Raw genomic sequence first — 72,089 nt, 5'->3', positions numbered from 1 at the left:
TGGTTTCGAGACATGGTGGACCATGTGGAAGACTCATGCCTTCAGGAGAGCTCTAGGACCATTGCTGAAGCAACTTGATGCTGAATATGACATGCCTGCAGAACAGGTACCACTACTCACAATTTATTTTGAAGTGGCTTTTATTTTGAAGTGGCTTGCTGATACGTCTCCAACGTATCGATAATTTCTTATGTTCCATGCCACATTATTGATGTTATCTACATGTTTTATGCACACTTTATGTCATATTCGTGCATTTTCTGGAACTAACCTATTAACAAGATGCCGAAGTGCCAGTTGCTGTTTTCTGCTGTTTTTGGTTTCAGAAATCCTAGTAACGAAATATTCTCGGAATTGGACGAAATCAACGCCCAGGGTCCTATTTTGCCACGAAGCTTCCAGAAGACCGAAGAGGAGACGAAGTGGGGCCACGAGGTGGCCACACCCTAGGGCGGCGTGGCCCCCCCCTTGGTCGCGCGGCCCTATGGTGTGGGCCCCTCGTGCCCCTTCCTGACCTGCCCTTCCGCCTACTTAAAGCCTCCGTCGCGAAACCCCCAGTACCGAGAGCCACGATACGGAAAACCTTACTGAGAAGCCGCCGCCGCCAATCCCATCTCGGGGGATTCAGGAGATCGCCTCCGGCACCCTGCCGGAGAGGGGATTCATCTCCCGGAGGACTCTACACCGCCATGGTCGCCTCCGGAGTGATGTGTGAGTAGTCTACCCCTGGACTATGGGTCCATAGCAGTAGCTAGATGGTTGTCTTCTCCCCATTGTGCTTCATTGTCGGATCTTGTGAGCTGCCTAACATGATCAAGATCATCTATCTGTAATTCTATATGTTGCGTTTGTTGGGATCCGATGAATAGAGAATACTTGTTATGTTGATTATCAAAGTTATGTCTATGTGTTGTTTATGATCTTGCATGCTCTCCGTTATTAGTAGATGCTCTGGCCAAGTTGATGCTAGTAACTCCAAGAGGGAGTATTTATGCTCGATAGTGGGTTCATGTCTCCGTGAATGCGAGGAGTGACAAGAACCACTAAGGTTACGGATGTGCTGTTGCCACTAGGGATAAAACATTGGTGCTATGTTCAAGGATGTAGTCACTGATTACATTACGCGCAATACTTAATGCAATTGTCTGTTGTTAGCAACTTAATACTGGAGGGGGTTCGGATGATAACCTGAAGGTGGACTTTTTAGGCATAGATGCATGCTGGATAGCGGTCTATGTACTTTGTCGTAATGCCCAATTAAATCTCACAATACTCATCATAATATGTATGTGCATGGTCATGCCCTCTCTATTTGTCAATTGCCCAACTGTAATTTGTTCACCCAACATGCTGTTTATCTTATGGGAGAGACACCTCTAGTGAACTGTGGACCCCGGTCCAATTCTCTTTACTGAAATACAATCTACTGCAATACTGTTCTACTGTTTTCTGCAAACAATCATCATCCACACTATACATCTAATCCTTTGTTACAACAAGCCGGTGAGATTGACAACCTCACTGTTTCGTTGGGGCAAAGTACTTTGGTTGTGTTGTGCAGGTTCCACGTTGGCGCCGGAATCTCTGGTGTTGCGCCGCACTACATCCCGCCGCCATCAACCTTCAACGTGCTTCTTGACTCCTACTGGTTCGATTAAACCTTGGTTTCTTACAGAGGGAAACTTGCCGCTGTGCGCATCACACCTTCCTCTTGGGGTTCCCAACGGACGTGTCAACTACACGCATCAAGCAAATTTCTGGTGCCGTTGCCGGGGAGATCAAGACACGCTGCAAGGGGAGTCTCCACATCCCAATCTCTTTACTTTGTTTTTGTCTTGCTTAGTTTTATTTACTACTTTGTTTGCTGCACTAAATCAAAATACAAAAAAATTAGTTGCTAGTTTTACTTTATTTGCTATCTTGTTTGCTATATCAAAAACACAAAAAAAATTAGTTACTTGCATTTACTTTATCTAGTTTGCTTTATTTACTACTGCTAAAATGGCCACCCCTGAAAATACTAAGTTATGTGACTTCACAACCACAAATAATAATGATTTCTTATGCACACCTATTGCTCCACCTGCTACTACAGCAGAATTCTTTGAAATTAAACCTGCTTTACTGAATCTTGTTATGCGAGAGCAATTTTCTGGTGTTAGTTCTGATGATGCTGCTGCCCATCTCAATAATTTTGTTGAACTATGTGAAATGCAAAAGTATAAGGATGTAGATGGTGACATTATAAAATTAAAATTGTTCCATTTCTCATTAAGAGGAAGAGCTAAAGATTGGTTGCTATCTCTGCCTAAGAATAGTATTGATTCATGGACTAAATGCAAGGATGCTTTTATTGGTAGATATTATCCCCCTGCTAAAATTATATCTTTGAGGAGTAGCATAATGAATTTTAAACAATTAGATACTGAACATGTTGCTCAAGCTTGGGAAAGAATGAAATCTCTGGTTAAAAATTGCCCAACACATGGACTGACTACTTGGATGATCATCCAAACCTTCTATGCAGGACTAAATTTTTCTTCGCGGAATTTATTGGATGCAGCTGCTGGAGGTACCTTTATGTCCATCACTCTTGGTGAAGCAACAAAGCTTCTTGATAATATGATGATCAACTACTCTGAATGGCATACGGAAAGAGCTCCACAAGGTAAGAAGGTAAATTCTGTCGAAGAAACCTCTTCCTTAAGTGATAAGATTGATGCTATTATGTCTATGCTTGTGAATGATAGGACTAATATTGATCCTAATAATGTTCCGTTAGCTTCATTGGTTGCACAAGAAGAACATGTTGATGTAAACTTCATTAAAAATAATAATTTCAACAACAATGCTTACCGGAACAATTCTAGTAACAACTATAGGCCATATCCTTATAATAATGGCAACGGCTATGGTAATTCTTATGGGAATTCTTACAATAATAATAGGAACACACCCCCTGGACTTGAAGCCATGCTTAAAGAATTTATTAGTACACAAACTGCTTTTAACAAATCTGTTGAAGAAAAGCTTGGGAAAATTGATATACTTGCTTCTAAAGTCGATAGTCTTGTCATTGATGTTGATCTTTTGAAATCGAAAGTTATGCCTAATGATAATCATCATAATAAAATTGTTACTACAGCAAATGCCATCCAAGTTAGAATTAATGAGAATATAAGATTAATGGCTGAACTGCGTGCTAGGTGGGATAGAGAAGAAAATGAAAAACTAGCTAAAGAGAAGAATGTAGCTAAAGTTTGGACTATTACCACCACTAGTAATGCTAATGCTACACATGTTGCTGCACCTCCTACTATTAATAATAAAATAATTGGTGTTAGCAATGTTTCCACTTCTAATTCAAAGCGCGAGAAACTGCCTGAAACTGCTAAAACTGCTGAAACTGCCTGTGATAAAGCTGCTGAAATTTTTTCCAACATTGGGGATGATGATCCCATTGCTTTAGATTATAATGGTTTAAATTTTGATGATTGCCACATCTCTGAAGTTATAAAGTTCTTGCAAAAACTTGCTAAAAGTCCTAATGCTAGTGCTATAAATTTGGCTTTCACGCAACATATTACAAATGCTCTCATAAAAGCTAGAGAAGAGAAACTAGAGCGCGAAGCCTCTATTCCTAGAAAACTAGAGGATGGTTGGGAGCCCATCATTAAGATGAAGGTTAAAGATTTTGATTGTAATGCCTTATGTGATCTTGGTGCAAGTATTTCCGTTATGCCTAAGAAAATTTATAATATGCTTGACTTGCCACCGCTGAAAAATTGTTATTTGGATGTTAATCTTGCTGATCATTCTACAAAGAAACCTTTGGGGAAAGTTGATAATATTCGCATTACCGTTAACAATAACCTTGTCCCCGTTGATTTTGTTGTCTTGGATATTGAATGCAATGCATCTTGTCCCATCATATTGGGAAGACCTTTTCTTCGAACTGTTGGTGCTACTATTGATATGAAGGAAGGTAATATAAAATATCAATTTCCTCTCAAGAAAGGTATGGAACACTTCCCTAGAAAGAGAATGAAGTTACCTTTTGATTCTATTATTAGAACAAATTATGATGTTGACACTTCGTCTCTTGATAATACTTGATACACACTTTCTGCGCCTAGCTGAAAGGCGTTAAAGAAAAGCGCTTATGGGAGACAACCCATGTTTTTACCTACAGTACTTTGTTTTTATTTTGTGTCTTGGAAGTTGTTTACTACTGTAGCAACCTCTCCTTATCTTAGTTTAGTGTTTTGTTGTGCCAAGTAAAGTCGTTGATAGAAAAGTTCATACTAGATTTGGATTACTGCGCAGTTTCAGATTTCTTTGCTGTCACGAATCTGGGCTAAATTCTCTGTAGGTAACTCAGAAAATTATGCCAATTTACGTGAGTGATCCTCAGATATGTACGCAACTTTCATTCAATTTGGGCATTTTCATTTGAGCAAGTCTGGTGCCATTTTAAAATTCGTCAATACGAACTGTTCTGTTTTGACAGATTCTGCCTTTTATTTCGCATTGCCTCTTTTGCTATGTTGGATGAATTTCTTTGATCCATTAATGTCCAGTAGCTTTATGCAATGTCCAGAAGTGTTAAGAATGATTGTGTCACCTCTGAACATGTTAATTTTTGTTGTGCACTAACCCTCTAATGAGTTGTTTCGAGTTTGGTGTGGAGGAAGTTTTCAAGGATCAAGAGAGGAGTATGATGCAACATGATCAAGGAGAGTGAAAGCTCTAAGCTTGGGGATGCCCCGGTGGTTCACCCCTGCATATTCTAAGAAGACTCAAGCGTCTAAGCTTGGGGATGCCCAAGGCATCCCCTTCTTCATCGACAACATTATCAGGTTCCTCCCCTGAAACTATATTTTTATTCCGTCACATCTTATGTGCTTTGCTTGGAGCGTCGGTTTGTTTTTGTTTTTGTTTTGTTTGAATAAAATGGATCCTAGCATTCACTTTATGGGAGAGAGACACGCTCCGCTGTAGCATATGGACAAGTATGTCCTTAGTTTCTACTCATAGTATTCATGGCGAAGTTTCTTCTTCGTTAAATTGTTATATGGTTGGAATTGGAAAATGATACATGTAGTAATTGCTAAATTGTCTTGGGTAATGTGATACTTGGCAATTGTTGTGCTCATGTTTAAGCTCTTGCATCATATGCTTTGCACCCATTAATGAAGAAACACCTAGAGCTTGCTAATTTGGTTTGCATATTTGGTTTCTCTAAAGTCTAGATAATTTCTACTACTGAGTTTTGAACAACAAGGAAGACGGTGTAGATTCTTATAATGTTTACAATATGTCTTTTATGTGAGTTTTGCTGCACCGCTTCATCCTTGTGTTTGTTTCAAATAACCTTGCTAGCCTAAACCTTGTATCGAGAGGGAATACTTCTCATGCATCCAAAATACTTAAGCCAACCACTATGCCATTTGTGTCCACCATACCTACCTACTACATGGTATTTTCTGCCATTCCAAAGTAAATTGCTTGAGTGCTACCTTTAAAATTCCATCATTCACCTTTGCAATATATAGCTCATGGGATAAATAGCTTAAAAACTATTGTGGTATTGAATATGTACTTATGCACTTTATCTCTTATTAAGTTGCTTGTTGTGCGATAACCATGTTTCTGGGGACGCCATCAACTATTCTTTGTTGAATATCATGTGAGTTGCTATGCATGTTCGTCTTGTCTGAAGTAAGAGAGATCTACCACCTTATGGTTAAGCATGCATATTGTTAGAGAAGAACATTGGGCCGCTAACTAAAGCCATGATCCATGGTGGAAGTTTCAGTTTTGGACATATATCCTCAATCTCATATGAGAAAATTACTAATTGTTGTTACATGCTTATGCATAAAAGAGGAGTCCATTATCTGTTGTCTATGTTATCCCGGTATGGATGTCTAAGTTGAGAATAATCAATAGCGAGAAATCCAATGCGAGTTTTCTCCTTAGACCTTTGTACAGGCGGCATAGAGGTACCCCTTTGTGACACTTGGTTAAAACATGTGCATTGTGATGATCCGGTAGTCCAAGCTAATTAGGACAAGGTGCGGGCACTATTAGCATACTATGCATGAGGCTTGCAACTTGTAAGATATAATTTACATGATACATATGCTTTATTACTACCGTTGACAAAATTGTTTCATGTTTTCAAAATCAAAGCTCTAGCACAAATATAGCAATCGATGCTTTTCCTCTATGGAGGACCATTCTTTTACTTTCATTGTTGAGTCAGTTCACCCATTTCTCTCCACCTCAAGAAGCAAACACTTGTGTGAACTGTGCATTGATTCCTACATATTTGCATATTGCACTTGTTATATTACTCTATGTTTACAATATCCATGAGATATACATGTTACAAGTTGAAAGCAACCGCTGGAACTTAATCTTCCTTTGTGTTGCTTCAACACCTTTACTTTGAATAATTTCTTTATGAGTTAACTCTTATGCAAGACTTATTGATGCTTGTCTTGAAGTACTATTTATGAAAAGTCTTTGCTATATGATTCACTTGTTTACTCATGTCATATACATTGTTTTGATCGCTGCATTCACTACATATGCTTTACAAATAGTATGATCAAGGTTATGATGGCATGTCACTCCAGAAATTATCTTTGTTATCGTTTTACCTGCTCGGGACGAGCAGAACTAAGCTTGGGGATGCTGATACGTCTCCAACGTATCGATAATTTCTTATGTTCCATGCCACATTATTGATGTTATCTACATGTTTTATGCACACTTTATGTCATATTCGTGCATTTTCTGGAACTAACCTATTAACAAGATGCCGAAGTGCCAGTTGCGGTTTTCTGCTGTTTTTGGTTTCAGAAATCCTAGTAACGAAATATTCTCGGAATTGGACGAAATCAACGCCCAGGGTCCTATTTTGCCACGAAGCTTCCAGAAGACCGAAGAGGAGACGAAGTGGGGCCACGAGGTGGCCACACCCTAGGGCGGCGCGGCCCCCCCTTGGCCGCGCGGCCCTATGGTGTGGGCCCCTCGTGCCCCTTCCTGACCTGCCCTTCCGCCTACTTAAAGCCTCCGTCGCGAAACCCCGATGCGAGAGCCACGATACGGAAAACCTTACTGAGAAGCCGCTGCCGCCAATCCCATCTCGGGGGATTCAGGAGATCGCCTCCGGCACCCTGCCGGAGAGGGGATTCATCTCCCGGAGGACTCTACACCGCCATGGTCACCTCCGGAGTGATGTGTGAGTAGTCTACCCCTGGACTATGGGTCCATAGCAGTAGCTAGATGGTTGTCTTCTCCCCATTGTGCTTCATTGTCGGATCTTGTGAGCTGCCTAACATGATCAAGATCATCTATCTGTAATTCTATATGTTGCGTTTGTTGGGATCCGATGAATAGAGAATACTTGTTATGTTGATTATCAAAGTTATGTCTATGTGTTGTTTATGATCTTGCATGCTCTCCGTTATTAGTAGATGCTCTGGCCAAGTTGATGCTAGTAACTCCAAGAGGGAGTATTTATGCTCGATAGTGGGTTCATGTCTCCGTGAATCTGGAGGAGTGACAAGAACCACTAAGGTTACGGATGTGCTGTTGCCACTAGGGATAAAACATTGGTGCTATGTTCAAGGATGTAGTCACTGATTACATTACGCGCAATACTTAATGCAATTGTCTGTTGTTAGCAACTTAATACTGGAGGGGGTTCGGATGATAACCTGAAGGTGGACTTTTTAGGCATAGATGCATGCTGGATAGCGGTCTATGTACTTTGTCGTAATGCCCAATTAAATCTTACAATACTCATCATAATATGTATGTGCATGGTCATGCCCTCTCTATTTGTCAATTGCCCAACTGTAATTTGTTCACCCAACATGCTGTTTATCTTATGGGAGAGACACCTCTAGTGAACAGTGGACCCCGGTCCAATTCTCTTTACTGAAATACAATCTACTGCAATACTGTTCTACTGTTTTCTGCAAACAATCATCATCCACACTATACATCTAATCCTTTGTTACAGCAAGCCGGTGAGATTGACAACCTCACTGTTTCGTTGGGGCAAAGTACTTTGGTTGTGTTGTGCAGGTTCCACGTTGGCGCCGGAATCTCTGGTGTTGCGCCGCACTACATCCCGCCGCCATCAACCTTCAACGTGCTTCTTGACTCCTACTGGTTCGATTAAACCTTGGTTTCTTACTGAGGGAAACTTGCCGCTGTGCGCATCACACCTTCCTCTTGGGGTTCCCAACGGACGTGTCAACTACACGCATCACTTGCAATGATTTCCTTTTATAACATTACTTTGCCTCCTTGCAGCAACAAGACGGTCCGGATCCTATAGATGATGACGGCTCCCTCTTCCAATTCCTCCCACCGGCTCCGGTGGTCCTTTTCTGCAAAAACTCACCATCCTTAAAAAAGGTCGTGATGCAGAGCCAGCCGATTTCACCAAAATCGGCTTCCAAGGGCAAAGCAACTTCTAGGCCGGCTGCCCCCCGAGCCTCAGCTAAGGCGAGAACAGCGGTGAGGAAGGTAGCTACCAGGAAGACCTTGAAGCGCCAAGCCCCAACCCCAATCCAAGAAAATTTGCACGTAAGCTGATCCATGCCTTGGCTGGTTTCATCCATTCTCTTAGGCTTCTGCAACACGTGTATATTTTTTTTCGCAGACCTCTACTGAAGAAAACTCTAGCAAGGGGACACAGTCCAGCCGAGGGGACTCGAACTCGGGCAACTCTGGAAAAACCACCACGCAGAGCCAGCCAGACCTGGCACCGTCGGCTTCCAAGAAAAGGTCAGCCCCTGAACCTGCTACTTCCCCAGCTCCAATCAAAGCAGGGGAGGGCGGATTACGTACGAAGAGCCGATGCATCAAGAGAGCTCGCAAGGAACCTCAAACCTCTTCATCAAAACAAGAGGTTTCAGATGTAATAACCCTCCATATCTCATATTTCACACTAAACTGTTGTTGCCCTCATCGGCTAATCACTTCCTTTGCAGACTAATGACACCTCTAGTGGGGAAGTTGAGGAAGCGCTGATGCCATCCGCCACCCTGGACCTGGCAACTTCTAAAAGCGTAGCCGACGAAGCTGCCACTTTGGCCGAGCCCGTCGCAGAAACACAAGAGCCGATTGCCTCTTCATCGGCTGTTCCTCTGGTCTTAGGAGAGGTACGCTCCTTATCTTGGCTCTATCTTTCTTTTGCTGCTTACTGACATTGCTCTTATTGTCTGTCAGGGTTGTGACCTCTCAAGTCTGCTAACGTTCGACCCTGAATCCATCGAACCAGCCACTAAAGCAAGCGAGGAACCAGGCCCCAGTGCTACACATAGTCAACTCCAGCAACTCAGAGCCTTACTCTCCTCCTCAATCGAGACATTGGTTGAGAACCCTGAGGAAGTGAAGAGCCTTCTTGAAGAAATCCAGCCTCATCTCCCGGTGACGTTGCAGGTGAAGCTCTGGCCGGTTGTGACTCTGTCTGCTTATAAGTCAAGGGTGGAGTTGGCTCGTCAGAGAATCAGCCTACGCCACGCCCAGCTTCCATTGAAAGCCGATATTGCGAACAAATGTCGGCGGCTTAATGAGAAAAAGGCAGCTTTGGACACCAAAACTGACACCTCTGCTAGCACTACTGAACTTGAGGCCTTGCGAAAAGAGTTGGAGGTCCTTGAAGAGAGGGTCCGAGTTACCAAACAGCTCATTCAAGATAAGGAAGCTCTCATTGCTCACTCCCGCGAAGAAGCAGAAGGCCTCCAAGCTGAACTGAAAACTGAACTGGCTGGAATTCGCGCCCTGAACAAGCAGCTGGTGACAGGTCAAGACGAGGATGATGAGGCCGAAATCGCCGAGGTGGATCGTGTCCGTGTTACCGCTCTCCATGCTCTTGATGCATTCCTTCAGTAGAGCTTTTCCATGCGACTTGATAACTGCTCATTCGAGCTTGTACCTCTGCTTGTAACAGTTTGTACCTCTTGAGTCGATGGCTGCACATCGGCTTTTTATTCTAGAGTCGATGGCTGTACATCGGCTGTGCTTAAAAAATTTATATTTTTTCCGGCCGATCTACTTATGCATCGGCCCCAGTATTCCAATGTCCATCATCTTCGAGGAATATATCTTGAGCTGCTGGCCATTGACAGCCACTTCATACTTCGTAACCTCGTATCTTATCCGTTTAAGTGCCCCCCGAGCCGATTTTTCAAAGGGATTGAAGATATCGGCTCTTCAGGCATCCTCTCTTAGATCAATGCTGAACACAGGCAAAATGCATGTCGAGGATAATTTTGGCCGATTGCTAGAATCGGCCTCCTTTTTCATTGCAATGCTCAATGAGGGTTTACAACTTCTTGGTGCTTCACTATGGCTACGTGACGCGCTTGAGATAAGATTACTAATTTTTATTTTTTGGGGCCGATCGCATGGATCGACCTTGCCACGTACACCTACTGATTTAGATCTTGCTACTCTGTCAGGCTGGTGGATAAGACCAGCCTCACCCCGTTTTTTGAAGCTTCGATGCGTTCACAACCGTCCAAACTGATTCCAGAGAGCGGCTCTTGGTCGTTTGCATCCCAAATATTCATGGCAGCTAGAGAGATCTCGATTGAGTCATCTGCCTGAACAACCTCCACTTCATCTCCATCCCACTGTATGATGCATTGGTGCATTGTGGATGGGATGCAACAGTTAGCGTGAATCCAATCCCTTCCTAACAGGACAGCGTAATTGCTTTTGCTGTCGACGATGAAGAACGAGGTAGGTATGGTTTTTCGGCCTACAGTCAGATCTACATTCAGAACACCTTTTGCTTCTGATGCTTGGCCGTTGAAATCGCTTAACGTGACGTTGGTCTTGATCAGATTGTCATTGGAGTGTCCCAAACGTCGTAGCATGGAATACGGCATTATGTTGACTGCCGCTCCCGTGTCAACCAACATCTTGCTGACAGGATGCCCATCGATATAACCTTTTAGGTATAGAGCTTTCAAATGCCTGTAGCTCCTCTCTCGTGGCTTCTCAAAGATCACTGGCCGTGGACCGCAGTCGAATTGAGCCACTGATACTTCCTCGTCCTTTGGAGCACAAAATTCCGACGGGAGTATAAACACCATGTTTGTATCAGCCGATGCCTCTGCATCGGCTTTTGTCCGTTTTGGGCGCCACACTTTCTTTGGCGGGCGCATCTCTGTCTCCAGCGTTTGCTGAATTTTCACGGCCAGATCGGGCCGGGCCTTCCTCAACGTGTACAGGTACTGTGCTTCGGCTTCCTCCAGGTTTCGTAGCCGCTGCACCCTACGCTTCTGCGAATGGCTGAGTCCATCAGGGCACCACCTTGGCCGGTGGTACCTATCCTCTTCTTCATCTGACTCCTCGAAGTCTTCATCTTGAGACGACTCAGCTCGTTTGTCCTGAGGTGGGAGAGGCCCGAGACGCTTGAACACTGAAACTTCATTTGTTCCCTTCCTCTGCGGTCTACATTCTGGGCAGTTCTCGATTGTAGGCAATCGGCTCATTCCTGAGTCCCAGCAGTGTTTAAAGAAAGGACAGTTCCAATGCCTATCCATGTCTTCTTGCTCTCTTGACTTCCCTCTAGCGTGACGTTCGTACCCTTCATCGTCTCTATCATATCGACGATACCTCATGTCATCTGCATCAGACCGACGATATCTTTCGTTATCCACGTCGTAGCGCCGACGTCGGTCATACTGCTACTCATGTTTGTTAAGGAGATGCGCGGAGAGTGGTCGTTGATACCGCACGCTTCTCACTTCTTCTTCTGTCAGGTACCGTCTGTTATCATGTTGGGGCCGGTCGCGTGGATCGGCCTCCTCTTTCTCCTTGCCACGGGAGTGACTGCTTTCTGCTTTATCTTTGCCATGGCGGGTCCCAAGCCCTGCCATGTTGACACCAAAAGAGAAACCTGGCTCGCATCTTAGGGAGTGACTGAGATCCACCATGTTGACGCCAGGAAACGGATGTGTGTCTACTTTCATGGCAAATTGTCCGAAGATCAATCGGCCTGACTCTATCGCCATTTGAATCTGTGCGCGCAACACTTTGCAGTCGTTGGTGGCGTGGGTGAACGTGTGATGCCATTTGCAGTATGGCCTACTGTTCATCTCTTGTGACGTAGGAATTTTGTGGCCTTCGGGTAACTTCAGCTGTTTCTCCTTCAGCAGCAAATCAAAAATCTGCTCAGTTTTGCTTAAATCAAAGTCAAACCATTTTGGAGGCCCTGGTTGTTTCACCCATTTGCAGGACACGGGAACTGCCGTCCGAGTCCATTCAGCCACGGCGACTTCCTGATCTTCCGCAAGGTCTTCATCCTCCTCAGCGTCGACCAGGCCTAGCGTGCGCTTGAACTTGTCTTGGTACAATTCTGGGTGGCGCTGTTCATACGAAGTTAGTCTCTGGACCATGTGCGCCAACGAATTGTACTCCACTTGGAACGTCAGATCCTTGAGTGGCGCTGCGAGGCCTGCCACGGCCAGCTCGACTGCTTCTTTCTCAGATAAATGAACCGAATAACATCGGTTCTTGACAATTCTGAAACGTTGAATGTATTCAGACACCGTCTCTCCTCGCCTTTGCCGAACCTGCGTCAGATCGACAATGCCCGCTTCGGTAGCTTCTGAATGATATTGTATGTGAAACTGCTCTTCCAGCTGCTTCCATGTCCGAACTGAATCTGGGGGTAGCGAGGTGTACCACCCAAAGGCTGGACCCGTGAGAGATTGGGCAAAGAACCTCAGACGTAGCGGTTCTGATGCTGAAACCATGCCCAGCTGTGCCAAGTATCGGCTCACGTGCTCGATGGAGCTAGATCCTTCTGATCCACTGAATTTTGTGAAGTCAGGGAGCCGATACTTAGGTGGCAGCGGGATCAGGTCATACTCATTGGGATACGGCTTGGAATAGCCGATTGTTTTCTTCTTCGGCAGGATACCGAACTGGTCTCTCAAGATTGCACTGATCTAATCCACAGTAGGAGCTGTAGGGGTTGAGCTGTCCGGACTCGTTGTAGTGGCATATTTAGTTAGCCACGCATGTTTCTCAGCATCTGCTCCAGAACTCCCCGCTGCTCCAGCAATCCCTCCTGCCGTAACAATCGCTCCTGCTCCGGAAATTCCTCCTGCCGAAGTTTGGATCGCGTGCGTCCAGTTGTTGTAGTCCGGCACGTATGTGCACACGAATCCATGTGGGATCTCCTTGGGCGGCTCATACAAGAATTGGTAGTCGCCAGGATCACCTCCAACCTTGTAGACAACGTATGCCGGTGAACCTTGTTGCTGTGGAGCTGCCATCGCGAATGGCAGTGGTGGCCTGGTGTGGAATGGTATCTCTCCCTGATGAGTCCCTAAAGCAGGTCCTGACGGAGAATACTGATGTTTCATGATTTCTTGCACCACACGAAGCGCAACTCGCTCAAGCGTATTCACCAGGCTCTCAGAATGCCGATGTAGAGAATGAGCCACAGCATAGTTAATTTCTTGGCGCAGGGCTCTGGTACGTTCCTCCGAAGGGAGAGACAGATCTAATCCCTCGAACGCGCCTTCGGGTGTGAATCCTTTGAACCTGATGCCGTGCGAACGGGTCTTCTCAAAAGAGCCGATGAGATCGGCTTCAAAGATGGCCTTCAGCTCATCGTATTTCTTCTTATGCTCTGCAGGTAGATCCTCGTACTTGATCAGTTCGTCCGACATCTTGGCTGCCGATGTTGACGTGGTTGTTGTAGAAACTGTCCCACCAGGCGTGCCAGAATGTGTTGCCTGCCAAAACCCACCGGCGAGCAGTGGTTAAGCAACACGAAGAGCCGGGAGACTCCCAAGACTGCTAAGTGGGCCCTGGTGCCTCGCGTCGTCCCGCAAAGTCCCAGCACACGTCCTGGCGGTTGCAAGGGCGTGCCACCTGACCTATACCTGATCAGGAAGGTGATGGATTGCTTCAACTAGTCTCCTGCATGTTAGACACGTAAACATTAAATACGAGCCCGATCGGCTCTCAGGTTGCCCTGTGGATCGGCTCAAGGAGCCGATCGCCCCATGGTTCATGTTGGATTTACGATGACATGGGGATCCTGCTTGATCAAAACAAAGCTAAACCAATCTACGACAGTTTAGGGTTTTCACCACATAATCGGAACATCCTACGCGTAGTTGGGCCTAGCAGATACGAAAGATGATGGAAACTATTCCTAAAAGAGGCCTAAAAACCAACGTTAAGTCAATTCCCGGAACATCCCTTATAGGAACGGTGAAACAACACCTCACGCACTACCCTAATCATGCAGATATTAAACTAATCCTTGAAACAAGGAGCAACTATAACAGATCGGATCTACTAAGTAACGAACAAGCAAGGTGCTGCCCTTACACCTGAATAGGTGTAAGGACAGCTAGATATCGAGGGACGGCATTGCTAAGCAAATATGCATAAGAAAAGCATCAATGCAAGCCCCAAAACATCTACGATAAATAGTGCTACTCGCCATCAACAACGCTTCAGCACGAGTAACACAAGGTAACGAATAAACGTATACTGCCTAGATCGCAAGATGCGATCTAGGTAGCATGATGCTTACCCGGAAGAAACCCTCGAAATAAGGGGTGGCGATGCGCCTGGTTTGTGTTTGTTGTGAACGTGATTGTCCTCCTTTCTCAATAACCCTAGGTACATATTTATAGTCCAAGGGACTTTCTAATTCGGAAGTACACCTGACCGTGTACGAGCCAAACTCTATCTTTTAATTCTAAATACGATCTAATAATATACAGATACACGGGCAATTTAGCCCAAACTCTCGTGCAAGGCCGCTTCAGAGATTCTTCACGTGTAATCCTCCAAGCCCATCTCAATTACGGCTCACCTCCTGATTTGGCCAAAATCTGGTGATAACACCATCATAAACTTGCACCACCACTGAGGCGATGGAAGTGTTAGCTACTGACAAGTAAATATAGAATGGTCTGTCTTGCTGGGGCGGAACCAACACAGGTGGCTGCGTTAGATACTCTTTAATCTCATCAAACGCTTGTTGTTGCTCTGCCCCCAGCGAAACTCCTCATCAGACTTAATTTTTACCAATCCCATGAACGGCTCGATTCGCCCTGACAGATTGGAGATGAACCTTCTGACGAAGTTGATTTTGCCGATGAGACACTGGAGTTCCTTCTTCGTGGTAGGTGGCTTCATTGTTCGCACCGCCTCCTGACTTTTCAGGCCGATCTCAATTCCGCGTTCATGAACCAAGAAACCCAAGAATTGACCGCCCGTTACACCAAAAGCACACTTCTTTGGATTCATTCTTAGCCCGAATTTTCTAGTTCGGTCCAGGACGCGTCACAAATCCTCCAAGTGTCCTTCTACTGAAACAGACTTGACTACCACGTCATCAATATAAATCTCCACCAACTTGCCGATTAGATCATGAAAGATGTAATTCATGGCTCTTTGGTATGTTGCGCCGGCATTTTTCAGTCCAAATGTCATGACTACATATTCAAACAAACCCACCGAACCTGGTACTCTGAATGCAGTCTTGTGTATATCTTCTGGAGAAATAAAAATTTGGTTGTAACCGGCATTGCCATCCATGAAACTTAAAACCTTATGACCAACAGCTGCATTGATCAATGTCTCTGCTACCGGCATTGGATACTCATCCTTTGGAGTGGCTCTATTGAGATCCCGAAAATCTATGGCGACGCGCCATCGGCCGTCCTTTTTCTCTACAGGCACGATACTAGAAATCCATTCAGCATACCTGCATGGCCTGATGAACCCGGCGTTCAACATTTTCTCGATCTCTTTCTTGACTTCTTCTAAAATTTCGGCCTTCATCTGTCGTGCTCGCTGCTGGAACGGCCGAAATCCTTTCTTAAGAGGGAGCCGATGCTCAATGATGCTCCTGTCTAACCCGGGCATCTCTGTGTAATCCCAGGCAAAGCAATCTGGGTATTCTTTCAACAAAGCTATCATCAGGCCCCTCAGATGCGGATCTAACTTTTTGCTGATAAATGTTGGTCATGGCTTATCCCCAGGACCAATGTCAATCTCTTCTAGCTCATCAGCCGATGTAAACCCATATCCTAGTTTTCCGTCGCCTGCCAGATCGATGCTGAACACAGGCAAAACGTATGGTGAGGATAATTTGGGCCGATTGCTGGAATCGGCCTCCTTTTCGATTGCATTGCTCAATGAAGGTTTACACCTTATTTGTGCTCTACTTCGGGAGGGAGTCTCCCTACCACGACTACGTGACATGCTTGAGGTGAGATCATTGCTTTTTATTTTTTGGGGCCGATCGCAAGGATCGGCCTTGCCACGTACGTCCATTGACTTTGCTCTTGCTACTCTGTCAGACCGGTGGATAAGACCAGCCTCACCCCGTTTTTTGTAGCTTCGATGCGCTCACAGCCGTCCAAACCGACTCTAGAAATCGGCTCTTGGTCGTCTGCGTCCCAAATATTCATGCCAGCTATTGAGATCTCGATCGAGTCATCTGCATGAACGACCTCCACTTCATCTCCATCCCACTGTATCAGGCATTGGGGCATTGTGGATGGAATGCAGCAGTTGGCGTGAATCCAATCCCTTCCTAGCAGGACAGCGTAGGTGATTTTGTTGTAGACGATGAAAAATGATGTAGGGATGGTTTTTCGGCCCACAGTTAGATCCACGTTCAGAACGCCTTGCGTTTCTGATGCTTGGCCGTTGAAGTCGCTTAGTGTGACGTTGGTTTTGATCAGATCTGCGTTAGAACGTCCCAAACGCCGTAGCATGGAGTATGGCATTATATTGACTATCGCTCCCGTGTCAACCAACATCTTGCTGACAGGCTGCCCGTTGATATAACCTCTCAGGTACAGGGCCTTCAAATGTTTGTAGCTCTTCTCTCGTGGCTTTTCAAAGATAACTGGCCGTGGGCTGCAGTCAAACTGTGCTACTGGCACTTCTTCGGTTCTTGGAGCACAAAACTCCGACGGAAGTATGAATACCATATTTGTGCCAGCCGATGCCTTCGCATCGGCTTTTATTTGTTTCGGGCGCCATTCTTTCTTCTGTGGACGCATCTCCGTCTCCAAAGTTTGCTGAATTTTCACGGCCAGATCGGGCCGTGCTTTCCTTAACGTGTGCAGGTATTGCGCCTCGGCTTCCTCCAAGCTACGTAGCCGCTGAACCCTACGCTTTTGGGAATGACTGAGTCCATCAGGGCACCACCTTGGTCGGTGGTATCTATCTTCTTCTTCATCTTCTGACTCCTCGAAATCTTCCACTCGAGGTGACTTAGCTCGTCTGTTCTGAGGTGGGAGAGGCCCTAGACGCTTGAACACTGAAACCTCACCTGTGTCCTTCTTCTGCTGTCTACATTCCGGGAAGTTGTCGATTGTAGGCAATCGGCTCATTCCTGAATCCCAGCAGTGCTTAAAGAAAGGACAATCCCAGTGTCTGTCCATGTCTTCCTGCTCTCTTGACTTTCCCTTAGCGCAGTGCTCATATCCTTCGTCGTCTCTATCACACCGACGATATTTTCCGTTGTCTACATCAGACCGACGATATCTTTCGTCATCTATGCCGTACCGCCAGCGTCGGTCGTACTGACACTCATATTTGTTAAGGAGATGCGCGGAGAGCGGTCGTTGATACCGCACGTTTCTCACTTGTTCCTCGGTGATGTGCCGTCTGTCATCATATCGGGGCCGGTCGCGTGGGCCGGCCTCCTCCTTTTCCTTGCCACGGGAGTGACCGACTTCTTCTTTATCCCTGCCATGGTGGTATACAGGCCCTGCCATGTTAACATCGAATGAGAAATCCAGCTGACGCCTCGTGGAGTGATTGTGTTCCACCATGTTGACGCCAGGAAACGGTTGCGTGTCCACTCTCATGGCAAACTGACCAAGGATCAAACGGCCTTGTTCTATCGCCATTTGGATCTGCCGACGCAACTCTTTGCAGTCATTGGTGATATGAGTGAACGAGTGATGCCACTTGCAGTACGGTCTCCCGTTCATTTCTTGCACCGTAGGGATTTTATAGCCTTCGGGTAACTTCAGCTGTTTTTCCTTAAGCAATAAATCGAATATCTGCTCAGCTTTGCTTACATCGAAGTCAAACCCTTTTGCAGGCCCTTGTTGTTTCACCCATTTGCAGGACACGGGAGCTGCCCCCCGAGCCCATTCAGCCACGGATACTTCCTGGTCTTCTGCAGAGTCCTCAACTTCTTCTGTCTCGACCAGGCCTATCGGGCGTTTGAACTTATCTTGGTACAATTCTGGGTGGCGCTGCTCATACAATGTTAATTTCTGGACCATGTGCGCCAGTGAATTGTATTCCACTTGGAAAGCCAGATCCTTGATCGGCGCTGCGAGGCCCAACGCTGCCAAATCGACTGCTTCTTTCTCAGTTAAACGAGCCGAATAACATCGGTTCTTGACAGTCCTGAAATGCTGAATGTATTCCGACACTGTTTCTCCCCGCTTCTGCCGCACCTGTGCCAGATCGGCAATGCCAGCCTCGGTAGCTTCTGAGTGATATTGAACATGAAACTGCTCTTCCAGTTGCTTCCACGTCCGGAATGAATCTGGTGGCAACGAGGTGTACCACCCAAAAGCTGGTCCTGTGAGAGATTGCGCAAAAAACCTTACACGTAGCGGGTCTGATGCCGAAATCATGCCCAACTGTGCCAAATATCGGCTCACATGCTCAATTGAGCTAGACCCTTCTGATCCATTGAACTTTGAGAACTCGGGGAGCCGATACTTGGGTGGCAGCGGAATCAAATCATATTCGTTGGGGTACGGCTTGGAATAGCCGACTGTTCTCCTCTTTGGCAGGATGCCGAACTGGTCTCTCAAGATTGTACTGATTTCTTCCACGGTATGAGCTGCAGGGGCTGAGCTTTCATGACTCGTTCTGGTGGCATATTTAGCTAGCCACGCCTGTTTATCGGCGTCCGCTCCAGAAATCCCTCCTGCTGCAATCAGGTTCGTGCACACCCAATTATTGCAGTCCGGCACGTATGTGCACACGTATCCATGCGGGATTTCTTTAGGCGGCTCATACAGGAATTGGCAATCGCCAGGATCGCCTCCAACCTTGTAGACGACGTATGCCGGTGAACCCTGTGGCTCTGGAGCTGCAAGCGTGAATGGCAGCTGCGGTCTGGTCTGGAATGGTATTTCTCCCTGGTGAGTCCCTAGGGTAGACCCTGACGGAGAGTACTGATGCTTCCTGATTTCCTGAACCACGCGAACCGCAATACGCTCGAAAGCGTTCACCAGGCTCTCAGAATGACGGTGTAGAGAATGAGCCACCATGTAATTAACTTCCTGGCGCAGAGCTCTGGTGCGTTCCTCTGAAGGGAGAGACAGATCTACTTCGTCGAGAACGCCGTCGGGTGAGAACCCTTTCCACCAAATGCCATGTTTACGGGTCCTCTCGAAAGAGCCGATGAGATCGGCTTCGAAGACAGCTTTAATCTGTTGCCTGCCAAAACCCACCGGCGAGCAGTGGTTAAGCAACACGAAGAGCCGGGAGACTCCCAAGACTGCTAAGTGGGCCCTGGTGCCTCGCGTCGTCCCGCAAAGTCCCAGCACACGTACTGGCGGTTGCAAGGGCGTGCCACCTGACCTATACCTGATCAGGAAGGTGTTGGATTGCTTCAACTAGTCTCCTGCATGGTAGACACGTAAACATTAAATACGAGCCCGATCGGCTCTCAGGTTGCCCTGTGGATCGGCTCAAAGAGCCGATCGCCCCATGGTTCACGTTGGATTTACGATGACATGGGGAACCTGCTTGATCAAAACAAAGCTAAACCAATCTACGATAGTTTAGGGTTTTCACCGCATAATCGGAACATCCTACGCGTAGTTGGGCCTAGCAGATACGAAAGATGATGGAAACTATCCCTAAAAGAGGCCTAAAAACCAACGTTAAGTCAATTCCCGGAACATCCCTTATAGGAACGGTAAAACAACACCTCCCGCACTACCGGATCATCCAACCCCAGCATAAGGCCTAATCATGCAGATATTAAACTAATCCTTGAAACAAGGAGCAACTATAACAGATTGGATCTACTAAGTAACGAACGAGCAAGGTGCTGCCCTTACACCTGAATAGGTGTAAGGACAGCTAGATATCGAGGGACGGCATTGCTAAGCAAATATGCATAAGAAAAGCATCAATGCAAGCCCCAAAACATCTACGATAAATAGTGCTACTCGCCATCAACAACGCTTCAGCACGAGTAACACAAGGTAACGAATAAACGTATACTGCCTAGATCGCAAGATGCGATCTAGGCAGCATGATGCTTACCCGGAAGAAACCCTCGAAATAAGGGGTGGCGATGCGCCTGGTTTGTGTTTGTTGTGAACGTGATTGTCCTCCTTTCTCAATAACCCTAGGTACATATTTATAGTCCAAGGGACTTTCTAATTCGGAAGTACACCTGACCGTGTACGAGCCAAACTCTATCTTTTAATTCTAAATACGATCTAATAATATACAGATACACGGGCAATTTAGCCCAAACTCTCGTGCAAGGCCGCTTCAGAGATTCTTCACGTGTAATCCTCCAAGCCCATCTCAATTACGGCCCACCTCCTGATTTGGCCAAAATCTGGTGATAACACATGCCCCCCTGGTTTCGGCAATGATAATTTCAAAACCACTCTGTTTTTCCTTCGAAGGGTCATATCGTGGCAGAGCAGAACCATCGCATTATCCTTCGTTATGATACCCTGCCTTCCCAACTTCTGCACGATTGACAGTTTTGGCACTGTATCCTCGAAAACTGCTCAAGTATTAAATTTTCACTATATTCCCTTTATTTAACCGCATCGAGCAGTTCGCTTCTTCATCCTCTTGCTCCACACTAGTCACTGAAAAGCCCTCCTCCACCATGGACTCATCCTCCTCCTCCGCTGCATCGGCTCTCTCCTTCCAATCTTCCTCTTCAGACGAGCCGATGCCAGGGCCCGGCCAATGGGATGAGCCGGAGTGGGATTTCGACTATGTGCCAGATGGCCCACCCGAGGCCCTCGTCGGGTCAGATGGCGACCTGCCCCTGATCGATGGGGAGTACGACCTCCGGTTCCTCATCGACGGGGAACTGGTGGCGGAGAGCGAGGATGACCTCCTCTCCTGGGGTAGCTTCGCCCCCTCTGACGAAGACGAAGAAGAAGAGGATGAGGAGGACGACGCCTCCTCCAACGAGGGGGAAGAGGAGGGCGACACCTCCTTCGACGAGCCACCAGCGAAGCGCTTCCGCGGCTGGGCCTGGTCGGATGACGACGAAGACGACGATGATGAGGAGGAAGAGACCCCCATGGAGGGCTACGGTAGTAGCGACGAGGAGCTCGCCAGCAGCAGCACCGGCGGCGGCTACAGTGGCGATGATGAGGACAGCGACGGCGAGAAGTGGTTAAGCAACACGAAGAGCCGGGAGACTCCCAAGACTGCTAAGTGGGCCCTGGTGCCTCGCGTCGTCCCGCAAAGTCCCAGCACACGTAATGGCGGTTGCAAGGGCGTGCCACCTGACCTATACCTGATCAGGAAGGTGTTGGATTGCTTCAACTAGTCTCCTGCATGGTAGACACGTAAACATTAAATACGAGCCCGATCGGCTCTCAGGTTGCCCTGTGGATCGGCTCAAAGAGCCGATCGCCCCATGGTTCACGTTGGATTTACGATGACATGGGGAACCTGCTTGATCAAAACAAAGCTAAACCAATCTACGATAGTTTAGGGTTTTCACCGCATAATCGGAACATCCTACGCGTAGTTGGGCCTAGCAGATATGAAAGATGATGGAAACTATCCCTAAAAGAGGCCTAAAAACCAACGTTAAGTCAATTCCCGGAACATCCCTTATAGGAACGGTAAAACAACACCTCCCGCACTACCGGATCATCCAACCCCAGCATAAGGCCTAATCATGCAGATATTAAACTAATCCTTGAAAAAGGAGCAACTATAACAGATTGGATCTACTAAGTAACGAACGAGCAAGGTGCTACCCTTACACCTGAATAGGTGTAAGGACAGCTAGATATCGAGGGACGGCATTGCTAAGCAAATATGCATAAGAAAAGCATCAATGCAAGCCCCAAAACATCTACGATAAATAGTGCTACTCGCCATCAACAACGCTTCAGCACGAGTAACACAAGGTAACGAATAAATGTATACTGCCTAGATCGCAAGATGCGATCCAGGCAGCATGATGCTTACCCGGAAGAAACCCTCGAAATAAGGGGTGGCGATGCGCCTGGTTTGTGTTTGTTGTGAACGTGATTGTCCTCCTTTCTCAATAACCCTAGGTACATATTTATAGTCCAAGGGACTTTCTAATTCGGAAGTACACCTGACCGTGTACGAGCCAAACTCTATCTTTTAATTCTAAATACGATCTAATAATATACAGATACACGGACAATTTAGCCCAAACTCTCGTGCAAGGCCGCTTCAGAGATTCTTCACGTGTAATCCTCCAAGCCCATTTCAATTACGGCCCACCTCCTGATTTGGCCAAAATCTGGTGATAACACATGCCCCCCTGGTTTTGGCAATGATAATTTCAAAACCACTCTGTTTTTCCTTTGAAGGGTCATATCGTGGCAGAGCAGAACCATCGCATTATCCTTCGTTATGATACCCTGCCTTCCCAACTTCTGCACGATTGACAGTTTTGGCACCGTATCCTCGAAAACTGCTCAAGTATTAAATTTCCACTATATTCCCTTTATTTAACCGCATCGAGCAGTTCGCTTCTTCATCCTCTTGCTCCACACTAGTCACTGAAAAGCCCTCCTCCACCATGGACTCATCCTCCTCCTCCGCTGCATTGGCTCTCTCCTTCCAATCTTCCTCTTCAGACGAGCCGATGCCAGGGCCTGGCCAATGGGATGAGCCGGAGTGGGATTTCGACTATGTGCCAGATGGCCCACCCGAGGCCCTCGTCGGGTCAGATGGCGACCTGCCCCTGACCGATGGGGAGTACGACCTCCGGTTCCTCATCGACGGGGAACTGGTGGCGAAGAGCGAGGATGACCTCCTCTCCTGGGATAGCTTCGCCCCCTCTGACGAAGACGAAGAAGAAGAGGATGAGGAGGACGACGCCTCCTCCAATGAGGGGGAAGAGGAGGGCGACACCTCCTCCGACGAGCCACCAGCGAAGCGCTTCCGCGGCTGGGCCTGGTCAGATGACGACGAAGACGATGATGATGAGGAGGAAGAGACCCCCATGGAGGGCTACGGTAGTAGCGACGAGGAGCTCGCCAGCAGCAGCACCGGCGGCGGCTACAGTGGCGATGACGAGGACAGCGACGGCCCTTAGATCAGGGAGTAGTATATGGCTAGTAGTAGTAGTGCATTAGGCGTCGAATGATCCTTTTGAGAGCCATCGGCTCTTTCTTGTAAAAATTCCTCTTCGGATCAATGAAAATTGTTCTTCCAATGTGATTCTCCATTTGTTCGATTTCAAATCTTCCGACTGCCAAAACAAGTCAACGCACCAAGAACCGATAGCAAGGTATCGGCCCTTTCACCCTCAAACGCCCATAAGGCCGGGCTCAAATCCTACATCAGACAGATATCCAAGCAAACACTCCTCAAATTCAGACTGTAACTTGATATCTGACCACAACATCTTGCAACTCTAAAGTCGATGGCTGTACATCAGCTGTTTTGTTCTCAAGTCGATGTCTGTGCATCGGCTGTGATTTGTATGTACACACTTTTTTTTACTGGCCGATTTAAAATCGGCCCCCATACCTCACTGCCCATCATCCCACATGCTTGGGAAATACTTCTTGAGATGCTGGCCATTGACGGCCACTGGGAACTTCACACCATCCAATTGCTCAAGCATGTATGCATTCCCCTTTAAAACTTGATCGACTTTGTACGGGCCGTGCCAATTTGGAGACCATTTACCATACACTTTGTCCTTAGTCCCCAATGGCAATACCGCTTCCCATACCAGATCACCAACCTGGAACTCCTTTGGCTTCACCTTCTTATTATATGCGCGAGCCACCTTAGCTTTATTCTCCTTGATTTTCTCAAGTGACCATAGTCTGAGTTCCGTTGCATCCTCAATGCTGTCGCTCATTAGGGCTGCATATTCTTCAGCAGTTAAATCATTCTGAAATGTTATCCGTCTCGACCCAGCCTTGATTTCCCAGGGTAACACAGCTTCTTGTCCATAGACCAGCTGGTATGGCGAGGTTTTTATTGCTCCATGACACGACATGAGATAAGCCCACAAAGCTTCTGACAATACCTCATGCCATCGTCTAGGGTGCTCGTCGATTTTCCTCTTAATCAGCTTGATCAGGCTTTTGTTGGACGCTTCGGCCTGCCCATTTGCTTGAGTATAGTATGGAGACGATCGGATCAGCTTGATTCCCATATCCTCGCAGAATTTTCTAAACTCCTTGGAAACGAAGATCGAACCTCCATCGGTCGTGATAGTCTGGGGAACCCCTAATCTATGAATGACATGCTCCAACACGAAACTGATGACATCTTTCGATGCTACTGATTTCATCGGGACAGCCTCCACCCACTTAGTGAAGTAATCTGTAATGGCCAGGACCCATTCATGGCCTTTGCTCGACGCAGGATGAATTTTGCCGATCATATCCATGCCCCAACCTCGGAATGGCCAAGGTTTGATGATGGGATTCATTGTTGATGCGGGTACCATCTGAATGCTCCCAAACTTCTGACATGCTTGACACCCTTTATAGTAGTTGAAACAATCTTCGAGCATGGTGGGCCAATAAAATCCCGATCGCCTGATCAGCCACTTCATCTTATGAGCCGATTGGTGAGTTCCACAGGCACCTTCATGCACCTCATGCAAGAGCCGATTGGACTCGGCTGGTCCCAAACATTTGAGAAGTAATCCTTCCAATGTCCTGTAGAACATGTCATCGCCAATCAGTACATACTTCATGGCCCTATATCTTATCCGTTTAGGTGCCCCCCGAGCCAAATCTTTCAAGTAATTGAAGATATCGGCTCTCCAATCATCTGGTTCCATGAACTGCACCTGGAAATCGGCTCCATCGGCTACGTCCTTGTATCCTGACGCCGTTTGTGCGAGATCGTTCGCCTCAGTATTTTGCGACCTTGGGATCCAATGGAAGTTTATATATCTGAACCGCGTCATCAGCTCACGGCATTGTATCCATAATGGAAAGAGCGACTCGCTCTCACACTTGTACTCTTCCGTGAGTTGAGAAATCACCAATTTGGAGTCTCCAAAAATCTCAACCGCTTCCGCCCCAGCGTCCAATAGCAACTCCATTCCCTTGCACATCGCTTCATACTCAGCAACATTGTTGGTGCAAGGGGTAGCTATCCTGATGGAGAAGGAAAATGTTTCCCCCCGAGGCGACACGAGTAGCACGCCGATGCCGCAACCATCCTCACAGACCGATCCATCGAAGAACATGGCCCATGCACGCACAGATAGTGCGGCTACGTCCGTGTTTATTCGTTCAGCGATAAGATCGGCCAACGCTTGTCCCTTGACTGCTTTCGCAGGTTGATACCGGATATCAAATTCCGATAACGCAAACATCCATTTGCCGAGTCGGCCTTTCAGTACAGGAGCCGACAGCATGTGCTTGATGACATCCGATTTGCATATGACGATGATTTCTGCTGACAGCAAGATGTGCTGGATCTTGGTGCAGGTAAAAAATAGACAGAGGCACAACTTCTCAATTTCAGGGTACCTTGTTTCTGCATCCAACATCCTTCTGCTGAGGTAGAAAACCACTTTTTCCAGACCATCATAAACCTGCACCACCACTGATGCGATGGAGGTGTCACCATCGATAAGTAAATGTAGAACGGCCTGTCTTGCCGTGGCGGAACTAACACATGTGGCTTCGTTAGGTACTCCTTAATATCGTCAAATGCCCGTTGTTGCTCTGCCCCCCAGCGAAACTCCTCATCAGACTTGATTTTAACCAATCCCATGAACGGCTCGATTCGTCCTGACAAGTTGGAGATAAACCTTCTGACGAAATTAATTTTGCCGATGAGACATTGAAGTTTCTTCTTCGTGGTGGGTGGCTTCATCGTTCGCACTGCCTCTTGACTTTTTAGGCCGATCTCAATTCCACGTTCATGAACCAAGAAACCCAGGAACTGACCGGCCGTCACACCAAACGCACACTTCTTTGGATTCATTCTTAGTCCGAACTTCCTAGTTCGGTCCAGGACGTATCGCAAATCCTCCAAGTGTCCATCCGTCGAAACAGACTTGACCACCACGTCATCGATGTAAATTTCCACCAATTTGCCGATTAAATCATGAAAGATGTAATTCATAGCTCTTTGGTATGTTGCGCCAGCATTCTTCAGTCCAAAAGTCATGGCTACATATTCAAACAAGCCCACCGAGCCTGGCACTCTGAATGCAGTCTTGTGTATATCTTCTGGAGCCATAAAAATTTGGTTGTAGCCGGCATTGCCATCCATGAAACTTAAAATTTTATGACCAGCAGCTGCATTGATTAATGTCTCTGCTACTGGCATTGGATATTCGTCCTTTGGAGTGGCACTGTTGAGGTTCCGAAAATCTATGGCGACGCGCCATCGGCCATCCTTTTTCTCCACAGGTACGACATTGGAAATCCATTCAGCGTACCTGCATGTCCTGATGAACCCGGCGTCCAACATCTTCTGGATCTCCTTCTTGACTTCCACCAAGATTTCGGCCTTCATCTGTCGTGCTCGCTGCTGGAACGGCCGAAATCCTTTTTTCAGGGGAAGCCGATGCTCAATGATGCTCCTGTCTAACCCAGGCATCTCCGTATAATCTCATGCAAAACAATCTGGGTACTCTTTTAACAAGGCTATCATCAGGCCCCTGAGATGTGGATCTAACTTTTTGCTGATAAATGTTGGTCGTGGCTTATCCCCAGGACCAATGTCAATCTCTTCCAGCTCATCAGCTGACGTAAACCCATACCCCAGCTTTCCATCGCCTGCTAGATCAATGCTGAACACAGGTAAAATGCATGTTGAGGATAATTTTGGCCGATTAATAGAATCGGCCTCCTTTTTCATTGCAATGCTCAATGAGGGTTTACAACTTCTTGGTGCTTCACTATGGCTACGTGACGCGCTTGAGATAAGATTACCACTTTTTTATTTTTTGGGGCCGATCGCATGGATCGGCCTTGCCACGTACACCTACTGATTTAAATCTTGCTACCCTGTCAGGCCGGTGGATAAGACCAGCCTCACCCCGTTTTTTGAAGCTTCGATGCGTTCACAACCGTCCAAACTGATTCCAGAGAGCGGCTCTTGGTCATTCGCATCCCAAATATTCATGGCAGCTAGTGAGATCTCGATTGAGTCATCTGCCTGAACAAACTCCACTTCATCTCCATCCCACTGTATGATGCATTGGTGCATTGTGGATGGGATGCAACAGTTAGCGTGAATCCAATCCCTTCCTAACAGGACAGCGTAATTGCTTTTGCTGTCGACGATGAAGAACGAGGTAGGTATGGTTTTTCGGCCTACGGTCAGATCTACATTCAGAACACCTTTTGCTTCTGATGCTTGGCCGTTGAAATCGCTTAACGTGACGTTGGTCTTGATCAGATTGTCATTGGAGTGTCCCAAACGTCGTAGCATGGAATACGACATTATGTTGACTGCCGCCCCCGTGTCAACCAACATCTTGCTGACAGGCTGCCCATCGATATAACCTTTTAGGTATAGAGCTTTCAAATGCCTGTAGCTCCTCTCTCGTGGCTTCTCAAAGATCACTGGCCGTGGACCACAGTCGAATTGAGCCACCGATACTTCCTCGTCCTTTGGAGCACAAAACTCTAACGGGAGTATGAACACCATGTTTGTATCAGCCGATGCCTCTGCATCGGCTTTTGTCTGTTTGGGGCGCCACACTTTCTTTGGCGGGCGCGTCTCCGTCTCCAGCATTTGCTGAATTTTCACGGCCAGATCGGGCCGTGCCTTCCTCAATGTGTACAGGTACTGAGCCTCGGCTTCCTCCAGGTTTCGTAGCCGTTGCACCCTACGCTTCTGAGAATGGCTGAGTCCATCAGGGCACCATCTTGGCCGGTGGTACCTATCTTCTTCTTCATCTGACTCCTCAAAGTCTTCATCTTGAGATGACTCAGCTCGTTTGTTCTGAGGTGGGAGAGGCCCTAGACGCTTGAACACTGAAACTTCATTTGTTCCCTTCCTCTGCTGTCTACATTCTGGGCAGTTCTCGATTGTAGGCAATCGGCTCATTCCTGAGTCCCAGCAGTGTTTAAAGAAAGGACAGTTCCAATGCCTATCCATGTCTTCTTGCTCTCTTGACTTCCCTCTAGTGTGACGCTCGTACCCTTCATCGTCTCTATCATATCGACGATACCTCCTGTCATCTGCATCAGACCGACGATATCTTTCGTCATCCACATCGTAGTGCCGACGTCGGTCATACTGCTGCTCATATTTGTTAAGGAGATGCGCGGAGAGTGGTCGTTGATACCGCACGCTTCTCACTTCTTTTTCTGTCAGGTACCGTCTGTTATTATGTTGGGGCCGGTCGCGTGGATCGGCCTCCTCTTTCTCCTTGCCACGGGAGTGACTGCTTTCTGCTTTATCTTTGCCATGGCAGGTCCCAAGCCCTGCCATGTTGACACCAAAAGAGAAACCTGGCTCGCATCTTAGGGAGTGACTGAGATCCACCATGTTGACGCCAGGAAACGGATGTGTGTCTACTTTCATGGCAAATTGTCCGAAGATTAATCGGCCTGACTCTATTGCCATTTGAATCTGTGCGCGCAACACCTTGCAGTCGTTGGTGGCGTGGGTGAACGTGTGATGCCATTTGCAGTATGGCCTACCGTTCATCTCTTGTGACGTAGGAATTTTGTGGCCTTCGGGTAACTTCAGCTGTTTCTCCTTCAAAGAACAAATCAAAAATTTGCTCAGTTTTGCTTAAATCAAAGTCAAACCCTTTTGGAGGCCCTGGTTGTTTCACCCATTTGCAGGACACGGGAACTGCCGTCCGAGTCCATTCAGCCACGGCGACTTCCTGATCTTCCGCAAGGTCTTCATCCTCCTCAGCGTCGACCAGGCCTATCGTGCGCTTGAACTTGTCTTGGTACAATTCTGGGTGGCGTTGTTCATACGAAGTTAGTCTCTGGACCATGTGCGCCAACGAATTGTACTCCACTTGGAACGTCAGATCCTTGAGTGGCGCTGCGAGGCCTGCGGCGGCCAGCTCGACTGCTTCTTTCTCAGATAAATGAACCGAATAACATCGGTTTTTGACAGTTCTGAAACGTTGAATGTATTCAGACACTGTCTCTCCTCGCCTTTGCCGAACCTGCGTCAGATCGGCAATGCCCGCTTCGGTAGCTTCTGAATGATATTGTATGTGAAACTGCTCTTCCAGCTGCTTCCATGTCCGAACTGAGTCTGGGGGTAGCGAGGTGTACCACCCAAAGGCTGGACCCGTGAGAGATTGGGCAAAGAACCTCACACGTAGCGGTTCTGATGCTGAAACCATGCCCAGCTGTGCCAAGTATCGACTCACGTGCTCGATGGAGCTAGATCCTTCTGATCCACTGAATTTTGTGAAGTCAGGGAGCCGATACTTAGGTGGCAGCGGGATCAGGTCAAACTCATTGGGCTACGGCTTGGCATAGCCGATTGTTTTCTTCTTCGGCAGGATACCGAACTGGTCTCTCAAGATTGCGCTGATCTGATCCACCGTAGGGGCTGTAGGGGTTGAGCTTTCATGACTCGTTGCAGTGGCATATTTAGTAAGCCACGCCTGTTTCTCAGCATCTGCTCCAAAACTCCCCGCTGCTCCAGCAATCCCTCCTGCCGTAACAATCGCTCCTGCTCCGGCAATTCCTCCTGCCGAAGTTTGGATCGCGTGCATCCAGTTGTTGCAGTCCGGCACGTATGTGCATACGTATCCATGTGGGATCTCCTTGGGCGGCTCATACAAGAATTGGTAGTCGCCAGGATCACCTCCAACCTTGTAGACAACGTATGCCGGTGAACCTTGTTGCTGTGGAGCTGCCATCGCGAATGGCAGTGGTGGCCTGGAGTGGAATGGTATATCTCCCTGGTGAGTCCCTAAAGCAGGTCCTGACGGAGAATACTGATGTTTCATGATTTCTTGCACCACACGAAGCGCAACTCGTTCAAGCGTATTCACCAGGCTCTCAGAATGCCGATGTAGAGAATGAGCCACAGCATAGTTAATTTCTTGGCGCAGGGCTCTGGTACGTTCCTCCGAAGGGAGAGACAGATCTAATCCCTCGAACGCGCCTTCGGGTGTGAATCCTTTGAACATGATGCCGTGCGAACGGGTCTTCTCAAAAGAGCCGATGAGATCGACTTCAAAGATGGCCTTCAGCTCATCGTATTTCTTCTCATGCTCTGCAGGTAGATCCTCGTACTTGATCAGTTCGTCCGACATCTTGGCTGCCGATGTTGACGTGGTTGTTGTAGAAAGTGTCCCACCGGCGTGCTGTAATGTGTTGCTCACAAAACCCACCGGCGAGCAGTGGTTAAGCAACACGAAGAGCCGGGAGACTCCCAAGACTGCTAAGTGGGCCCTGGTGCCTCGCGTCGTCCCGCAAAGTACTAGCACACGTACTGGCGGTTGCAAGGGCGTGCCACCTGACCTATACCTGATCAGGAAGGTGTTGGATTGCTTCAACTAGTCTCCTGCATGGTAGACACGTAAACATTAAATACGAGCCCGATCGGCTCTCAGGTTGCCCTGTGGATCGGCTCAAAGAGCCGATCGCCCCATGGTTCACGTTGGATTTACGAACATGGGGAACCTGCTTGATCAAAACAAAGCTAAACCAATCTACGACAGTTTAGGGTTTTCACTGCATAATCGGAACATCCTACGCGTAGTTGGGCCTAGCAGATAGAAAGATGATGGAAACTATCCCTAAAAGAGGCCTAAAAACCAACGTTAAGTCAATTCCCGGAACATCCCTTATAGGAACGGTAAAACAACACCTCCCGCACTACCGGATCATCCAACCCCAGCATAAGGCCTAATCATGCAGATATTAAACTAATCCTTGAAACAAGGAGCAACTATAACAGATTGGATCTACTAAGTAACGAACGAGCAAGGTGATGCCCTTACACCTGAATAGGTGTAAGGACAGCTAGATATCGAGGGACGGCATTGCTAAGCAAATATGCATAAGAAAAGCATCAATGCAAGCCCCAAAACATCTACGATAAATAGTGCTACTCGCCATCAACAACGCTTCAGCACGAGTAACACAAGGTAACGAATAAACGTATACTGCCTAGATCGCAAGATGCGATCTAGGCAGCATGATGCTTACCCGGAAGAAACCCTCGAAATAAGGGGTGGCGATGCGCCTGGTTTGTGTTTGTTGTGAACGTGATTGTCCTCCTTTCTCAATAACCCTAGGTACATATTTATAGTCCAAGGGACTTTCTAATTCGGAAGTACACCTGACCGTGTACGAGCCAAACTCTATCTTTTAATTCTAAATACGATCTAATAATATACAGATACACGGGCAATTTAGCCCAAACTCTCGTGCAAGGCCGCTTCAGAGATTCTTCACGTGTAATCCTCTAAGCCCATCTCAATTACGGCCCACCTCCTGATTTGGCCAAAATCTGGTGATAACATAATCTCATCATATTTCTTCGTGTGCTCCTCAGGCAGATCTTCATACGTGATTGGTCCGTCCGCCATCTCAGCTGCAGATGTTGACATAGTTGCTGTAGAATGTCCCACCGGGCGTGCCAGAATGTGTTGCCTGCCAAAACCCACCGGCGAGCAGCGACGAGCAACACGAAGAGCCGGGAGGCTCCCAGAACTGCTGGTGGGTCCTGGTCCCTCGGGCGACGGCCCGCAAAGCTCCGGCAGACGTCCTGGCTATTGCGAGGGCGTGCCACCTGACCTATACCTGGTCAGGAAGGTGATGGATTGCTTCAATTAGTTTCCTGCATGGCAGACACGTAAACATTAAATCCGAGCCTCGATCGGCTCTCAGGTTATCCTGTGAATCAGCTCAGAGAGCCGATTCATCCATGGTTCGTATTGGATCTACGATAACATGGGGATCCTGCTTGATCAATACCAAGTTAAATTGATCTACGACAGTTTAGGGCTTTCACCGCATAATTGGAACGTCCTACACGTAGTTGAGCCTGGCAGATGCGAAAGATAACAGAAAACTAATCCTAGAAGGGGCCTAAAAACCAACACAGAGTCGATTCCCGGAACAACCCCTCTTGGATCGGCAAACCATACCTTACGCACTACTGGATCGTTCAACCCGTTTGCAAGGCCTGACCATGCGGATATCAAGCTAATCCTTGAAGAACAAGGAACAACTATAACAGATTAGATCTACTAAATAAAGTCCAAGCAAGATGTTGCCCTTACACCCAAGATAGGTGCAAAGGCAGCTAGATATTCAGGGGCAGCATAACTAAGCAAACATATCATAAAAGCATCGATGCTAACCCCAAAACATCTATGATAACAGTATTGCTCGCCATCAACAAGGCTTCAGTACGATCAACACAAAACGACGAATAAACTGATACTGCCCAGATCGCAAGATGCGATCTGGGCAGCATGACGCTTACCCGGAAGAAACCCTCGAAACAAGGGGTGGCGATGCGCCTAGATTGTGTTTGTTGCGAACGTGATCGTCCTCCTTTCTCAATAACCCTAGGTACATATTTATAGTCCGTGGACTTTCTATCTTTGGAATAAACCTAACTGTGTACGAACCAAACTCTATCTCTTAATTCTAAACTAAAACACGATCTACCATAATGTACAAATATACGGGCAATCTAGCCCAAATTCTCGCACGAGGCCGATTCAGAAACACTTTATGTGCATATCCTCCAAGCCCATCTCAATCATGGCCCATCTCCTGATTTGGCTAAAATCCGGTGATAACATATATATTTCAATAGTTATGACTCTTTCAAATCCAACACTACAAATTAATCTATCTATGGTGATGAGAGAGGTAGGCTTGTAAAAGATCAGGTAGAGAGGGTTCTACTCGGATGCCCGATCCCCTTGATCATGTGTTTCCTTATATAGAGATACAGAAGAGAATACATCGGGGCTATGAGAAGAGATAGGGACACATACGTCCATTGAGCAGATATACTCTAACTCTATCTCTAACACCCTACCTTAATCACAACCTTTTCAAGTTGAGATTAAATCTAAACTCCTCAAAATTTCTTAGAGATAGTGGCTTTGTAAAACCATCAGTAACTTGATTCTTTGAAGGAATAAATCGAATCTCCAGTTGTTTCTTCAAAACTTGTTCTCTAACAAAGTGAAAATCTATCCCAATATGTTTGGCTCTTGCATAAAAGACTGAATTTGCTGAGAGATATGTCGCCCCTAAGTTGTCACACCACAAACACGGTAGTTGATTTAACTCGACTCCAAGTTCCTCAAGTAATGATTGTACCCAAATCACATCAGCTATGGCATTTGCTACTAATTTGTATTCTACTTCAGTACTCGATCCGGATACAATAGCTTGTTTCTTGGCACTCCAAGAAATGGGATTTGGTCCTAAAAACATAGCAAAACCTCCGGTTGATCGTCGATCATCTACACAACCAGCCCAGTCAGATTCAGAAAAAGCACTCACTAATGTAGAATGTGACTTGACAAAGGTCAACCCAAAACTCATGGTATGCTTGACATATCTCAGAATCTGTTTTGCAGCAATCCAATAAATAGTAGTAGGAGTATGCAAACACTGACACACTTTATTGACTGCATAATAAATACCAGGTCTAGTGAGGGTAAGATACTGCAACACACCTACCATGCTTCTGTATTTGGTGCTATCCTCGGGACCGAACATATCTCCCTCCCTTGCAGTTATCTTCTCAGAAGACGAAAGAGGTGTGGGTGATCCGGAGCAATGAGTCATCCCAACACGAGCAAGAATATCTTGAGCATATTTCGCTTGATTGAGAACAATACAATCATGTACTTTATGAACTTCAAGACCCATGAAATAATGAAGATCACCAAGATCCTTGAGAGCAAATTCTTTACCAAGAGCCTTGAGCATTTTATTAGTTGCAGCTTGAGATGAGCTAGCCACTATGATATCATCAACATATATAAGCATGAACATGGTAACATTTTTCTTATGGTAGATGAATAACGAGGTGTCCAACTTGGAGGCAATGAAATCTTATCGAAGCAATTGGGAACTCAACCAGAAATACCATGCACGAGGAGCTTGTTCCAACCCATAAAGTTCCTTGTCTAGTTTACACACATAATTCATGTGCCTTGTATCTTCATAGCTAGGTGGAAGTCGCATATAAACCTTCTCTTCTATAATGCCATGGAGAAACGCGTTCTTGGCATCTAACTATTGCAAACTCCATCCTCTTGATACAGAAATATCCAAAACAAGACGAATTGTTGCTATCTTTACAATTGGACTGAATGTTTCGTCATAATCAATACCATATTGTTGCTTAAAATTTTAGCTACGAGACGAGACTTGTATCGATAAATGGAACCTAGTGTAGACAATAATCTTTCATGGTATCAGAGCCAAGAGATCTCAAGTACAAGACCCTGCTCACGCAGTTTTAAAAATAAAAGAAAAAATTATGTGACCCGCACCGAACCCACGCTAAAGACTAAAATAGCATAAACGTGAGGGGAAGTGTTGAATATAAATACACTGCCTAGTCTCTTTCCATCAGTTTGGACTTTTAGTTCAACTGGCTAGTGCAACAATCTTTAATGGTATCAGAGAGCCAAGTGGTCTCAAAATAGCATAAACAGGGGGAGGGAGGGGGAGTGTTAAATATAAGTACACTCCTTGTCTCTTTCCATCAGTTCGAATTTTTTGGTTCAATTGGCTAGAGCAGCGTATTTATATTCAACAAAGCTATCATGCAAAGATTCTCTATAGTGCTAAGCTGAAAGCAAAAAATGGGTGGATGAGTAGACGCTATATATGGTGTGCACGCCAGAGTTGTCGCACTCGATGTTGGGAAGTCTGTTAGAATTTTAAGTCCTTTCCATTAGCCATCACCCAACATGGCTGCCAAGACTTTGCAAGCACGTATGTGATTTGAAACTAATTAGCATCATAGTATATATTACCCATACGAACACACACACACTTTATTTCTCTCTCTCTCGTGATGAAATGATAGCATATTTAAAGTCTTGCTGATTTGAATGCATGCATAATTTAGGAACATTCCTCAAGGAAAATGAGGACGTATCTTATAAGAAATCATTGGAAAATATATACTTATGCACTACCATAAGTGTGAGATCTCCGAATGGTATTTAATCACAAGAATATCCCAACGTTCGGCCCTGTATATATGGAATGTGATTCATTTCTTAGCTACGATATATTCCGCTATAAATACCGAGGTGAAAGGGGGAGAAGGGGGAGTGTTGAATATAAGTACACTCCTAGTCTTTTTCCATCAGTTCGAACTTTTTGGTTCAATTGTCTAGTGCACCGTATTTATATTCAACAAAGCTAACATGTAAAGATTCTCTACAGTGCTAAGCTGGAAGCAAAAAATGGGTAATATATAATGTGCACGCCAGAGTTGTCGCACTCGATGCTGGGAAGTCTTTTAGAAACTTAAGTCCTTTCCATTAGCCATCATCCAACATGGCTGCCAAGACTTTGCAAACACGTATGTGATTTGAAATTAATTAGCGTCACAGTATATATTACCCATACGAAACACACACACACACAAACTTTATTTTTCCATCTCGTGATGATATGATAGCATATGTAAAATCTTGCTGATTTGAATGCATGCATAATTTAGGAACATTCCTCAAGGAAAATGAGGACGTATCTTATAAGAAATCATTGGAAAATATATACTTATGGACTACCATAACTGTGAGATCTCCGAATGGTAATCACAACAATATCCCAACATTGGGCCCTGTATATATGGAATGTGATTCATTTGTTAGCTACGATATATTCCACTATAAATACCGAGGGGAAAGGGGGTGCACTTTTGTTCATATCGCTTGCCTCACTTTGTAGTCCGAGTCTCATACCGCCATATGCACGGTTCTAGTTCATTGTACGTGGACAAAAACATATGAAGAGGGGATGGCAGGTGTGCGCAATCACCATCGCTTTCATCGGTTCACTCCTAGTGGTTGGACAGTGTAAGTGTTATCCTATACTGCTCTTGCAGTTAAGTAGTTATGTTGTCTTGCATAAATTTTTGCCGCTTTGTAGACTAACAAACATAGAACGTTGCATGGAATAGGTCGTCTCGAGGCCATCAGAAGCTACCAAGACAGTGGCACCAACACGAGTGCTAATGCGACCACCCTCGACTCGTCACCAGATGGGAGCAAGATTAGCCTAAAATTTTGCATCCCTATAGATTGCGAGACCAAACATGACGTGGGTTGCATCTGCTGCCTCGTTCTTCCTGGTGTTCCTTGTTGGCATACCTTAAAGGAGTGCCAGGCAAATTGCCCAACCTGCAACCCCAAATGCCCACCTCAATTTCCGAAGGAATTACATGTGTGAAGCAATGTTAAACAAGGCTGTGGGTTACTCAAGCATGTTGCTATTTCCACTACAATTTGGGTACAATAATTTGTGTTGGTGCATAAAAGATTTATTAGATCTACTATCCTGGACCCTATCTATATATATGTTATATCTCCTGCGTACTAGTTGTGGTGTAAACCTTGTTGATCTGTTCTATATGGTTTCAAACTTCTTGTTGTTCTTAGTTTGTTGGTTCAGAGCGATGTTTGTTGCATCTGAGAGTAGGGGGAAGGCTTATCCCTTTGTTTTTATGCAGTGGTCCATGTGTTCTAGTGCGATGTCTCTTCTTGTTGTTTCAAATCAATGTTTGTTGAATGTGAAGAGTTTTACATGTGATGCATGTAAAATTCATACATGAACTTTGTCCTTATCATATTGAATTCCCACATATTTGTAAGATATATGATCATAATGCCATGTTTTACATTGATTTGCGGGAATTTACCAATGATCCCCATTATTTTGGTTATAACGCTACAGATCATGAAAACTCTATTTTGTGTATTTTTCACTTTTAGAGACCTATACGAAATCAAATTGACCTGAAATTTTAGGAGCATCACTTTTTCATCGGGAGAAGCAACATGGGCCCTGGATGCTCACCTGGAGAGACCGGAGGGCCCAAAGAGGCCAGGTGGCTCGCTACCCCCTCTTTCAGCCGTCGATCGTCTGTTTGTTCTGATTCTTTCGCGAACCGACGTATTTTGCCCTAAAAACGACTATATATATGACCATGAAGAGTTCTTGGGAGGGGAGCGCCGCACAAACACAGAAACATGAAAACAGAGGCTGCTGCAGAGAAGATTGGAGGGGGGAAATCTGCCGGGATCACCACCGGAGGGATCTCCACCTTCTCCAACGTCTTCATCATCATCACCATGACCAAGAGGAAGCCACCTCTAGGATACGGGTTTGTGTCAGTAGCTTGATCTATTTATCTCATGTTCTTCATAGTTCTTAGTGTCATATGAGCTGCCTATCATGATTATGGCCATATTTGTAATACATATGTGGTGGATCCTTATTCTATGATATTGTTTTATGAGATCTAATCTTATTGTATGTAAGATGTATTGATAGATGCATATTATGTACCCCATTCTTAAGTATTTATTCTTATCAAACATATGTGCAAGAGCGTGCGTGGGGTGATGTGTGTATTAGATGGAGTAGTATGTTTTAGTGATTGGATAGTGACAATATGTTCAACATCTATTATGGCTTTACCTTTCTTTTGCTACCTCACTAGGGATAAAGTGAATGCATGTGCTATGTTCATCATGTGGTGATCTTGTTTGTTCAAGGTAGCATATTTGATATTCAAACTTCATGATAAGGGGCGGCCCGATCTTCTCAGTAAGCAACGGTGGTGATGATGATCACAGGTTGAACACATCGGATGAACACGACGATGTAGTGGATGATAACTTGTACTCCCTCCGGTCCTAAATATAAGCCATATAGTTTTTGGCATGGAAATTAAGGAATGCATATTTAGAAAAAATTACACCATGTTTGGCTAGGATTAACCCTAGGTAATTGTCGTGAGCTAATAGAGGACTTTGCATAAGATAAGTAAACCTAATCAAATCTCTAAAAATATTGTCCATATAAATAGGGCAATGCAATAAACCTTATATTCTGGAATTTTTCTCAAAAAACTATATGGCTTATATATAGGAACGGAGGGAGTATGACGCAACGAGATCTCTCGATTGGTCCCTGTCGCCAATGCAACAGCTCTCAACCCTGCAAGATATTCGTAACTCCACACACTTGCGCACGTAGCCGCCGACCACGAAGCGGTAAGTTGAAATCTACTAATTCCCAATGGAACAACAGATCACACAAGACTTTCAGGGATTCCACACCAAATCAATGCAATTGGATGTAGAGATTCAATAGAGTTGCAAAGCAAACAACTATGAACTAGGGTTTATCTTAAACGTGGTCTAAAGCCACTTTGGGGGCATCCTGGGCACTTATATAGGGGTTCAGGACGACCTTAGGTCGAAAAAGTACGAAAATAACCGACCCGGAATAGATCTGGTCGAGACAGACTCGGAGTCGGCCGGTCTGGCGGCCGGTCGACCGGGTCTGGGACCGGCCGATCCGGTTCAAACCGGACCTGGCACCGGGTGGTGACCGGGCGAGGCTCCCGGGCATACTGGATAGTGCCCGGTTGGCACAAGCGCCGCAACCAGTTTGGACCGGACGGACCCGGCGCTGGATCCGGTCGGACCGGTCCTGGGACAGGACTGTCCGGCGGCACGGCCGGTCGGACCGGTTCTGGCACCGGCCTGAACAGTAGCTTCCCCTCTCGTGCATGCCTCCCGCTCCTCCCTCGCGCGTCCATGGGATGTCTTCATGTCCAGCTCCATGTCCAGCTTCATGTCCATCTTCTGGTCCAGCTGCTCCTCTCCTCCTCGTGCGATGCTTGCTCCCTCTTCATACCTGATCATACATAAGTAATAGCACTTAGGCAGTATAAAGTTCTCGTCAATCAAAGTATCGTTTAGGAACAAGTTCACCTGTTGTTTAAGTAGCTTCGTGCTTGTGACGGTAAAGCACACGTCCGTTGGGAACCCCAAGAGGAAGGTATGATGCGTACAGCAGCAAGTTTTCCCTCAGTAAGAAACCAAGGTTATCGAACCAGTAGGAGATGAAGGCCACATGAAGGTTGTTGGTGAAGGAGTGTAGTGCGGCGCAACACCAGGGATTCCGGCGCCAACGTGGAACCTGCACAACACAATCAAAATACTTTGCCCCAACTTAACAGTGAGGTTGTCAATCTCACCGGCTTGTTGTAAACAAAGGATTAAACGTATGGTGTGGAGAATGATGTTTGTTTGCAAAGAACAACAGAGAACAATGATTGTAGTAGATTGTATTTCAGATGTAAAAGAATGGACCGGGGTCCACAGTTCACTAGTGGTGTCTCTCCAATAAGATAAATAACATGTTGGGTGAATAAATTACAGTTGGGCAATTGACAAATAGAGATGCATATACATATCATGATGACTACTATGAGATTTACTTAGGGCATTACGACAAAGAACATGGACCGCTATCCAGCATGCATCTATGCCTAAAAAGTCCACCTTCGGGTTAGCATTCGCACCCCTTCCAGTATTAAGTTGCAAACAACAGACAATTGCATTAAGTAATGTGCGTAATGTAATCAACACAAATATCCTTAGACAAAGCATTGATGTTTTATCCCTAGTGGCAATAACACATCCACAACCTTAGAACTTTCTGTCACTGTCCCAGATTCAATGGAGGCATGAACCCACTATCGAGCATAAATACTCCCTCTTGGAGTAGAGCCTCTACTAGCAACGGAGAGCATGCAAGAACATAAACAACACATATATGATAGATCGATAATCAACTTGACATAGTATTCAATATTCATCGGATCCCAACAAACGCAACATGAAGCATTACAAATAGATGATCTTGATCATGATAGGCAGCTCACAAGATCTAAACATGATAGCACAAGAGGAGAAGACAACCATCTAGCTACTGCTATGGACCCATAGTCCAAGGATGAACTACTCACGCATCAGTCCGGAGGCGGGCATGGTGATGTAGAGCCCTCCGGTGATGATTCCCCTCTCCGGCAGGGTGCCGGAGGCGATCTCCTGAATCCCCCGAGATGGGATTGGCGGCGGCGGCGTCTCAGTAACTTTTCTCGTATCGTGGCTCTCGGTGATAGGGTTTTCGCGACGGAGAGAATATATAGGCGAAGGGGCAGAGTCGGGGGGCGCCCGAGGGGCCCACCCCATAGGGCGGCGCGCCCAGGGCTAGGGTCGCGCCCCCCTAGGGTGTGGCCGCCTCGCGTCCCCTCTTCGTCTCCTCTTCGGTGTTCTGGAAGGCTCCGTGGAAAATAAGACCGTGGGCTTTTGTTTCATCCAATTCCGAAAATATTTCCTGTCTAGGATTTGTGAAACCAAAAACAGCAGAAAACAGGAACTGGTGCTTCAGCATCTTGTTAATAGGTTAGTGCCGGAAAATGCATCAGAATGATGTAAAGTGTATATAAAACATGTGAGTATTGTCATATAACTAGCATGGAACATAAGAAATTATAGATACGTTTGAGACGTATCAAGCATCCCCAAGCTTAGTTCCTACTCGCCCTCGAGTAGGTAAACGATAACAATGATAATTTCTGAAGTGACATGCTACTATCATAATCTTGATCAATACTATTGTAAAGCATATGAAATGAATGAAGTGATTCGAAGCAGTGGTCTAGATGATGACTAAACAACTGAATCATATAGCAAAGACTTTTCAATGAATAGTACTTTCAAGACAAGCATCAATAAGTCTTGCATAAGAGTTAACTCATAAAGCAATAGATTCTTAATAGAAGGTTTTGAAGCAACACAAAGGATGATTAAGTTTCAGCAATTGCTTTCAACTTGTAACATGTATATCTCATGGATAGTTGTCAACATAAAGCAATATAACAAGTGCAATAAGTAAACATGTAAGAATCAATGCACACAGTTGACACAAGTGTTTGCTTCTAAGATAGAAAGAAGTAGGTAAACTGATTCAACATAAAGTAAAAGAAAGGCCCTTCGTAGAGGGAAGCATGGATTACTCATGTGCTAGAGCTTTTTATTTTGGAAACATGGAAACAATTTTGTCAACGGTAGTAATAATTCATATGTGTTATGCATAAAACCTCCTATAAGTTGCAAGCCTCATGCATCGAATACCAATAGTGCCCGCACCTTGTCCTAATTAGCTCGGACTTCCATGGATTATCATTGCATTACATATGTTTCAACCAAGTGTCGCAAAGGGGTACCTCTATGCCACCTGTACAAAGGTCCAAGGAGATAGATCGCATTTGATTTCTTAGTTTTGATAGATCTCAACTTAAGGACATCCATACCGGGACAACATAGAAAACAAATAATGGACTCCTCTTTAATGCTTTAAGCATTCAACAACAGATAATATTCTCATAAGAGATTGAGGATTAATGTCCAAGCTGAAACTTCCACCATGATACATGGCTTTGGTTGGCGGCCCAATGTTCTTCTCTAACAATATGCATACTCAAAGCATTTAATCATGAGAAATCTCCCTTACTTCAGACAAGACGAACATGCATAGCAACTCACATGATATTCAACAAAGGTGTAAAAAGTTGATGGCATCCCCAGAAACATGATTACCGCTCAACAAGCAACTTATAAGAACTAAGATACATAAGCGACATATTCATTACCACAATAGTTTTTAGGCTACTTTCCCATGAGCTATGTATTGCAAAGACAAGGAATGAAATTTTAAAGGTAGCACGCAAGAAATTTACTTTGGAATGGCAGAAAAATACCACATATAGGTAGTTATGGTGGACACAAATGGCATAGGTTCTGGCTCAAGGTTTTGGATGCACGAGAAGCATTCCCTCTCAGTACAAGGCTTTGGCTAGCAAGGTTGTTTGAAGCAAACACAAGTATGAACCGGTACAGCAAAACTTACATAAGAACATATTGCAAGCATTATAAGACTCTACACTGTCTTCCTTGTTGCTCAAACACTTTTACCAGAAAATATCTAGACTTTTTAGAGAGACCAATCATGCAAACCAAATTTCAACAAGCTCTACAGTAGTTCTCCACTAATAGGTTTAAACTACATGATGCAAAAGCTTAAACATGATCTATGAGAGCTCAAAACAATTACCAAGTATCAAATTATTCAAGATAATATACCATTTACCACATGAAGCATTTTCTGTTTCCAACCAAATAGCAATCAACGAAGCGGCTTTCAACTTCACCATGAACATTAAAGTAAAGCTAAGAACACCAGTGTTCATATGAAAAAGCGGAGAGTGTCTTTCTCCAACACAAGGAATGCTAGGATCCGATTATATTCAAACAAAAACAAAAATAAAAACAAACAGACACTCCAAGTAAAGAACATAAGATGTGACGAAATGAAAATATAGTTTCACTAGAGGTGACCTGATAAGTTGTTGATGAAGAAGGGGATGCCTTGGGCATCCCAAAGCTTAGATGCTTGAGTATTCTTGAAATATGCAGGGATGAACCACGGGGGCATCCCCAAGCTTAGACTTTTCACTCTTCTTGATCATATCATATCATCCTCCTCTCTTGACCCTTGAAAACTTCCTCCACACCAGACTCAAAACAATCTCATTAGAGGGTTAGTGCATAATCAAAAATTCACATGTTCAGAGAGGACACAATCATTCTTAACACTTCTGGACATTACCCAAGGCTACTGAAAGTTAATGGAACAAAGAAATCCACTCAACACAGTAAAAGAGGCAATGCGAAATAAAAGGCAGAATCTGTCAAAACAGAACAGTCCGTAAAGACGAATTTTTTCGAGGCACTTAACAGGCTCAGATGGAAAAGCTCAAATTGAATGAAAGTTGCGTACATATCTGAGGATCACGTATGAATTTTTTTCAGCATTTTACGAGTTCCCTACAGAGAGATCTACTCAAATTCGTGACAGGTAAAAATCTGTTTCTGCGCAGGAATCCAAATCTAGTATCAACTTTACTATCAAAGACTTTACTTGGCACAACAACATGATAAGGAGAGGTTGCTACAGTAGTAACAACTTTCAAAACACAACAAAACAGTAGCAAAATAAAAACAACATGGGTTATCTCCCAAGAAGTGCTTTTTTTTAACGCCTTTCAGCTAGGCGCAGAAAGTGCAAATCAAGTAACATCAAGAGATGAAGCATCAACAGAGGAGTTTGGAGTTTTCTCAACTATGCATTGTATCTTATCTATGTAAGAAACTCCTCTTTCATTACTATTAGGCTTACTATCCTCCTCAAACAAATTTTCAGGAACAATCCAAGCAAAATTCTTTTCTAGTGCCTCATGCATTCCTATGAGTTTATTGGGGATTGGTATTTTAATCTCCCCCTCACAATTGGTTTTATTAGTATATTTTAGCCTATCCTTTTCCATCTTTTCAAGGGTATTGGCAAAATTGGTAAAACACCCAAGCATTTTATGTTTAATAAAGACTTTCCTAGCTTCGCTAGCTACATCTCCAAATTCTCTAAGAAGGGTTTCTAGAACAAAATCTTTCTTTTCTCCTTCTTTCATATCACAGAGTGTAAGAAACATATGTTGCATTATAGGATTAAGATTAACAAATCTAGCTTCCAACATGTGCACTAAAGAGGCAGTAGCAATTTCATAATTAGGAGCAAGTTCCATCAAGGATCTATCTTCAAAATCTTTAACCGTACTAACATGAGTGAAAAATTCTTCTATATTATCTCTTCCAATGATGGACCCATGCCCTACCGATATATCTTTCAAAGTAAACTTAGGGAAAAGCATGATGAAATAAACAAAGGTATACAAATAAAGTAAATGCAAGTAACTAATTTTTGTGTGTTTTTGATATAAAGAAAGCAAACAAGACAGAAAATAAAATAAAGTAAAGCAAGACAATAAACAAAGTAAAGAGATTGGATGTGAGAGACTTCCCTTGCAGCGTGTCTTGATCTCCCCGGCAACGGCGCCAGAAAAAGGGCTGCTTGTGACGGTAAAGCACACGTGTCGTCGTGGTGAACAGACAGATGCCATAGGATGGCTTAGATTGGGGCCGAATGGACGCTAGAGGATTCGGGGGAGGGTTTGTGATCAGGTGGGATGAACTTCCGGATGGTTTCCTCAAGAACTTGGCCAAGGCCAGAGGTTGAAGAAGAAAGACATTTGTAAGAACTCGCTCTAGATCACTATGTTCATTGATTCTCACAAGTTACAGGTTTGTGTTTTTCCCTCTGTGTTCCGCGCCCGTAAGGAGGGCAGCCCCCTCTCCTTATATAGGGGAGAGGGTGGCTTACAGTGCAAGAAACCCTAATGGCATCTTTGACTGGACAAACTACTTTACAAGGCTACTTTACAAAGCTACTTTAATCATAGATGACACCGGGGTCTTCTTTAATCAGGGAGGCTGACGTCCTCCGGCTTCTTTCTTCGTCATCTTCTTCTTTATCGTCAGCCCTTCGTTTAAAGCTACTTTGCTTAGCTCATCTTTGTCTTCTAGCTCTGGAGAGGATCTTTGACCAGCCTTGCCGACAAGCTCTTCCTTCCGGTGGCCCGGTACCTTTTCTATCCGGTTCCGGTATCCCTCCTCTGAGGATACCGGCTTAGCCTGTTCAGCCAAACGCCTATCTTAGACTCCGGCATGAACATCTAACCGGTATCCTGATGGCTCAAACCATCCGGTTTGGCATGCCTTTGGCATACCGGGGGTCATCCCCCCAACATTAGTCCCCGAAGCTGGTATAGTCTGGCGGATTCTATCCAACAGACCATGCCAGGTTCTCATGTCTTTGGATACCGGTTTAATCCATCCGGCTTAGGGCTTGGATCTGGCATCTTTGCCCGGATTTTCATTATCTTTCTTTTCAAGTCATTCTCCGGTATCTTTTCTTCCGGTATCTTAGTCATTTAACGCCTCCTCGGCGAAGTCGAGAATATCTCGGGCCCCGCGTGCGACAGGGACATGTGCACTGTGACTGACGCGCCAGTGTCAGTTGTCACTTCGCTTCGACTCCCGCGCGCCCATTTAATGCACCGCTGCGGATCCCACTAGCCGTTTTGGATCCCGTGTGTGCCTCCGTGTGGCCTCCTATTATCTCGCGTGTACCTCTCCGCCACGTGGCGGCCCATGGTGCGAACCGCCGCGGGCCGCGAGGCGAACCGCCGCGGCCCAGCGGTTTTCAGCCCACCTCCCTTCTTCTTTATAAGGACAACCGCCGCTCCTTCTTCCTTTTCTCGCATTCTCCACTTCCTCACGCACAGTGCTCCTCGCCTCTGCGCTCGCTGCTTCTCCGTCCGCCGTCGCTCGCTCGAGCTCCGTCGCCCGGCGAACTCACGCCGTACTTCCGCCGGACTTCGTCGTGCGGGAACCTTCTGCAGCGCCCTCACCGCGTCCGCTGCATTCGTGCTTCCTCGAGTTCTTCCTCACCTCGCCGTCGACGGACTTCTTCGCCGGCTGCAGGCTCACCGTCTCTTCGCCGAACCTCTTCTTTTGCGACTCCCCCGCCTCAGGTTAGGCCCGATGCGCCTTTACCCCTTTTCTTCTTGCATTTCAGATCTTGGGGGCGGTAGAGTATTTATCCCTTCTTTATTTTGCTTTTCCTCTTACTCGTAGATCTTCGCGCGAGGGTCTCTTTGGGGAAAACTGTTTTCCGATAGGTTCTGGTGCCGCCTAGATCCATATGTCCCGCGAAGGGTCTCTCCCCGCTGCTACCTCTAGTAACCAAGGTAGTAGCACCTCCGACAGGCTAACCGAAGATCTGGCCCGGATGGATCTGGCATCTAGCCGAGACCAAGAGGCCGGCACATCTAGTCGGGCCTCCGGAAAAGATAAGACACGCGGAGCCTGGAGGGGTTCCGACGTGACTCAGTTTGAGATCGACTGGCTCTACCGGTCTAGGAGGATTCCGGAAGGAGTCATCTGCCGGCTTCCAGGTGACGAGATCGAACCGGTGCTCGAACCCGGTGAGGTCGTTGTTTTCCTTGCTCATTTTGAGCGTGGTTTCGGCCTTCCTGCCTCTGATTTCTTTCGCGAATTCCTTAACTTCTATCGACTCCAACCTCATCACCTTCCCGGCAATGCCGTTTTTTATCTTTCTTGTTTTGTGGCCTTCATGGAGGGCTACATTGGCATCCGTCCCGCTCGTGAGACGTTTGCCCGCTTTTTCTCCCTCCGGATCAACTCGGTCCAGGGCAAGGACATTCCCAAGCCCAAACCCCCCGTTCAATGCGGGTCTTGTATCATCGGCTCCCGCCAAGGGAGCCCCTTTTTTAAGTTCAACGGCCTCGAGTCTTGCCGGTTGTGGCAGACGACGTTCTTCTACGTGAAGAACGAGGGCGCCGTCGACCTCATCAACTTGCCGGCGTTCAACCCGGCGCCGCCCGCCAAGATCAACTGGCAGTACAACCCCGGTACGGATCACAACGAGACGAACCGGGTGGTACGCTTCATGTTGAAGTTGATGAAGGACACCGGCGTTTGCTCCGACGATATCATCCGCGCCTTCATCTGCCGCCGGGTGCTTCCCCTTCAGCAGCGCGCTCACAAGATTAGTGAGATGTACGGCCCCGGTGATCCCACCAAGATCACCGGCTTGCCCTTGAGCAAGGCTGATGTGGTCCTGAAGGCTAGCCAAATCTGCCAAACGGACATGCCGGATGACTGGGAGTGGGGCCTTTGCCCTCTCAGCTCCAGAAATCCTCCGTCCCAAGAAGTAAGAAATTGTGCGGCTCGGGTCGTGTTACCGGTAACTTTCATACTTGCGACTAATTTCTCTCTTTTTTCCTTTGTTTTCAGGCTAGGGCTCGCTTCCCCCGGATTGACTTAGACCGACGAGGCCCTTGCCGGAAAAGGCCTCTGGACAAGTACGATCCGGATCCCGTCATTCATTGGCTGGATCTGAGGATGGGCCGGACTCCAGCTTCTCGCCTCGGCAAGTCTCCGCCGGAACCAGCTGGTTCGTCTGATGACTTGATCTTGCTCGAGGTAGCTTTTCTGTTCGTTCTCTCATACTCTTTTGTTATCTCTATTCTGTAGACATTCGCTCAGCCAGCATCAACCCACAGGTTCATGAGCATGTGGCTCCTCTGCAGGCCGAAGTTGGGGACGAGTTCCTGGACAAACTGATGGCCGAAGGCCAGAAGAATGATCCTCCAGCTGCTGACGCCGGCCCTAGCCATGCTCCCCCTGCCAAACGCCCTCGGACAGAAGTCATTGGAGGGAAGCAGGTTAGCACCAAGCGCTACAAGCAGAAGCGGATGCCGGCTTCTTCCGGGTAAGTTCTTCTTTTCTTTTTATGGTCTCTCTGTTTCCACCAAGTTCTTTTCCGGTTGCTTTTTCCAATTTGTTCTCTTTTTTCTCTCTTTCAGCCCTGCGCTTGAGCTTGGCTCGAAGCCGGAGGGCTCTGCCGGCTCCGCAAGGACCTCGACTCCTCCTCCTCACTCAAGTCCGGTACCATCTGGTGCCGGCAACACCTCTGCCTCCCCTTCGGGAGGCACTACAAGTTCGGGGCGCGCGGCCCCAACACCTCCTGATCACCGCGCGGAGGAGGACTTCACCTCCCCTCCAGAAGCCCAAGACACCGGCGCCAGCAACATCGGCGCCGGCCAGACAGATGCCGGGCAGGCGGAACCTCTGGTTCCTCCTCCCCCGAAGAAAAAGAAGAAGCGGTCAAGCTCTTCCCCCACCACGCCGGATACTTCCGCGCCGGTATCTTTTCCTCCTCCTGGGGCCACGCCGACACCGCCGCCAAGCCAAGGACCTTCCGTGGCCAAGCGAATGGCGCCGGCAGAGACCCCCAAGATCACCAAATTCCTCAAGCCCGGGGCTTCCCGTGGCAAGGCTGTGGAGGGCGACGCCTCAGGCGGCTCGCGGGACGTGGTGCTGCACATCGGTCCTGCTGCTGCTGCTGTCCCGGAAAAACCTTCCGGCGTCCTAGGCCGGATCGTTACGCTGAATCGCGCGGGCAAGGACCTGGGGCACCTTCTCCCCTACGCCCAAAAGTGGAACGATGCGGATATCTCTGCATCCACCCGCCGCTTGGGGAAGGACCGCCTTCCAGCGCCAGACCTTGCTGGGCCTCGGTGCACTGAAGAACACTTCACGCGGCTTAAACGTGCCGTGAAGGAGTTTGACAGTGCGTGGTACGATGCCACCAGCAATGTGGTGGTAAGTTTCGCTAAACCTCTTGTATTTTTGTTGATGCCGGTTTCTTTTCTTTCCGGATCTTGTCTATCCTCCCAGTCCCCGAGTTTCGTGTTGAGAGCGTAGCTCTTAGCGCGAAACTTCAACTAGAAACGCGCGAAACCGGCATAGCCAGTCCCCGAGTTTCGGGTTAAGATCTCTTGTTTCTTTCTTTCTGACAACCATCTTCCTTTGAACAGAGCACTGCTGACGCCCGGAAGCAACTCTTTGAGGAGCTTCTGTGGGAGCATCGGGACCTTGCCGAGGCCCACAGCCACTGCCAAGGTTTGTTTTGTTTCTTTCCCCTCCGGCATCTTTTCACCGGAATATTTCCTTCTTTGATATTTACGCATCCTTTTGTTTAACAGTTGTTCCGGAAGCTACCATCGAGGCCCTTAAGGCCCAGGTTACCAAACTTCAAGGTACCATCCTTTCTTTTTCGGCTAGCCCGTTCCTTTTTTCATTTCATCTATTGTCGCTTGCTAAAACCTTTCTTTCCGGTACTTAGGCGAGAAAGAGCAGCTTCTCAAGGAGCACAACGAGGCACTGGACGCCCAGAAGACCGCGTTGAGGGAGCTGAAGGAACAGGCTATGCAAGCCGCGCTCCAGCACAAGCAAGCTCTCAAGGACGCCCGGGTCGCGGCTGAGGCCAGGTTGGCGGAGGTCGTGGAGGACTCCACGAACTCCAACACCGTACTAACGGCAGAGCTGGAGGAGGAGAGGAAAGCGCGGAAAGCAGCGGAGCGCCTCATTGATACCATGACCACTGATCACCGGGAATACGATCGGTTGGTTATGAAGATTGACGCGCTAGCTCTCCGTAAGTCCCTGCCTTGCCCCTTCTTTCGCTTATAAGCTTTCTCCTTTTGAAAATGTATCCTTGTTCCTTGTTCTTCCGACATGCTTTTTTCCGGTGTCTTGTGTTTATGCTTTTTCCTTCCTTCTGTAGAGCATTTCCCGGAATCCCAGGTCAACGCCGTGAAGAAGGTGAGGGAGGATCGGGTGGCGCGGGAATTTCCCAATATGGACGCGCACTGGGATGGGTACGACTATCTTGTCGCCCTCTCCGCGCGAGTCCAACACATGCGCTGCGTCGACCGGCTCCTTGCCGACCTACCAGCTGCCGCCATCCAAATCTTCAAGGTGCTGTGGCCTGAGGAGGAGCTGCCGGAAAACATCACGCTTACTGCCCACCGGCTCAAGGATGCCGGGCACCGGATTCGCGAGTGGCAATGCTCCGCGGCTCGTGCCGGAGCTGACACGGCGCTGCGCTCCGCATGCTCCTGGTACCCTGATCTGAATCTGGATGCTCTTCAAGGCGTACGCCAAGATGCTCCCACGGACACGGATCCGGCGCTCACCGCGAAGCGGCAGGACCGGGCCTACCGGCTTGCTGAGTATGCCGAGGTCCGCACCTTCATCCCTCCCCCTCCTGGTGTCAAGGACTACCTCAGCGATGAGGAAGAAGAAGACGAGGGAGATGAAGATGAGGCTGCTGAGGACGTGCCGCCGGAAGCTTCCGAGGCCAGCACTGCTCCCCCTGAAGACGCTGAGACCGGTGCCGCTCCACCTGATGCCCCCGCTGCCTGATTACCTGCCTTAAGATTTGCCTTGTCATGCTGTTTGGCCCTGCGTGCCTTAAAACAATGTTCTGTTAAATTCTGCCCCGGTATGCCGGGGCTTATGATGTAAAACTTTAAGTCTGCTTGTGGTTGCCGTACAACATTTTATGCCGGTAAGTTATACCGGTAGCTAAGTATTTCTAAGTTTGCCTTAGCATATTTGCTTCTGGTTTTGCTTTTATCCTGCACCGCAAAGATTTCTAAATTGTTTCCGCATCCAATTTGATGCATACTTGGTTCTTTTGCCTTGGCTCTGCCTGCCTTCTCTGGGCGTTCTTTGGCGTATGAGCACAAGGTTCTTTCACCAAACAAGCATTTTCTTGAACTTAGAAACAACTTCGAAACTTTGCAAAAAACCGGTTAAACCGGGGTTAGTTAAATTTTCCGGATTGTTCTTTCCTGCTCTCCCTCTCCGCAGTTCATGTGCTTATCCCCTACCGGTTTATCTTGCTTGCCATGAAGCCGGTTTGCGAACAGCAGCAGAGTCGAAGACTCCGGTAGGATTTAGCACACTACTAAACCGGAAAGAAAAAACGTTCAATAAGCAACCGGTAAACTGAAAAAATAAACAAGTTACATGCAACCTTGTTGGGGTAGTCCCCGAGATTCATTCAAGGTTCCGGCATCTTTTATTCATAGCAATTAAGGTACAAAAAAGGAACTTCTTACACCACGACTTCAAGAGTAGAAAGGACGCAACAGAGCTACGTTCCATGGACGCTTGCTCTCCTCTCCGGACCTGTCCGCCTTTCCTTTTTTCCACTCCTGTGCATCGATCAAGTAGTATGCATCATTGTGAAGCACCTTGCTTACAATGAAGGGACCTTCCCATGGTGGCAAAAGCTTATGCCGGCCTTCAGTGCGCTGCACTAGGCGAAGCACAAGATCTCCTTCCCGGAAAACTCTCGGGTTAACCTTCCGGTTATGATAGCGTCTGAGGTTTTGCTGGTAAATGGCTGTTCTTGCCAAAGCCAGCTCTCTTGCTTCTTCTAGCAAGTCCACATCATTTTCTCTGGCCTCTTTGACCTCTTGCTCAGTATAGAGCTGTACCCTTGGTGAATCATGAATGATGTCGGTTGGTATGACCGCTTCTGCTCCATAAACCATGAAGAACGGAGTGTATCCAGTAGACCGGTTTGGAGTTGTTCTTATACTCCACAGTACTGATCGTAACTCATCGAGCCAACATCCCGGTGACTTTTCCACTGCATCAATGAGTCTAGGTTTGATACCGGAAAGTACCAAAGCATTCATTCTTTCCACTTGGCCATTGCCTTGTGGGTGTGCCACTGAGCACAAATCCAACCGGATGTTCTTGTCCTCACAAAACCTTTTGAACTCACCTTGAGCAAAGTTGGTTCCATTGTCGGTGATGATGCTGTGCGGGTATCCATACCGCAAAATGACATCTTTCAAGAATTTTACCGCTGTGTGTCCATCACATTTTGCGATAGGTTTTACTTCTAGCCATTTGGTGAATTTATCCACCATGACCAAGATGTGAGTCATGCTGCTCCTTGCAGTTTTGAATGGGCCAACCATGTCAAGGCACCAAACGGCGAACGGCCATGTTAATGGTATTGTTTTTAAACCGGACGCTGGGGTATGATTTTGCTTGGCGTACCTCTGGCACCCGTTGCATTTTCTTACCAAATCCTCAGCGTTTTCCAAAGCAGTGGGCCAATAGAACCCATGCCGGAATACTTTTGCTACCAGCGCCCTTGATGAAGCATGATGCCCACATTCTCCTTGGTGAATTTCCTCAAGCATTTCTTTCCCTTCTTCCGGTTCCACACATCTTTGAAGGATACCGGTAACGCTTCTCTTGTATACCTCACCATTGATGAATGTGTAAGCTTTGGACCTTCTTTGTATTCTTCTTGACTCATTTTCGTCAGCCGGCAAGGTGCCGTTGATCAGGAACTCCTTAATAGGTTTAACCCATGACGGTATCTCCCGAACCAAAAATACCGGTGCATCTATCTCCATGCTATCTACCAGCATCATTTCTTCCGGTGTGGGTACAGCAGTCCCTGAGCTTACCGGAGCAGTCCCCGGGTTCCCTTCATCAATATCCATGGGTACTACATGTGATTCCGGTACGAAAATTGATTCCGATTCCGGACTCGGTTTGATCGATGGTGCTCTTAAGTGAGCCAAAGCTATTCCGGGAGGAATTTCTTGCCTAGATGAGCCCAGCTTGGACAAAGCATCCGCGGCTTCATTTTCTGCGCGTGGCACATGGTGAAATTCACACCCTTCGAAGAATCCGGCAATCTTTTGCACGTGAAACCGGTATGATGCCATGTTGGCATCTTTTGCATCCCAATCCCCGGAACACTGCTGTACCACAAGATCTGAATCTCCATAGCAAATGATCCGGTGCGCACCGATTTCTTTTGCGACCTTAAGCCCATGGATCAAAGCTTCGTATTCAGCGACATTATTCGATGCCCTGAAATGCACTTGCAAAACATACCGGAGGTGATCCCCTTTAGGCGAAGTAAGTACCACACCGGCACCTAGGCCCTCTTTCAGTTTGGATCCATCAAAGTGCATTTTCCAGTACTCTACCCTCTGATCCGGCGGTTTGTATTGCATCTCCGCCCAATCAACGAGGAAATCAGCCAAAGCCTGTGATTTTATGGCATCTCTTCTTTCATATACCGGCACGTATGGTGATATCTGGATTGCCCATTTTGCAATCCGGCCGCTGGCGTCTTTGTTGCACATGATGTCGGAGATTGGTGCTTCACTCACCACCTTCATGGGGTGCTCCTCAAAGTAATGCTTGAGTTTTGTGGCGGCCATGTACACGCCATAAGTCATTTTTTGGAAATGAGGGTAGTTTTGTTTTGAGAGGGAGAGCACCTCGCTCAAGTAGTATACCGGCCTCTGGACGGTTTTTCCTTCCTCTTCTCTTTCAACCACAACCACTACACTCACAACCCGGTTTGTTGCCGCTATGTATAATAGCATAGGTTCTCTTTCTAGAGGTGAAGCCAGTATAGGTGCTGTGGCTAGCATTGTTTTTAGCTCCTTAAACGCTGCGTCTGCCTGAGGGGTCCAGACGAACGTGTCAGATTTTTTCATCAGAGCATAGAGTGGCAGAGCTTTTTCTCCCAATCTGCTTACGAACCGGCTCAGCGATGCCAAGCTTCCGGTAAACTTTTGCACATCTTTTAACTCTCGAGGGACAGCCATTCTTTCTATTGCCCGGATTTTTACCGGATTGACTTCAATGCCCCGGCTTGATACCAGGAAACCTAGCAACTTGCCGGCAGGGACACCGAAGGTGCATTTTGCCGGATTAAGCTTCATCTGGAACCGTCTTAGGTTATCGAATGTTTGCCGGATGTCATCGATTAAGGTGTTATTTACCTTAGTTTTTATCACAATATCGTCTGCATAGACTTGCACATTCTTTCCGATTTGATCAAACAAGCATTTTTGCATACAGCGCTGGTACGTTGCACCGGCGTTGCGCAAACCAAAAGGCATAGTAACATAGCAATAAGCCCCGTGCGGGGTAATGAAGGCAGTTTTTATTTGATCTTCCTTTTTCAAGGGAATTTGATGGAAACCGGAATACGCATCCAGGAAGGACAACAACTCACACCGAGCAGTTGAATCAATCACTTGATCGATTCGTGGCAAAGGAAAAGGGTCTCTTGGGCAAGCCTTGTTTAGGTTGGTGTAGTCGATGCACATGCGCCACACCTTTGGAGCTTTTGCCTCCAAGTTCTCATCTTTTTTCTTTTCGACCATTACCGGATTGGCCAGCCACTCTGTGTGCGTGACCTCCACAATGAATCCGGCAACGAGCAGTTTTGTCACCTCTTCTGCTATGATTTTCCTTCTATCTTCAGCGAAACGGCGCAGTGGTTGCCGCACCGGCTTGGCATCTTTCCGGACGTTTAAAGAGTGCTCAGCCAGCTCCCTCGGAACACCCACCAAATCATCAGTTGACCAGGCAAAGATATTCCGATTCTCACGGAGGAAGCTGACGAGCGCGCTTTCCTATGCTTGATCGAGTCCGGCACCGATGCGAACGGTGCGCTCTGGGTAAGCCGGATCCAGCACAATGTCCTTTGTTTCATTCGTCGGCTTGAATGCTGGTGAGCCCAAGTTTCCATTTATTGCCGCTAAGCTCAATTGTGACGACTGAGCCAGCGCAACAGCTGTTTGCATCCTTTTCTTTTCCTCCGCGATCACCAGCGATTCCGCTAGGTTTGATCCGGCAGACGCAGTTTCCAGTGAGACTTTGTAGTTTCCCACCACAGTCAAGGGTCCACGAGGTGCCGGCATTTTCATCTTGAGGTAAGCCGTATGAGTTGTGGCCATGAAGGCTGCCAATGCCGGTCTCCCCAGCAACGCATGGTAGGGACTGTCCAGATCCACCACCTCAAACTCAACATTTTCAACCCGGCAATTGTCACGGCCTCCAAATGCTACGTCCACCCGAACTTTTCCTATCGGGGCGCAGGACAAGCCCGGAACGATTCCGTGGAACGTCGTACGCGTGGGCTGAAGCATATTTTCTGTTATGCCCAGCGTATGCATGGTATGCTTGTACATGATGTTTATGCTGCTGCCATTGTCTATCAGCACCTTGATGAATTTTACTCGAGCTTGCGGCCCTTTCATGATTGGGTCCACAACAAGAGCATATCCACCCGGATTCGGCATGATTTTGGGGTGATCCTTAGATGACCAGGTAATTTCTTGATTGGACCACATCATGTATTTGGGAACTGCCGGCATCACGGCATTTACTTCCATGGAGCGGCGATGCATACTTTGCCTGTTTGTTGGCTCAGTGACAAAGACAACACAGCACATATGCGGGTCTTCGTAAACATTCCGGCCTAAAGGTGCTGGCGGAGGTGGTTGGTTATCGTTTTGCTCCACCCGGTTAACTTGCTGGTATTGCTGCCGGTTTGGCTGCACCGGTAAGGCGTTTGCCCCGGTAAGCGGCGGTGGCGGCGGTAGCTGTTGTTTCCGCGGCATGTCTTGTGGTGGCTGTGCATCTTTTACCGCTCCCTTTTGCATCAAGTATTTTGTCCAGGTACAATCCTTCGTCAGGTGGTTTGACGGGTGTGCCGGATTCGGTGTGTGCCACCGGCATGGTTGGTCCATGGCAGCTTCCATGGTGTATTTTGCGGGTTCTTGCCAGTTTCTTTTCTGGACCCATGGTTTCTTTTCCACCCATTGTTTCTTAGGAACCGCCCACGGCTGCGATCCGGTTCTTTGCCTCTGACTGCCGCTGGCCTCAGAGTTTTCTGCGCACAAAGAGCAACTTGCTGCGGACCGTACCTTCGATCCGGAAAATCTTCCCTTCTTTTGTTACTCCGGTTATCTCGGTGTTGCTCTTGGCGTAGCTGTTCCGGCTCAGGTTGTACTGCCGGCTGCGTTGGGTCTCCCAACGCATAGCTATCCGCCACACGTATCATCTCTGCCAACGTTGTCGGCATGTTCCGCTGCAGCTTTTGCCACAACGGCGAACCTCTTCTGCACCCACTGCTAAACCAAGCAATGGCCTGTGCCTCGATTACCCCTTCACAGGAGTTCCTTGTAGTGTTCCATCGGGCTAGATAATCCCGGTCCGTTTCGTTTGCGCGCTGTACGCACAGAGCAAGTTGCTGCGGCCTGTTTGGCCTTTGATAGGTGCTGCTGAAATTGCTCACAAAAGCCTCCTCAAAATCCAACCAGCCGTTTATGCTTCCTGCCGGCAAGTTGTTTAGCCAGATTCTTGCCGGTCCAACCAAGAATGATGGTATGATTCTCACGGCCCAACGCTGATTTCCTCCTCCTGCTACGGTTCCTCCACCGCCTGCGACGTATACCGCGGTCACGTAATCGGCGAGCCAATCTTCCGGCTTCGTAGTGCCATCGTATGTTTTTGTGTCACGGGGCAACATAAAGTTGCGAACCGGCGGTTTTTCTCTCATGATCCTTGGGCCAAAGCACTTTGGGCCTGGAGGACCTTCCTCCTCCATCATTTCTGACAAGTACACTCTATCCAGACGGTGCCTCGCATCCCGTTCCGGTAAGTATCTCTCTCCCAAACGTTCCCCCAATGGGTTCCGGTATGCTGCTGGTCTTGCAGAATCAGCTTCATCATAACATTCTGGTACCGCGGCCCTTGCCTGCCGGTACCTTGGGGGATCTGTTTCCTCCTCATCGTGCGCTGCCCTTGCAGCTCGATAATTTTGCCCGGTCTCATATCTACCGGCATGATTGTTTCCGGCATAGCCTCCTCTGGCGTAGCCTCGCTCTGCCCCTTGGCTTTTTCTACCGGCATCATGTTGCCCGGCTTGTTGCTTTCCGGCAAGAACCGGATCATACACAGTCATCTGCTGCGCATTCACTTCTTTTTCTCTTCTTCTGTCCGGATGGGGGGACGAAGCCTGCCCATGGGACTTGCTTCCGGCATTCTTTGTTGAACACGCGGATTTTGAGGCCGCGGCCTTGTTCAGCTTAGCCAGCTGCTCAGCGTTCTGCTGCTCAATGGTTTCTAGCAGCTCTCTAACACGCTCTTGCTGTTTTGCCAAAGCATCTCCGGAAAGCGACTCGCATAGCTCTACCGCAGCCTTAGCAGCTTTTATAGTTTTATCCGGGCTACTGTACTTGGATTTTTCCACGATGCTAACAGATGCAGAGGTACTCTTGCCGGTAAGAATTTCTTTGCGCAAATCCTGATCTAGGTTGCGAGCTTTTAGCCGGTTCTCCGGTATCCTAGCAGCATGCGCGCTAACAGAAGCAAAGCCATGGGCAGCGTTATACTCACGTACGGTTAGGTTCAGCTCGCGCTGCGCCCTGACGACGTCCTTGCCGCTCTCGAGTATCTTCTGGCGTTGCGCCTCCAGCTCCGCCTGAGCCGCTGCTGGGTCGATGTTCTGCGCGATGGGGGTGGCGAGAACGTTCATGGCCGCTTGGAGTGGTGTCTCCGGTGGTGCGGATGATGCTCCCGCTGCGCCTGCGCCTCGCTCCAGTGGTGGCTTGGCCGCACGGGTCGAAGTCGCACGACCAGCACCTTCACCCACAGCTTCTTTTCCTGCACCAACCACACCGGTCATCATTACCTCGACGCTACCGGCGGCGCGGCCAGCGCAGAGCCATCTTGGCGGGTCCGGTGCCACCAGCACCGGCGAGAGGCACTGGCGCACAGGGACGGTGCCGAAGTAGATGCGGTGGCTGCCGAACTCGATGACGCGGCCGTTCTTGGGGAAGGCGCCGCCGTTGGCGAAGCAGCCAGCGTTGTCGTTGATGAAGTCCATGGCGTAGATGCGCTGCACGAGCGCGGACACCGTACGCTCGCCGGCGACCTCGAGGATGCCCGCCCGAATGTGAACTCCTTCAAGCGCCACTTTCAGCCCCACGGTGGGCGCCAACTGTCGTCGTGGTGAACAGACAGATGCCATAGGATGGCTTAGATTGGGGCCGAATGGACGCTAGAGGATTCGGGGGAGGGTTTGTGATCAGGTGGGATGAACTTCCGGATGGTTTCCTCAAGAACTTGGCCAAGGCCAGAGGTTGAAGAAGAAAGACACAAGGAAGAACTCGCTCTAGATCACTATGTTCATTGATTCTCACAAGTTACAGGTTTGTGTTTTTCCCTCTGTGTTCCGCGCCCGTAAGGAGGGCAGCCCCCTCTCCTTATATAGGGGAGAGGGTGGCTTACAGTGCAAGAAATCCTAATGGCATCTTTGACTGGACAAACTACTTTACAAGGCTACTTTACAAAGCTACTTTAATCATAGATGACACCGGGGTCTTCTTTAATCAGGGAGGCTGACGTCCTCCGGCTTCTTTCTTCGTCATCTTCTTCTTTATCGTCAGCCCTTCGTTTAAAGCTACTTTGCTTAGCTCATCTTTGTCTTCTAGCTCTGGAGAGGATCTTTGACCAGCCTTGCCGACAAGCTCTTCCTTCCGGTGGCCCGGTACCTTTTCTATCTGGTTCCGGTATCCCTCCTCTGAGGATACCGGCTTAGCCTGTTCAGCCAAACGCCTATCTTAGACTCCGGCATGAACATCTAACCGGTATCCTGATGGCTCAAACCATCCGGTTTGGCATGCCTTTGGCATACCGGGGGTCATCCCCCCAACAACACGTCCGTTGGGAACCCCAAGAGGAAGGTATGATGCGCACAGCAGCAAGTTTTCCCTTAGTAAGAAACCAAGGTTATCGAACCAGTAGGAGATGAAGGCCACGTGAAGGTTGTTGGTGAAGGAGTGTAGTGCGGCGCAACACCAGAGATTCCGACGCCAACGTGGAACCTGCACAACACAATCAAAATACTTTGCCCCAACTTAACAGTGAGGTTGTCAATCTCACCGGCTTGCTGTAAACAAAGGATTAAACGTATGGTGTGGAGAATGATGTTTGTTTGCAAAGAACAACAGAGAATAATGATTGCAGTAGATTGTATTTCAGATGTAAAAGAATGGACCGGGGTCCACAGTTCACTAGTGGTGTCTCTCCAATAAAATAACTAGCATGTTGGGTTAACAAATTACAGTTGGGCAATTGACAAATAGAGATGCATATACATATCATGACGACTACTATGAGATTTAGTTAGGGCATTACGACAAAGAACATGGACCGCTATCCAGAATGCATCTATGCCTAAAAAGTCCACCTTCGGGTTAGCATCCGCACCCCTTCCAGTATTAACTTGCAAACGACAGACAATTGCATTAAGTACTGTGCGTAATGTAATCAACACAAATATCCTTAGACAAAGCATTGATGTTTTATCCCTAGTGGCAACATCACATCCACAACCTTAGAACTTTCTATCACTGTCCCAGATTCAATGGAGGCATGAACCCACTATCAAGCATAAATACTCCCTCTTGGAGTCACAAGTATCAACTTGGCCAGAGCCTCTACTAGCAACGGAGAGCATGCAAGAACATAAACAACACATATATGATAGATCGATAATCAACTTGACATAGTATTCAATATTCATCGGATCCCAACAAACGCAACATGTAGCATTACAAATAGATGATCTTGATCATGATAGGCAGCTCACAAGATCTAAACATGATAGCACAAGAGGAGAAGACAACCATCTAGCTACTGCTATGGACCCATAGTCCAAGGATGAACAACTCACGCATCAGTCCGGGGGCGGGCATGGTGATGTAGAGCCCTCCGGTGATGATTCCCCTCTCCGGTAGGGTGCCGGAGGCGATCTCCTGAATCCCCCGAGATGGGATTGGCGGCGGCGGCATCTCAGTAACTTTTCTCGTATCGTGGCTCTCGGTGATAGGGTTTTCGCGACGGAGAGAATATATAGGCGAAGGGGCAGAGTCGGGGGGCACCCGAGGGGCCCACCCCATAGGGCGGCACGCCCAGGGCTGGGGCCGCGCCCCCTAGGGTGTGGCCGCCTCGCGTCCCCTCTTCGTCTCCTCTTCGGTGTTCTGGAAGGCTCCGTGGAAAATAAGACCGTGGGCTTTTGTTTCGTCCAATTCCGAGAATATTTCCTGTGTAGGATTTCTGAAACCAAAAACAGCAGAAAACAGGAACTGGCTCTTCGGCATCTTGTTAATAGGTTAGTGCCGGAAAATGCATCAAAATGATGTAAAGTGTATATAAAACATGTGAGTATTTTCATATAACTAGCATGGAACATAAGAAATTATAGATACGTTTGAGACGTATCACTTCGCACGAGCTCGTGTCATTGGTCCAATCCTAACTTCATTGGACTTGAGCTTCACAGCAGGATCATCTTCAACTTGCAATGACGGAGGTAGTAGTGAGGTAGGGATGTCCTCATCATCGCACCCCCCCCCCTTCAAAAGGCGTCGACCTCGATGCTCCAAGGTATTCTCCGTCATATGGTGTCAAATCAGCAACATTGAAAAAATTACTGACACCAAACTCATCAACTGAAAGATCTATTGAGTATGCATTATCATTGATCTTGGCAAGTACTTTGTAAGGACCAGCACCACGAGGCTTCAACTTGGACTTCCGAATCTTGGGGAACCTATCCTTGCGAAAATATACCCAGACCATATCACCAGGCTTGAACAATATCTCCTTACGCTTCTTATTCATCCTTGCAGTATTGCTCTTGCCTTTCTTCTCGATCAACTCTTTAGTCTTCACATGTCTCTTCCGTACAAAATCTGTCTTCATGCATGCCTCCATATTAACTCTCTCATGTATCAACAGTCATTTGCAAAGTTTGAAGAGCCCGTTGGATATCCGTCATTTGATCTTTCCTTGTAGTGACAGTCTCATTAGTAGCATCCAGCTTCTGGGAGATCCCTTGGACCGTTCTCCTAAGCTCATCTCCTTGAGCGCGGAATTCACGTCGCATCTCATTACGAAGAGCTTCATACTCCCTCCATGTGATGATATCTGCAGAATTCTTGTTTTCCTGGTTAACAAGTTTAGCATCACTAGCAGACATGATTAGTAGGTTAGTGCACTAAATCAAAAATATATGGTGGTACTCTCACAACTCACTCAAAAACTGATAAGAAAAGGAGATCTTACCGTTCCAAAGTAAATTAGTGTTGCTTACCACTTGTAGGAACAACTAGTGCACGGATGTAGCGAAGCGAATATCAAGGGTATAAGAACAATCACACGGCAAAGCAGGATATATGTGGGGCTGTAGGTACGCTACCTATTTGCACCAATAACAAGCTCTAGCGCTGACCGTAGACAACCAAAGATACTCACACAAGGCGATAAATGTGGCAAGACAACTATATGGAGGAAAGGTTGCAATGCACTAGAGAGACACTAGCAAAGCTCAACGAAACAGGCACAAGATTGCTCAACTACAGGTGCAGAAAAGTAAACTAGGCCTTCACTTGATCTTACTAGTACTTGATACTTTTTCTTTTTGGATTTTCTTTTTGTAACACATGCAGCGATGTAGCTCTTTTTGCTTTTTATTTTTTATTTTATGACACAACTCCTTGCTAACACGGCCAATAAAGTATGCAAAGCACCAAAACCCTAATGAGCAGCCTGTCGAGCGGTAAAACTAGTCTCTTCTGGGGAAGCTCCTAGTCACGTATATCGAAAGGCTGTAGCTATGGTTTGGACAAACACACTGTACGCTATGTGGACTCGGAGTAACAAAAACTGAAAACTAGATGATAGCGGAGACTCAAACCCTAACAATACTAGATGGAAGAAAAAGATACGCAAAAACAACTACGAAAAGCAACTAAAACTTGAAATTAGTGCAATCTAAAGCTATGGCAAACCCTAACCCTAATATTTTTGGCTTTTTCTGGCTAGGAAAACACTCACAACTCAACTATGGGGTGGATTGTGGATGGCTTACCGAGGAAACCCGAGAATCTGATACCAAGATGATAAGGGGCGGCCCGATCTTCTCAGTAAGCTACGGTGGTGATGATGATCACAGGTTGAACACAGCGGATGAACACGACGATGTAGTGGATGATAACTTGTATGACGCAACGAGATCTGTCGATTGGTCCCTGTCGCCAATGCAACAGCTCTCAACCCTTCAAGATATTCGCAACTCCACACACTTGCGCACGTAGCCGCCGACCACGAAGCGGTAAGTTGCAATCTACTAATTCTCAATGGAAAAACATATCACACAAGACTTTCAGGGATTCCACACCAAATCAGTGCAGTTGGATGTAGAGATTCAATAGAGTTGCAAAGCAAACAACTATGAACTAGGGTTTATCTTAAACGTGGTCTAAAGCCACTTTGGGGGCGTCCTGGGCACTTATATAGGGGTTCAGGACGACCTCAGGTCGAAAAAGTACGAAAATAACCGACCCAGAATAGATCTGGTCGAGACAGACTCGGAGTCGGCCGGTCTGGCGGCCGGTCGACCGGGTCTGGGACCGGCCGATCCAGTTCAAACCAGACCTGGCACCGGGTGGTGACCGGGCGAGGCTCCCGGGCATACTGGATAGTGCCCGGTTGGCACAAGCGCCGCAGCCGGTTTGGACCGGACGGACCTAGTACTGGATCCGGTCGGACCGGGCCTGGGACCGGACTGTCCGGCGGCACGGCCGATCGGACCGGTTCTGGCACCGGCCTGAACAGTAGCTTCCCCTTTCGCGCATGCCTCCCGCTCCTCCCTCGCGCGTCCATGGGATGTCTTCATGTCCAGCTCCATGTCCAGCTTCACGTCCATCTTCTGGTCCAGCTGCTCCTCTCCTTCTCGTGCGATGCTTGCTCCCTCTTCATATCTGATCATACATAAGTAATAGCACTTAAGAAGTATAAAGTTCTCCTCAATCAAAGTATCATTTAGGAACAAGTTTACCTGTTGTTTAAGTACCTTCGCACGAGCTCGTGTCATTGGTCCAATCCTAACTTCATTGGACTTGAGCTTCACAGCAGGATCATCTTCAACTTGCAATGACGGAGGTAGTAGTGAGTTAGGGATGTCCTCATCACTTCATGTCAAAGTACTTATTGCTATGCTCTGTTAATTTTTAATACAAGATTGATGAAGTTTCTTTCTTGTGGAGTACAAGAGAGGTGTGTTGCATCATCTCTATGTTAGGACGTGATCCCATATTAATTCTGATCTTACGTGACGAAGTTCTTTCTTGAGGACACAACACTTTTATTTTACTTGACAGGATTGCTAGAAGAAGGAAGAAAATAATACACTTTTGTTCAGTTCCCCGAGAGATCGATATGAAGGAATGTTGGGTTGTGTGTTGCTCGAGTGTGTAATAACAGTTGTCCGATAGAATTTGAGTTCACTAATATATGTTGATGGTTTAATGCTAAATAAATTTGTAAGATCTGTTATATGTCGATTCAGACCTCTGGCTGCTCTCAGTTTGTTGTTTCGGGGTGATGCTTGTTATATTATTTTCCTACGGGCCGAGAGTGGAGAGTGGACTTTCAGAGCCGGTGCTTGGTGAGCACCCGTATCCAGACCGTGTATAATGCATCAAGATCCTTGTAATTTCTTTTTGTTCCCCTTTCAAACAATTTCTTATTTTTGTATCTCTCATACCACACATTGTTTTAACTCAATAATTTGCAGACCGCTTCAACTAACAATTGGAATGTTGGAAAAAATATTTTAGAATTGTTATGTCATTATCTATATATGCATTTCAAGAATTTATTTTTAATTTTAAATAATTTAAAATTTAAATTAGCACAAAAAATTCTGAAATATTTTTTTGTCCATTCAATATGTTATATTTGAGTGACTAGCAAAAAATTCTAATCAAAATATTATATAATTTAAGTGATAAAAAAGAAAAGGAGAAAAATCGAGAAGGTGTGCGTCGAGCGCACCTCCACCACACTTTTCCTTTTCCTATTTCCCCCCCTTCCTCAATCAGTGTAGTACTCATCATTGTTGCGAGGGCTGCTCCGGTGCTCCCCCAAACGAAGTTGAAGGGTTACAGTTAGATTTTTCATGTGTTTGGTCCGCCAAAATTCATATCCAGCCCATGTAAACTCGTCTGTATTGATACGGTATGTGTACGTCGAGTAAGAAAAAAAGGATCACGTGAGTAAGATCTTTATTTATTTATTTATTTTGCGGGGGAGTAAGATCTTTATTTGACCTTTATATTTCAACACACGCACGTGACCGTAGATACGTACAAAAATGAGGTACAACACAGTGCGGACAATACGGGCCTACACAGGACTGTACGGACGGTGGGCCTACACGAAAATTACGATTGTACCCCCGTTTACGAACATGTATGAAAAAATCTTCAGCGTTGTTGTGTTTGACAAGCCAAAAAAAAATTAGGAAAGGAATACCGGAGCAGAAGTGCAGTGTTGCTGCCTATTCTAGTGCCGGAAGCGGCAGCTCACAGGATGACACCATTTCATTTCCTCCTCGAGCTGGCTCGGGTCCTGTGGATCGGTTCCTCGCAGTAGTCGCGCTCCTGGTACTGAACGGATACCTGAAATGTCGATCGGTATCATATTGCCTTCTGGCCCGGGTTCGCGGAATTTCAGAATACTCACACGTGACAAGTAGTAGCACTATAGCACTACAACACGTCGAAAATAGCTAACGGAATCCGGGTACGGACGAGGATGAAAACGCAACCAATGGAAGAGCACCACGTTTTTTTACAGCAGATGTATTTGTGGCAGCCTGACAGGTATATGATGTGTATTCATCTACTCGTCAACGCATCACATTAATTAGCATTAAATCCTCAGCCCATCCTGCAGTCCTGCTCTCTCCCCAATTCTTCCTCCCGTGGGTTATCCTCCTGTTTCTATTCGGAGCAGCTCCAAGAGGACGGCCACATGGAGGATGGGGGCAAGATAGGCTGGTCACGAGGAGGCTGGCCACGGGGAAGATGGATTTGCGCCCCGGCGTCGTCTTCGTGGGCGCCGGTGGCGGGAACACCAGGCACGGCCGCGGGAATGCTGGCGACCCGTCGCGGTGATTGGCTCGAGGACCGCCGGCCACGGGTGCGGGCGCGGCCACCGCCACGGGAACGCCGTGGAGTGGCTCAACGACCGCCGGCAGCGGGAACACCGGGCGCCGGCGCGGGAACGCCGGGCGACCGGTTGCGGTGATTGGCTCGAGGACCGCCGGCCGCGAACGCGGGCGCGGCCACGGGAACGTCGTGGAGTGGCTGAAGGACCAACGCCAGCGGGAACGCCGGGCGACCTGGTACATGGAGATTGTCTGCAACTTTTTTAGTTGTTTAGTCCGTTTCTCCTCTCAATCAGGATATGTCCGTCTGCATCCCCTCAAATCCCTTTTTTATATTTGGATTTGTTGCTTACTGCTTGCATCTAATTAGCTAGCAACCGCTTAGCAAGTGCTTTATGACCTCTGAAAAATCAACGGATCTCATTGTTAGGAAGCATCGCATATTCATTAATCTGTAGATTAGCAACATTTTTTTTTTAGTTCTTTCATTTTCAGTTGGTCTCAGTTTCACTATTCAAAGTTATAATTAGTCTATTAGGTATTTTTTAAGTTTTGTCGAATGCTTCCGTCTCGAGAAATGTCGAATGCTTCCGTCTCGAGAAATGCTGTCCGATCATAACCCCTAGTTTACATGTGTAATGTGCTAATCATGATGTTGTCTTGCAAGTAATCCTTTCCAGTAATCCAGGTTGTTATTTCGATCAACTTTTTTCCTCGCGTGCAAAGTTGAGAATCAATTCAGCAACTCCTATTGTTATAACAGGAACCACTAGCTAGTACAAAATACTTGATTGAACTAATACAAAATCACATTTTTTACCAGCTGCACCATTAGTACAAAAATGTTCATTTTAGATTAGTCCAAACTAACTTTTTTACTATTTGCACCACTAGTAAAATATGTTTGATTCGATTTTTTTTCTATATGTACCATTGATAAAAGAAAGTGTGTTTAAGAATTTGTGTTTCAAACTAATCATTTTGACTATGTGTAGTTAAGGAAGTAATCCAACTTAATTTGTCGGGCGACCTGGTACATGGAGATCATCTGCAAATTCATATGGTGGGTGTTGACACCGCTCCTAATTTAATTCTAAGAAAAAATAATAGTGTACATTTTCACTATATGCACCATTTAGTACAAAATGTTCAATTTGGATTAGGACAAAATCACAACTTTTGACTATCTGCATCGTTAACACAATATGTTCAATTTAGAACAGTACAAATCATAATTTTTGGGAATGTTGCTAACCTTGAACTGGTGTGCTTAACAGATGAGTTATGTTCACACTGTGCCTATGTCCCGTACACACGATATTGGCATTGACTCATGTGTGCCATCCATCAATTCGCAAGGACAAATATTAATGCCGAGTGAGTAAGTACTGACAGTGCATGGAATCCAGCAAAGTATTCCTTTATGTACTGTATCTACTGTATCTGGCTTACTGTATCTGGCTCGTATAGGAAACGTAAATCACATGTATTAACTAGTTGCTATATTAAGTGCTAATCGTATAGCACGGTTCAATGCACATGATTTCAGCCCCGCGCGTTGCCAGGTCCCAAACGTGCAGGTCGTACAACACGTTCCCTACCTTCTCTTTCATCCTTTTCTTTTCTTCTGCTTTTGTGTGATAAATATTTTCTCCTTTTGCCACCCTACTAAACTAGTTCTAAAACTTAAAACTATGGTAGCTTTTGAATCATCAGTTCAATTTGTTAACCATTTAAACATGGGATTTACTAGTTCTCAGCTAGGTGAGAACTAACTTTGTGCGCGCAGTTCAATTCTACTCCATTTGATATGCATCGTGATTCGTTCTAGTTATAAGTTGTAATATGAGTTACAACTGAGTTTTGATGACATCAACTGACTGAGAACGAAGTTAGTTCTCAATCGACTGAGAACTAGTCACTAGTAGGAAAACCCTTATAGGCGGAGCTTATTTCTGTGGCGCACCACTAAAAATGCGCCACAGAATATTATTTTGTGGCGCACCATTCTGGGTGCGCCACAGAAATAGCTTAATTTTGTGGCGCACGCTTGGGTAGTGCGCCACAGAAACTATGTGGGGCCCACATCCTGCCACCACCATTTATTACTGTAGGTATTTCTGTGGCGCACATGTCGTGCTGCGCCACAGAAATAACTTTTTCTGTGGCGCACTGGCTTTGGTGCGCCAGAGAAGTAGTTGATTCTGTGGCGCACCTTCGGGACTTATATCATCTCGCCCGTGCCCTCCCCCGCCTGTTCACCTCTCCCCTCCCGAGCCCCTCCCCTCTCCCCTCTCCCCTCTCCTCCGTGGTCGCCTGGATCCGCCACCGCCGCCTTCCTCCGTGGTCGCCTGGAGGATTCCTCCCCTCTCCCCTCTCTCCTCTCCTCCGTGGTCGCCTGGATCCGCCGCCGCCGCCTTCCTCCGTGGTCGCCCGGATCCTCCATGGTCGCCGCCGCCGCCGTCGCCGCCGCCTTCCTCCGCGAGGGCGCATGCCGCCGCGGTCCTCCCATCCCCGCCACTCCGCGACAAGCTGCCCCTACGGCGAGGAGGGGCCGCCGCGAGGAGGGGCCGCCGTCGCGGCAAGGTGGAGGATCCGCCGCCTCCTCCTCCTCCTCCACCCCCTCGCGTCATCTTCAAGCTCGTCCTCCACCCCTGGCCTCGGTGCTCTGTCTCCGCTCCCCTCCTCTCCCTCTTAATTCCTCCTCCGCTGCCCCTATGGCTTGTGTTTGCAAGCTCTGGTGATCATTTGATCACCAATTGGTTGATAATTACTTACTACTTTCTCTATCTATGCATGTTGCTTGATATACTGTGTTGTTGCTTGATTTGTATAGCTTCTCACCATGTACTGGTGGTTGCTTGTGCTTTGAAAAGCATATGAATGGATGCATGATGCTTGCCAAGCATCCTCGTTGCCTAGCAGCTTGACTAATTCATTTATCTCGTGAAACTTTATCTTGTTAATGTAGATAATTGAGATGAACTACTTTGCAAGAATGATTCTATTATCGTATTTACTTAAGCTAGATGGATGCCAACTATTGTTGGGGACCCTAGCTTCATTTTGAATCCTGTTGGGTAATGATAAGTGTGTAGGCTTGGTGGTTTGGATGGTTTGGTGGTTGAATTGGCCTTTGCAGTCATGAACTGCCGGCTTGGTAAATCATCTCTGGGATGGTTTCCTTCCTAGTTCCATTTGGAAGATGCTACTATTCAATTGGTTGGCATAACCATGGTGGCTTGAGTTGGTCAAATTCCTGGTCCTTGCCATTTGTACCAGGCTTCACTTGGTCTATGATTAAATGATGACCAAACATTGTTATTCCACCCTATGTGCTTGTGTTTGACATGGTCATGCTATGTCTCTGTACATATTTACTTGATGGATTCTTGTGAGCTTATGGTATGCTAAAATAGAGATATCCACGGTAGGGGATCATGTAAATGAATGCCACTGTGGTATCCTTTGAAGAAAATGGGAAGTTTCTGATGGTTTAAAAGACTAGGTGATGCTAGGTTATTAAGTTGGTCGTCAAGGTTGGTTTTATCCGGTTAACTTGGATAGGCTATGTGTTCTTGCTTACTTATGCATATCCATCTCTACTGGATTGACTAGCTCAGGCTTGGCCTCTCTCTGCTGACATCACTTGGTTACTACCAAGTGATGAATAATCCCTTATGGTACCCCAGCCTTGTTTTGAACTCAACCGAGTAATGATAAATTTCTATTTCTTGTTGGCTTTGATGAAAATAGAGATATCCACGTAGGGGATCATGTAAATGAATGCCACCGTGGTATCCTTTGAAGAAAAAGGATTGTTTCGATGGTTTTAAAAGGCTAGGTGGTGCTAGGTGATTCAGCTTGGCTACCAAGACTTGTCTCATCTCGGTTAGCTGGGATATGCTATGTGTTGTTGCTTGTTTAGGCATATCTATCACTTACGGATTTACCGGTTCTTGATTGGCCTCTCTTTTGCCAAAGCATCACTTGATCTATATACCAAGTGATGAATAATCCCTTTGGAGCATCTCGCTCCATGCATGCTATGTGTGTTTGAGCATCTTGACTTATGTCACCATGGTTGCTGGTTTGTTGGTGTTTTTGTACTTGCCGATGATTAGATGGTTGGTCGATCACTCGTACACTCGGGGGTGGAGCAAGTGAGGCTTGGTGTGATGGCACAAATATCAACTTGTGCATCCTACCTGGCCTCACTTACTCCATCCCTGGATGTTAATATTTGTTTCGACCAACAAAGTATGAGGCATATGATATCTAGTTGAGATACCACTTGGCTCTTTCTTCCATTTTAGTGCCGATGATTAGAATGTTTGGTCACCTATACGCCGCAATATACTTTGTAGACGAGCCCCCCTTTCTCGGCCGCCGTTCCGTGAACGAGTACTTGACGAGACAACAACGCCGACATGCCTCTCCGGCGCAAAGACCACTTTTCTTCTCTCGTCGTTCCAGACGTGAACGAGTCTTTAATGCCAAGACGGTGCCAGCCTCCCTAGCATCATGCCGACCCTCGTTGTCGCGCTTCAGGCCGTGTCGATCACGCGCCCGCACTCTTCGCCTTTTGCCCGGTGAACGAATAGACTAATCGTTGGAATAAGGAAGCCGATGACGGCCGATCGCAATTTAATCTTGCGACCGGCTGTCATCGGTTTCCTTATTCCAACGATCAGCCTATTGGTTCACCGGCAAGAAGGCGAACAAAGGCAGGCGCAGGACACACGGCTTGAAGCGCGGCAACACGGCCCGGCATAATGCTGGGCAGGCCGGCACGGTCTTTGCATCAAGGACTCGTTCACTGGACAGCGAGGGACTGGCGTGGTTCTACGCCGGAGATGCAGATCGGCGTTGTTGTGTCGTCAAGCACCCGTTGACGAACGCCGACCGGGGAAAGGGGGCCCTTCGCAAAGTATACGGCGGTGTATATTGCAACTATGGTTTACGACCATAGTATTTGTGTTGACCAACAATGTATGAGGCACATATTCAATTTTGTCATTCCATTTGCTTTGAGATTTTCAAAATGCCGATGATTAAAATGTTTGGTCACCGTACACTCGGGGTGGCGTAAGTGAGCCTCGTAAGATAGCACAAATATCAATCTCTTGTGCATCCTACCTGGACTCGCTTACACCATCCCTAAATGTTAATATTTGTGTTGACCAACAATGTATGAGGCACTTATTCCATTTTTTCATTCCATTTGCTTTGAGATTTTCAAAATGCCGATGATTAAAATGTTTGGTCACCGTACACTTGGGGGTGGCGTAAGTGAGCCTGGTAAGATAGCACAAATATCAATCTCTTGTGCATCGGACTTGGTCTCACTTAAGCCATCCCTGAATGTTAATATTTGTGTTGACCAACAATGTATGAGGCACTTATTCCATTTTGTCATTCCATTTGCTTTGAGATTTTCAAAATGCCGATGATTAAAATGTTTGGTCACCGTACACTCGGGGCGGCGTAAGTGAGCTCGGTAAGATAGCACAAATATCAATCTCTTGGGCATCGGAATTGTTATCACTTACACCGTCCCTGAATGTTAATATTTGTGTTGACCAACAATGTATGAGGCATTTATTCCATTTCTCTTGTGCATCGGACTTGTTGGTCTCACTTTCTTCCATTTTCATCATAGTAGGAACTGGATGAAGGACCCCGATGCAAGCGAGCCTGGTGGGTAGAGATGACGGAGCAAAGGAGGAACCGGATGAAGACTACTTTGTATCTCGAAATTGTGAATTTTGTATGAATTAAGAGTTGTATGCAAAACATTTGACACTTGCCACTATATATGTATCTCGATCGGGCTCTAAGTAATGTGATGATGATGTCTATGTTATATCTGTGCAATGTACATGATATTTATATTATATCTGAATGTTGTCAGTATATAACCCGTGTATCCGTATTGCTGTCTATAAACCGCATGTGTATAGCAGCACAAAATCGTGTATAATACAAGCAAATTCTGTGGCGCACTAAAAACCAATTCTGTGGCGCACGCTTTTCTGTGGCGCACCTAAGAACAAGTGCGCCACAGAAACCTTAATTCTGTGGCGCATGGGCAGGTGCGCCACAGAAACCTTATTTTTGTGGCGACGTTTCTGTGGCGCACCTCCCATGCGCCACAGAATCCATTTTTGGTGCGCCACTGATGAGGCTTTTCTTACTAGTGAGTCACACCCTTTAAATATTGAGATTTCTATTTTCGTGCCCTCGGGTCCTTAGTTGTGCTCAGTTTTCCCCAACTCCTTAGTTTTTCCTCAGTTTTCCCCAAGCCCTTGTCTGAAACCATCACACGTGTTGTAACGCCAGTTACCCGACGGTTGACCGTTATCTTCTGACTATTGGGGCCACGTAGAGCCCGCAAAGACACGTCAGACCATCCATCTTTATTTGACCATAAGCATCGTTGTATCTGTGACCAAAACGCGAACGAGTGGGGCTTCAGTATATCGAATGACAAGTGGGTCCATGACGCTGATACAAGGAGCAATACACGGGTAGGATTAGATTTTTAAACGGAGCTCTATAGCGATGGCACGGAGGAGGTGGGCTGCGGGGTGCCGAGATGAGATCGACGTCCACAAAGAACTGCATGAGGCGAGACCAAACGCATTAGATATATATGAACTAGACGTGTTTAACCATGCAAAGAAGAGAAGAAATGGCCAACGACATCGACGACTACCTCAAAACTTTGACTAACCGCGTCGGACACGAACGCGATCAATGTAGAGAAAACTAGTGTCTTTCCTTTCTGGCGTGTATAGATGGGTGCTAGGAGAGTGTGGTAGCGAAGGGAAAGACCTCGCGGTGGTCTGTGGCGTCCAGCATAGCGGGGCGGCGTGGCCGTGCCCACAGCGGCGTGCATGCATGTTCGGCATTGGCCTCGGCGGTATCTCTGGTGTGTCAGTGATCGAATGAGGGGACGGGATTGAGGGTGCATCCCGACGGTGACCTAGCAGTGGCGGCGAGCATAGCCGTTATGACCATGCCGATATCGGCATCGACATCGTTTGGAGGTTGTGGTGCTCGAATCAAGTGGGATTTGTTTCTTGTACGCCAAAATGAATTTGAAACAAGTTTCATGTTGAAGGTTAGGTAACGAAAGTTTGTAACTAAAAATTATAGGGAAAATTATACTAGTGCCATGGTGAGGTTCTTTTTGATAGAGCTATACGGTTCGGCAAACTTTGTTGACACTTTTTAGATATTCCTTGTTGTTACACGTATGTTATCATGTATGGCAAATTTGGGGTCATTTGGAGATGTTCGAAAAAATCACTTTGCTTAAGCGCATGCCGTTTCGTCTCACTGAAACCAGCTTTTCTAACAAGGTGATTTTTTCTACCTTCTCTAAATGGCCTCAAATTTCATATAGCTGATCTTCTATACATAGATAGATTGTTTCGTTTTTACATTTTTCGAACTTTTTATTTCCCTTTATAATACCCAATTGATTTTCAGGTCAAAACCTCAAAAAACAGCATCATGTATGGCATCATTTTCACCCTAAATTTCAAATTTCGTGAAACTTTCCCTTTTAGATATTCCTTGTTGTTATAGGTATGGCATCATGTATGC

This window comes from Lolium perenne, chromosome 1 (genome assembly GCF_019359855.2).
Source record: "Lolium perenne isolate Kyuss_39 chromosome 1, Kyuss_2.0, whole genome shotgun sequence".
NCBI lineage: Eukaryota > Viridiplantae > Streptophyta > Magnoliopsida > Poales > Poaceae > Lolium > Lolium perenne.
Note: the sequence above shows the minus strand (reverse complement) of the source record.